Source organism: Mobula birostris, chromosome 8, assembly GCF_030028105.1.
Source record: "Mobula birostris isolate sMobBir1 chromosome 8, sMobBir1.hap1, whole genome shotgun sequence".
Classification (NCBI taxonomy): domain Eukaryota; kingdom Metazoa; phylum Chordata; class Chondrichthyes; order Myliobatiformes; family Myliobatidae; genus Mobula; species Mobula birostris.
Window position 1 is genome coordinate 19,084,980 of NC_092377.1, and position 72,089 is coordinate 19,157,068.

Here is a 72,089-nt window from a genome sequence, read left to right on the forward strand (position 1 = left end):
TTTCTTTAATGCTCACTCAGTGGTTTTTTGTTGCTGTTTAAAATTTTCCCGATCTTCCAGTTTCCCACTACTCTTGGCAACCTTGTATGCATGAGCTTTTAGTTTGATGCTTTCTTTTATTTCTTTACTTATCCAAGGCAGGCTCTCCCCACCCTTACTGTCCTTGCTTTTAACTGGAATGTATTTTTGTTGAGCACTGTGAAAAATCTCTTTCAAAGTCTTCCACTGTTCCTCAACTGTCCCAACATATAGCCCGTGTTCCCAGTCCACACCAGCCCATCCTTCTTATCCCAATGCAGTTTTCCCTAGAGGACCCCTAACTACAAGATCACTAATTTTACCTGTCTCATATGCACAGGACCAGATCTAAGATAACACGTTCCCTTGTAGCTAAAGTAACATGCTGTTCAAGAAAGCCACCACAGATGCATTCTATGAAGTTCTCCTCAAGACTGCCTCAACCTACTTGATTCACCTAATCTATGTGTAAGTTAAAGTCCCCCACGATAACTGCCCTTCCATTCTTACATGCCTCAGATATTTCTTTGTTTATTGCCTGCGCCACTGTCAGGTCATTATCTGGTAGACAATAGATAGATAGGCTGGTAGACAACTCCCACCATTGATTTTTTCCCTTTACTATTCCTAATCTCTACCCAGATGGATTCAACATTCTGCTCCTTAGATCTTATATTGTCTCTCACTATTACCCTGTAATTAAGAGCACTACCCCACTTCCCTTACCTTCCTGCCTATCCTTCTGTATTACCTGATATCCATGGATATTTAGTTCCCAATCCTCTCCACCCTGCAACCACATCTCTGTAATGGCCACTGAATCATACCCCTTTGTACTGATTTGTGCCAGAAGTTCACTGAACTTGTTTCGACTACTACGGGCAATCAAGTAAAGTGCCCTTACACTCATTGTGCTTTTAAAATCTTGTAATCCTTTACTCTTTAGCACTTGTCTTTTCTTCACTCCACTCTTATTTTTCTCTCTGTTATCTTTTGTTTTTTCTTTATCTTTATCCACACTTTTCTCTTTTACTTTTTCGATACTTCTCCAATCTGTTGAACCCACCCCATACTATTAGGTATAAAGCCCTATCCACAGCCCTATTCATGTGATTTGCTAGGATCCTGGTCCCATCACGGTTCAGGTGGAGCCCGTCCCATTGGAACAGCTCCCTCCTTCCCCAATTTCCCATGAAATCAAACCCACTTCTCCCACAGCAATCCTTGGGCCACACAATTAACTCTCTAATCTTCTTGACCCTATGCCAATTTGCACATGGCTCAGGAGGTAATCCAAAGTTTACCACCTTTTTTGGTTTTGCTTTTTAATTTAGTCTTTAGCTGCTCAAATTCCCTCAGCAGAACCTCTTTCCTCGTTCTCCCTATGTCGTTGGCGCCCACATGGACCACGACAATTGAGTCTTGGAGAAGGTCAAAGGGGAGGATCTGAACAAAGAACAATCTAATCAAGACATCAATGTTGGAGCCGATGGAAGATGATGACACACCACAAGGAACATGATGACAGAGGAAGGCTTCAAAAGCGAAGGGTTCCCAGTCATTTTACATTCCATGTGGCTGGTTTCTGACCCCAATCTGTCAAGGTCAATATCATGGCTACCCGTGCATCAGTCTCTCCATGTTAGACGAAGTGACAATCCCTTAGAATAACTGCTTCGGAGAAGATCATACTTGAGTGACTGCTTGGCTTTGCACTACCAAGCCCTCACCAATGCCTAACAGCTAAAGGACCACTGAATCCAGCAGCGAGAGAACCTGAAAGAGTGCACTGAAGGTGAGAAGGGAAAAGCTGAAAGGAGACGTGCGGGACAAGTTTGTTTTTACACAGGAAGTGGTGGGTGCCTGGAGCATGCAGCCAGGGACATGAATATTGCAGAGAACGAAGGAATTTGGACCACGTACCGGCAGAAAGGATTAGGTTAATTAGGTGTCATTATCTGAAATTGTTCAGCACATATTGTGGGCGGAAGGGCCTTTTCCTGTCCTGTATGTTCCAGCTATAAACAGTCTTCTCCTCCCCAGCACCTCCTTTTTCACTGACCAAGACCTTCGTTTATTAATTTACAGTGCGGATGATGGCATTAATTCACTACTTCATTAATTCAGCTGTCATTGTCCCTGAATGGAGTGGGTGGTTAAGAGTCAACAAAACACAGACCAAATCAGGAAAGCAGAGCAGATTTCCATCCCCGAACGACACTAATGAAGCTTCTATTTCAGCCCTGGTGCTTTCATCATTACTGTTACTAGTTGTTCTTAATAACTTCCAGATTTATTTAATTAAATTTAACCACCGCCTTCTGTCATGTTGGGATTCAGATTCATGAATTCGGATAAATGGAGGCTGAGACCACTGGTCTCGAATCACGGCTACTCGTCCAGTCACTGTGTCCCTTGAGCAAGGCTGCCTTTGCAGGGGAAATCTTTTTATCACCCCATCCTCATCCACAAAGCTCTCCCCTTTCCTAGCTCATCAAGGTCAAGCCCTGTCTCTTCTGCGCTGAATCTGTGTATTGCCTCTCTTTGCACCTCAGTCGCTGCACTTCCAGTCTCGTCGACATTCAGGGGCCTTGTTCGGTTTCCAGCTGAACTCTTCGCTTTTTGCTTTCCCTCTACCTATTGCGGAACATCAGCCTCCAGTCAAACCTTCAGCCATCTTTGGAGTCATTGAGTCATAGAGAGGGTACAGCACAGAAACAGGCCCTTCGGCCCACCTAGTCCATTTAAACCATCTACTCTCATTGACCTGCACTGGACCATGGCCCATCACATCCCTAGCATCCACATACCTATCAAACCTTCTCTTAAACACCTAAATTGAGCTCACATGCACCACTTGCATAGCAGCTCGTTCACACTCATGACTGTCTTGAGTGAGCAAGTTTTCCTGTATGTTCCCCTTAAACTTTTCGCCTTTCATCCTTAACCTGTGATCTCTAGTTGCAGTCCCACCCAAATGTAGTGCTTGCATTTACACTATTTATACTCCTGATAATTTTGTATACCTTTATTAAATCTCCCTTCTATCGTCTACGTTCCAAGGAACAAAGTCCTAAATCTTTGTTAATCTCCCTATTAATGCTTTCTTTTTTACTGAACCATCATGAAGTCCTGGACAATATTTCTCATTTTCAAGATGCACTGTAAATATAGGTTATACTGTGTAAATTTATCTTACTTAGATATTATGTTGGTGACTAATTATTATTTTAATTATTTTATTTTCCAGAATGCATTTCCTAAAGGAGTCAGTCAAGTCAGAAAGTATTAAACGTCTTTAGGTCATCCTGCTGTTTAAATGGGGCTATGTAAATGCAAGTTCTTTCTTTTATGGCCATTATAAATGGTGGAAATCCCAATAACAGCCAAACCTCCTATGAAGCAGTCAATAGTGATATACATTCGTGTTGTGTGAAACCTATGGAAGAGACTAATGGTTTTCTTAATTCCTCCCATCTGGTGAGGGGCTGTGGACAGGTCGCTGCCGAAATGTCGACTGTTTACTCATGTCCATAGATGATGCCTGACCTGCTGAGCTCCTCCGGCATTTTGTGTGTACTGTTCTACAACTTTCTGCAGCTTTTTCCAATCTTGTGTATTGGCATCTCCATACCAGATGGCGATGCAACCATCCTGGATGTTCTCCATGGTGCATCTGTAGAAGTTTGCAAGAATCTTTAGTGACACAACTAGTCTCCTCAAACTCCTAATGAAATAGAGCTGCTGCTGTGTCTTCCTTGTAATTGCGTCAGTGTGATGGGCCCAGGATAGATCTTTTAGAGCTTCAACACGCAGGACCTTAAAGCTGCTCACCCTAGTATGAGGGAAAAGAATAAATGAATGCAGAACAGAGTAAAGTGCAGTACAGGCAGACAATGAGATGCCAGGCCATGACAAGGGAGATTATGACAATAGACAATAGACAATAGGTGCAGGAGTAGGCCACTTGGCCCTTCAAGCCAGTACCGCCATTCACTGTGATCATGGCTGATCATCCACAATCAGTATCCAGTTCCTGCCTTATCCCCATAACCTTTGATTCCACTATCTTTAAGAGCTCTATCCATCTCTTTTTTGAATGCGTCCAGAGACTTGGCCTTCACAGCCTTCTGGGGTAGAGCATTCCATATATCCACCACTCTCTGGGTGAAAAAGTTTTTCCTCAACTCCATTCTAAATGGCCTACCCCTAATTCTTAAACTGTGGCCTCTGGTTCTAGACTCACCCATCAGCGGGAACGTGCTTCCTGCCTGCAGCATGTCCAATCCCTTAATAATCTTACATGTTTCAATAAGATCCCCTCTCAGCCTTCTAAATTCCAGAGTATACAAGCCCAGTCGCTCCAATCTTTCGACATATGACAGACCCGCCATCCCGGGAATTAACCTTGTGAACCTACGCTGCACTCCCTCAATAGCAAGAATGTCCTTCCTCAGATCTGGAGACCAAAACTGCACACAGTACTCCAGGTGTGGTCTCACCAGAACCCTGTACAGCTGCAGAAGGACCTTTTTGCTCTTATACTCAATTCCCCTTCTTATGAAGGCCAGCATGCCATTAGCTTTTATGAGGTCAAGAGTACAACTTATCATACAAGGGGTCTTTGAACCTGGGTGTAAACACAATGGATCCTGTGGTTGCTGGAAATCCAGAGGAACTCACACAAAATGCTGCCAGAACTCAGTGCGTCAGGCAGAGTCCATGGGAATGTACAAACAGTTGACATTTCTTGTCCCTTCTTCAAGGACTAGAAAGGAAGGAAGAGGATACCAGAATAAAACGGTGGGGGAGAAGAAGGAGAAGGACAAGCTAGAAGGTGAGAAGTGAAGCCGGGTGGGTGGAGGAAGGGGGATGAGGTAAGAAGCTGGGAGGTGATAAGTGGAAAAGGCGAAGGCCTGGGGAAGCAGGAATCTGATAGGAGAGGAGAAAGGGCAGGAGGAGGGGCACCGGGGGCGGGGGGCGGGGTGAAAGGCAGGAGCAGAGGATTAAGAAGCCAGAGGAGAAATGAGGAAGAGGGAAAAAAAAGACCAGAAGTTGGAGAAATCAATGTTCATGCCATCAGGCTGGAGGCCACCTAGCCCAGATATGAAGTACTGATCCTCCAGCCCGGGAATGCCCTCACCGTGGCATGAGGAGTGGCCATGGACAGACACGTCAGAACAGGAATGGGGATAGGAATTGAAATGTTTTGCACATTTTGTGCAACCTCCACCGTCTTCAATGGGACCCGTTATTTACGGATGGAGCTGAGGTGCTCTACAAGGCCATCCCCCAATCTATTGTGATGCTCCGGGGTGGGGAAGGGGTGGTGCTGGACGAAATCCGCTCCCCCCCCCCAATTTCTAATGACCAGTGCCGCTTATTGCTCTTGTGTTAAAATGCTTTTGTGGGATTATGGTGGGAAGTTCAAGTTCATTTATTGTTGCATTTTAGCTTGGGTTATACAATTATTCACGTGTGCGTTTATGGGTCACCCTGACTTTAACTAGCGTTTGTGGTGTATGTATGAAACGGAACAGTTCTCTCTCTGGGTAATGGCGCTAGTCTGTTTTTGTGTTTATCACAATAAAATGGTTGCAGGGTTTCACGAGATTACTTATTTGCCATTGTGGTCCAAATGTTCATCACACTATGTTGGGTCTCACCAATGAAGTCTGCATCTGTCACCTTTGTCTCTCACCTGTTTCTCATTATTACCTGTTTTGCTGCCACTTCTGTCTCATTGTGATCCACCTATCATCTGCCTCTCTGTTTATTGCTCACTGTATTTTAGTCCTGTGTTTTTGCCTGATTGTGCCAGTGAATTTTCCTGAGCCTCTCCAGTATTCGTATATGAACTCTATCTGTCTGAATATCGACTCTGCCTGTTTCCCGATTCTGGTTCTTGGATTTCTCTGGATGTTTTGATCTCTGCCTGAACTTTGATGCTGACTTTGTTTGCACTTTACAATTTGTTACTCAAGTAATATCACTGCGTGCACAGCAACATTCTGAGACTGCATCTTCCACCCCGCCCTCTGCGTTCTCGCTCACTCCTCCCGTCCAAGAGCCCTGTCTGCCTCCTCCAGAAAAGTACTCAGGTGAGCCCGGTACCTGCTACTCTTTTCTTTCCCAGAGCACCATCATTTTTGAATTACAACCAGCAACCTTTCTGACTGATCGAGCCAAGGTGGCCTATGTCATCACTTAACTGTCCGGTCGGGTGAGAGAATGGGGAGCAGCTGTCTGGGAGGCAGGCTCACCTTTCTGCATCAATTTTCAATTATTTTCTGAGGGGATGAGAGAAGTGTTTGATTGCTCCAAACATGGGAGAGAGGCTGCCCATGAAATGCTGCACATGCCATAGATTATGCCATAGAGTTCCGGACCCTAGCCACCTCTAGCGGCTGGAACTCGAAGGCACAGTACGACACCTTCCTGAACGGCCTCTCCGAAGACATCAAATATGAGCTGGTCACACAGGACCTTCCTGCCACCTTTGAAGCCCTGATGAATTTGGCCATTTCTATTTTTGTTCACCTTCAGCAGTGCTGCAGAGGGAGGGGTTCCAGAGGGTCCCTGGGGCACTGGGTGAGTTCCAAGCTCCTCGTCAGTCTACATTGCCCTGCCGTTTGCCCCCATCTACAATTCCCGTTCCAGAGCCCAAGGCTATGAACGTTGATGGTAGCTGCCTGATGCCGACTGAAAGACAAAGGGGAATTAGCACCCGTTCCTGTCTGTATTGTGGCCAACCAGACCACTTCATCTCCACCTGCCCAGTAAAAGCCAAGTGCTCACCAGTAGGACGAGGAGTACTGGTGAGCGTGACCCCTGTCCGGCCCTCCTCGACACCACTCACTCTCATACCTGCTTCTCTGGAGTGGGGCATCCATGGCGAGCAGTCTCTGTCTTGGTCGATTCTGGTGTGCAGGGGTGTTTTATCGATTCCAGCTTGGCTGCCCAGTGGGGATTACCCACGTTTGCTTCCAGTCACCATTGGTGGCCAATGCCTTGAACGATCAGAGACTGGCTAATATCACCCATGTCACGGCCCCGGTGAGTCTCTGTTTATCCAGCAACCATCATGAACAGTTAACACTTTATGTTATTGACTCTCCTCAAGCTCCCATTTTCCTGGGCCATCCCTGGTTAGTTAAACATAACCCCCACATTGACTGGCTAAGTCGTAAGATTATAGGCTGGAGTCCACTCTGTCATTCCCATTGCCTCCGCCATGTTCAGATCCCCTTGTCTCCAAGCCCAGATCCCCCCGAGGAATTTCCAGACCTTAGTGCCATCCCTCCTGAATACATGAACCTCAAGGCGGTGTTCAGCAAGTCCTGGGCCACTTCCCTACTGCCTCGTCGTCCATAAGATTGCGCTATTGACCTCTTGCCTGGCATATCCAGTCTGTTCTCTGTTCGTCCATCACTGTCTGGTTTGGATCAACTACCAGACAAGACAAGAATAGACGCCAAAGAACCGTCAGGGCTGCGGAAAGGATTATTGGTGTGAAGCTGCCCTCGATCCAGGACTTGTATGCATCTAGAGACAGGAAGCGAGCAAGAAGCATCATTGTAGACCCATCACACCCTGGACATCACCTGTTCCAGCTCCTTCCTTCTGGTAGGCGCTTCAGATTGCTGTATGCCAGGACAAATAGGTACAAGAACAGTTTCTTTCTGTGTGCTATCAGTCTTATGAACACTTGAATTTTAGTCTATTATAAACCAAGTCCACCTGTACATACACAGGTATACCTCATTGTATATAGTTCACGATTATTTGCACTATTGTTTTGTTTTGCTTTTTGATTCTGTACAGTGAGAGCTCAGGGAAACCGGCATCAAATTCCCTGTATGTGTCCACATACTTGGTGATAAGAAAGGATTCTGATTCTGACATCTCCCCCAAGGGGCCGCCTGTATTCACTGTCCATAGCTGAAACAGAAGCCTTGAGTAAGAACACTCAAGAGTCTCTGGCTGCAGGCATCATCTGGCTGTCTTCCTCCCCTGCTGGTGCCGGCTTTTACTTTGTTGAAAAGAAGGACGGCTCCTCACATTGTTTACTGGGGACTGAATGAAGTCATTGTTAAGAACCGTTACCCTCTTCTGCTCATGACCTCAGCATTTGAACAACTGCAAGGAGCCTCAGTTTTCACCAAGCTTGATCTCCATAATGCCTACCACCTTGTCCACATCTGCGAAGGGGACGAGTGGCAGACGGCCTTCAACACCTCCTCAGGCCATTACCAGTATCTGGTCATGCCATTCAGCCCCTGCCACCTTCCAAGCCCTGGTAAATGATGTTCTCAAGGACATGCTGAACCAATTTGTTTTTGTGTGTCTCAACGATGTTTTGATTTTTTTCTAAGTCCCTTGCTGAACACACAGGTCACACCTGCAGAGTTCTCCAGTGCCTTCTGGAGAATCAGCTCATTGTGAAGACTGAGAAATGTGAGTTTCATCGCAATACCGTCTCCTTCCTGGGGTATGTAATTTCAGGTGGTTCCATTCCGATGGACCAACAGAATGTCAAGGCGGTGGTCGAATGGCCCCAACCTTCAACTCGTTGGGAGTTGCAACGGTTCTTGGGCTTTACAAACTTCTATTGCCACTTCAACAGAAATTACAGTACACTGACTGCACCACTCATTGCCCTTGCCTCATCTTCTGTCAGATTCTCCTGGTCCCCTGCTGCTGAAAAAGCGTTCTCTGACCTGAAGGCCTCCAGTACCTTGTGGACTGGGAGGGCTATGATCCTGTGAAGAGGTGCTTGGTCCCCGCCCATAACATCCTGGACTACTCTCTCAGCAGGGATTTTCATCGCCAGCACCAAGCTCTACCTGCTGTGATGCCAGGAGGCATCCGTGGGGGGGAGGGGGGGCGTAATTGTCAGTACCTCCTGTTGAACTTTGTCTTTTTCTGTGTTTCCCCCTAGCCGTCAGTCTGTGGTTTTGTATTGCCATGTGCTCTTGTTTGTTTTCATGTCCCATGTGCTCCTGTCCCTGTTCCTGCTCTACTCCGGCCCCTGTATTACTGAGTACTCCGTCTCTCACCTATTTCTCATTATTACCTGTACTGCTGCCACCTGTGTCTCATTGTGCTCCACCTATCATCTGCCTCTCTGTTTATTGCTCAGTGTATTTCAGTCCTGTGTTTTCACCTGTTTGTGGCCAGATTGTGCCAGTGAGTTTTCCTGAGCCTTTCCAGCATTTGTATCTGTACTCTATATGTCTGAATATCAACTCTTCCTGTTTCTTGATTCTGGTTTTTGGATTTCTCTGGATGTTCTGATCTCTGCCTGTACTTTGACGCCGACTGTGTTTGTACCTTGGGATTTGTTACTCAATTAGTATCACTGTGCGCACAGTACTGGGTCTGTGATTGGAACCCGGCTCCAGTGTCCTAGCATGTTTGAAGAAAGAGGACATATCTTGGAAAGGAATGTCTCATCCTGGGAGCAGATACATTGGAGACAAAGGACTGAGAAAATGGAATAGAAGTGACCCCAGTACTGACCTTTGAGGCACAGCACTAATCAGCCAACCACAAAAGGCACCCTTAATTCCCACTCTTTGCCTCCTGCCAATTAGCTAATCCTCCATCCATGCTAGTATCTTTCCTGTTATAGTATGGGCTCTTACTTTGTTAAACAACCTTATCAAACCGCCTCTGGAAATCCAAATAAAAATAACATTCACTGACTCTCTTTTATCTATCCTGTGTGCAATTTCCTCGAAGAATTCCAACAGATTTGTCAGACAAAATTTCCCCTTGAGGAATCTGTGCTGATTTGGCCTATTTTGCCATGTGTCTTCAAGTACCATGAAACCTTATCCTTAATAATGGACTCCAACATCTTTCCAAAAACTGAAATCAAGCTAAGTGGGCTATAATATCCTTTCTTCTGCCTCCCTTCCTTCTCGAAGAGTTGAGTGATATTTGCAATTTTCCAGTCCTTTGGAACCACTCAAAATCTAGTGATTCTTAAAAGATCATTACTAATGCCTCTACAATCTCTTCGGCTACCTCTTTCTGAACCCTGGGGTGTAGTCCATCTGTTCCAGGAGACTTATCTACCTTCAGAATTTTCAGCTTCCCAAGCACCTTCTCCTCTGTAATACCAATGACACTCACTTCTGCCCCCTGATACACTCCAATTTCTGGCATTCTGCTTGCATCTTCCACAGTGAAGACTGATGCAAAATATTTGTTAAGTTCATCTGTTCTTTCTTTCTTGCCCATTACTGCCTCTTCAGCGTCATTTTCCAGTGATCCGATATCTCCTTTTGCCTTCTTTCACTCTTTATATACTGTATCTGGAAAAAGCATTTTGTATCCTAGAAAACATAGAAAACCTACAGCACAATTCATGCCCTTCAGCCCACAAAGTTGTGCCGAACATGTCCCTACCTTTAGAAATTACTAGGTAATTTCTCTATAGCCCTCTATTTTTCTAAGCTCCATGTACCTATCCAAAAGTTTCTTAAAAGACCCTATCATGTCTGCCTCCACTGCCATTGACGGCAGCCATGCACTCACCACTCTCTGCGTGTATATATAAAAAGAACATCCCTGACACTTCCTCTGTACCTACTCTCCAGCACCTTAAACCTGTGTCCTCTTGTGGGAACTATTTCAGCCCTGGGAAAAAGCCTCTGATTATCCACACAACCAATGCCTCTCATCATTTTATACACCTCTATCAGCTCACCCCTCATCCTCTGTCGCTCCAAGGAGAAAAGGCCAAGTTTACTCAACCTGTTTTCATAAGACATGCTCCCCAATCTAGGCACGATCCTTGTAAATCTCCTCTGCACCCTTTCTATGGCTTCCACATCCTTCCTGTAGTGAGGCGACCAGAATTGAGTACAGTACTCCAAGTGGGGTCTGACCAGGGTCCTATATATCCTCGTTTAATAATTGGCAATGTTACCTTAATATTTCATATTTTCTCTCTTTATGGCTTTTTAGTTGCCTTCTGTTGGTTTTTAAAAGCTTTCCAATCTCCTAGCTTCCCAATTATTTTCTCTATTATATGTCTAATGTTTTGCTTTTATTCTATGACTTTCCTTGCCAACCATTGTTGCTTCACTTCCCTTTATAATACTTCCACATCTTTGGGATGTGTCTATCCTGCATCTTCTGAATTGCTTCCAGGAGCTCTATCCATTGCTGTTCTGCCATCATCCCTGCTAGTGTCCCCTTCTAATCAACTTTATTCTAGCTCAATGCACTGTGCAATGATTTGATCTGTGTAAGCATTATGCAAGAATATTACTTGGTATCACTGAATCTTTGCACATCTGACAATAATTAAGTGCCCCTTTATCATTTGGCTGACAACTGTGAGCGGGTTAGTTGAGCAGTAACTTGGACTTTTAAAAACGCAAACAACAGGAATTCTGCAGATGCTGAAAATTCAAGCAACACACATCAAAGTTGCTGGTGAACGCAGCAGGCCAGGCAGCATCTCTAGGAAGAGGCACAGTCGACGTTTCAGGCCGAGACCCTTCGTCAGGACTAACTGAAGGAAGGCTTCATTCAGTTAGTCCTGACGAAGGGTCTCGGCCTGAAACGTCGACTGTGCCCCTTCCTAGAGATGCTGCCTGGCCTGCTGCGTTCACCAGCAACTTTGATGTGTGTAACTTGGACTTTTCTTGCTTTGTGTGAACAAAACACAATTTACACGTAGTTGCATTCTATCTCCACAGGGACAGCTTAGTCAGGGAATGAACAGTTTTAAAGTGCAAGTCTCAAGTACCATAGGGATTGCTGTCATCCCATGATCTTGGAATCATCAAATGATAGAGCCATGCAACATGGAAAGAGACCCTCTGGTCCAACTCATCCATATCGACCAAGGTGTCTAGGTGAGATAGACTTGCTTCTCTGCATTTGGCCCACATCTCCCTCCAGCCATTTCCCTCCCCCCCCCCCATTCACCTGCTTGTCTTTATACATTATCTACCATTTCTGGGAATTTACTTTTTTTATTAGCTTCTTACCTCCCGCATCATTTTGTAACAAGAATGGAGAGACGGGATAGGAATGGAGAGAGTGAGTCAGATTCATTGCTTGCGGAATCTCATTGTCATGTCTTTTTCCTGCTGTGGGACCTCAGCAGCAAACATCCATTTCGTATTGAGCTCTAGCTCCAGTCATCCCATATACAGTACATAGAATTAGCAAAGCATACAGTGAAATGCATTGTTTGGCATCAATAACCACCACAGTCTGAGGATCATGTTGGAGAAATCCGCAAGTGCCACTATGCTTCTACAGCCAACATAGCATGCCCATAACTTACTAACATTCATTGGTACACCTTTGGAATGTGGGAGGAAACCAGAGCTCCCGGAGGAAATCTATGCGGTCAAGGGCAGAATGTAGAATCTCATTGCAGACAGTGCCAGGAATCAAAATCCAATAGGAGCGTGCTGGCGGGGTAAATCAAGTTCACTAAACGCCTCGTGATGACCCAAAGTTTAACATCCTGTCCCCCGTGCTATGTTCCTGCAAAGCTGAACCTCACTCCACATCATTATTGCCCGTGGGATGCAGAAACTGGATTGTCCTCAAGCAAGAACGTGATCTGTGCAATTAAAAACTCACTCAGAGCAGAAGGCAAGTGGCATACAAGAGGATGTGCTAAAACACAACTGTTTACTTACGATTTACTTCATGGCGGTAAAGAGTTTGTATGCAGTGGTGGAGTTTTTGGCCCTTTTCAGAGAAGTGCAACAAAGAAAGTGCCCTGCTCCTCAGTGAAGCTTCTTAGTTCCTCAGAGCAGCTGAAACTTCTGCGTTTATTAGTAAAAAATGATGGGCTCTGAGAGGGTGCTGTTGACACTGATGGACTATGTGCTTGGCCTGCAAATTATATCACTGTCCTGGATAAACACTCTACTTAGCCCAGGGCTCAGAACCAGTCTGTGTTTATGATGAGATGGAACTTGAGACTTTAGACTGTGGCCTGGGGATAAAGATTATTAGAGGTACCTGTCTGATCGTCAGGTTATGTATTGTAGTCAGGAAAGTTTCTCCGTTCCTGAACTCGCACCACACAGCAGCTTCCAATAAAGCACCGGCCACAGGAAGTCACTGCCCAATATATTTTTTATTTAATGTTGCTGCAAGGCCGGTATTTATTGACCATCCCCACGGGCCCTTGAGAAGGTGATGAGCCGGCTCTTTGAGCGGACGCAGTCCTGGTGAAGACCAGGACTGATGTGCTTGACCATCTTTCAGGCAAGCAGCAGCTGTGCGTTTTGACACACTATGTCCCTGAGTTTACAGGTGGAGGCCATTCAGGCCAACTGGTCTGGGCTAGTGTTTATCACGCAGACAAGTTTAACTTTGCACCATTCTCTTCCACCTCTTTCTGGCTCATTGATTTATTAATCAACTCTCCACTTTCCTTAACACGAGAGATTCCAGAAATCCAAAAATAATACACCAAACACTGGAGGAACTCAATAGGTCAGGCAACATCTATGGACAATCAATGCTTCAGGCCGAGACCCTTCCTCAGGACTTGAAAGGAAAACGAAAGACCCCAAAATAAAAAGGTGGTGGGAGGATAGCTAGAAGATAATACTTGTCCTATCAGATTCTTTCCTCTACAGCCCTTTACCTTTTCCACCCACTTGGCTTCACCTTTCACCTTCTTGCTGTCCTTCCCCTCTCGCCACCTTTTTATTCTGTTATCTTCCCCCTTCCTTTTCCATCCTGATGAAAGGTCTCGGCCAAAAATCGTCGACGGTTCATTATTTCCATAGATACTGCCTGACCTGCTGAGTTCCTCCAGCATTTTGGGTGATTCACTTCCATTGGCTTTTGTAAAAAGAATGATTACATGTTTCCTTGTGATAAAAGGGGCCCACTTGACTCTCAGAGCAAACCCATTCTTGATTTCCTCCCACTGTTTTCAGACTTATGGATTCTTGAACAGACATTTTGTATGATAAAATGGACTCTTGACCTCACAATGATGTGGAACTTCATCGTTTACCTGCACTGCACTTTCTCTGCAGCTGCTACACTTTAATCTGCATTGTTATTGTTTTACCTCACTCTACTTCAATGCACTGTGTAATGATTTGATCTGTATGAATAGAATGCATGTTTATTTTTTCTCTATGTCTTAGTACATGTGACTATAATAAACCAATAGGTTTATTTCAAGAGAGTGGCGTTGAGATGGAAATGGATCAACAGGATAAAGAATGCCTATCATTCCATTCCAAGACTACATTGTGGCAAATCAGATCAGTTGGCTGTTCTACAAGCTGCATATAGACAGACCCTAACAAACAAGGCTTCTGAGATTAAGATAACTAAGAGATGGTCGCAGGAGACAGAGGAGTGATTACAGGATTCATTTGAGTCAGTGGACTGGGCTGTGTTCGAGCACTCATCTATGGGTCTGTATGAATAGACCAGGGTTGTAACAGACATCATTAGAACAGCTGAAGATGAATGTGTTCCTACAAAATCATTCAAAGTCTTCCCCAATCAGAAGCCCTGGATGAACCATGGAATCTGAATTTCCTGAGGGCCAGATCAGAGGCATTCAAGTCTGAAGATCAAGAATGCTACAAGAGGTGCAGGTATGATCTCTGGAAAGTCATCTCATGGATGGTGGAGATTCTGGTCTACACTGGAATCAATGAGGGACGTTCGACAGCTGTGGCTGGGTTTGAATGTCATAACCTCCTATAAAGTTAGATCAAGTGACATGGGGACAGCAGAGCTTTGCTTCCAGGTGAGCTCAAGGTCTTCAATGCTTGCTCTGACCAGCAGAACATTGAAGGACTTTCACTCATCGCCATATCTCCTAATGATTCTTTGGTCTCAGTATCTGAAGGTGACTTGCGGGCTGCCATCAAAAGCGTGGATCCAAGGAAAGCATCTGTTCTGGACTGAGTTCTGAAGACCTGTGCTGACCAACTGGCTGGTGCATTCACGGACATCTTCAACCTCTCACTCTGGCAGCGTGTGGTACCCAACTGCTTCAAGCAGGCTTCAGTCATACCGGTACCCAAGACGAGTGTGGTAGCCCATCTAAATGACTATCACCCAGTGGCACTTACATCCTCAGTGAAACATCAGCTCTTGACTGATTGGTGACTTGGATCTGCTCCAATTTGCCTACTGGAGCAATAGGTCCACAACAGATGCCATCTCACTGGTTCTTCACACAGCCCTGGACCATCTGAACAGCAAAGCTGCATCTGTCAGGATGCTCTTTATCGATTACAGCTCAACATTTAACATCATCATCCCCTCAAAACTAATCAGTAAGCTCCAAGACCTGGGCCTCACTACCCCCTTGTGCAACTGGATCCTGGATTTCCTCACTTGCAAACCCCAATGAGTTTGGATTGGCAAAAACATCTCATCCACAATCTCCATCAGCACAGAGATGTACTTAGCCCCCTGCACTACTTGCTTTACACAAATGTCTGTGAGGCTAAGTACATATTCAAGTTTGCTGATGACTCCAGTGTTGTGGCCCATATCAAAGGTAGTGGTGAATCAGCATACGGGAAGGAGATTGAAAATTTGGCTGAGTGGAGTCATAATGACAACCTGTCATTCAATGTCAGCAAGAGCAAAGAGCTAATTGTAGACTTCAGGAGAGGGAAACCAGAGGTCCATGAACCAGAGGTCCATGAGCCAGTCCTCCAAAGATCGGAGGTAGAGAGGTCCAGTAACTTTACATTTCAGGATGTCACTCTCTCTGAGGACCTGTCCTGGACCCATCATACAAATATAATTACAAAGAAAATATGACAGCACCTCTACTTCCTTAGAAAGCTGCGTAGATTTGGCACCATATCAAAAACCTTGACAAACTTCTATAGATTTTACGGCTGCATTATGGCCTGGTATGGGAACAACAAAGTCTTTGAACAGAAAATCCTACAAAAGGCAGTAAATTCAGCCCATACATCACGGGTAAAACTCTTCCAACCACTGAGCACATCTACATGAAATGCTGACGTATGAAAGCAGCAACCATCATCAAAGATCCTCACCACCCGGGCCATGCACTTTTCTCAGTGCTGCCTTCAGGCAGAAGATACATGAGCCTCAGGACTTGCACCACCAGGTTCAGAACAGTTGCTACCCCTCAACCATCAGGCTCTTGAACAAAAGAGGATAAGTAAACTCATCTGTTGAGATGGTCTCACTTTAAGGACTCTTTATCTTGGTATTTCAGGCTCCCATTATTTATTGCTATTTATTTATAGTTGTATTTCAACAGTTTTTGTCTTCTATGCTCTTGCTCTTTCATTGATCCTGTTTACAGTTACTATTCTATAGATTTGCTGAATAAGCCTGCAGGAAAAATAATCTCAGGGTTATATGTGGTGATGTGTATGTATTCTGATAATAAATTTGAACTTAGAACTTTGAAGTGGCAAAGCAGACTCGATGGCCAAATGGACTAGTTCTGCTCCTATGTCTTATGTTAATACCAATACGTATGTCCATTATAATTATGTGGTTTTTGTTAGTTTTTAAGTTGGTTTGTCATGTGTTTTTTCGTGATATCATTCTGGAAAAGCATTTTATCATTTCTTAATGCTTGCATTACTAGGTGACAATAAAAGGGGACTGCGTGTCCTCATAATCATAATCATAATAATCATTAACACACTTTTGATTCTCATAGCACTCATCAACACTAGGAAAACACTTAAACTTCCGGCCAGCAAGTCTTTGTGGTGTGTGGAGTAACCATTGCACCTGGGGGAAGCTCATGTAGTCGCAGGAATAACGTGTAAACTCCACATGTTCAGCATCAGAAGTCAGGATCGGAACCAAGTTGTGTTGTGTGAGGCATCAGCATGACCTGCTGCATTATCTGGGCACCAGTGAGTTCTCAGACTCAGATCTCAACTCCCTCTCTCTGTGATGACTTCAAGCCTTCCAATGCCATAATATAAATAAGAGAAAATCTGCAGATGCTGGAAATTCAAGCAACGCGCGTGCCCACACACACACACCCAGATGAACTCAGCAGGCCAGGCAGCATCAACGGAACAGAGTACAGCCAACAATTCGGGCCGAGACACTTTGGCAGGACATAATATATCCGCCCATCCATTGTCAGCTCTTTCTTTCTCCATTGCCACTTCAAGCTTCACCTGTAAGTATTATGCATTTTGGATTTCCATTACTGCTGGTATTTTGCGTATCTCCATTCTCTGGTTAAAAAGTTCCTCTCTACATCTGTGTTGAATTTACTCTATATTGATGCTATTGGATTCCAGTATTTATGCAATTCATAGGTTCTTCAGAAATCAAGAATGAAGCATGAAACTTGTTGTTTATGGTTGTTTCACTTTGCGTTACAAGAGCAAAAAATGATCAAAGAATGATAGTGGAAAAAGCTGTTGTGGTTGTCTCATACTTAGACTGGAGATAACAAAACTCCCAGTGATAACAATTAATCTATAAAATAGCTAGATTCAAGCCATGTAACACCTGCTACTGAAATCTAAGAAGCTTCTAGAAAAATACAGAAGCAACTGTGCTATAATTGCTGAAGAACTCACTGAACAATTACATGTATATAGATGATTATATAAAAATACAAACAAGCATTGGAAAGATAAACCACATGGAAAATACAAGAAAAATTACAATTCAAGATTCAGAGTTCAAAGTAAATTTGTTATCAATGTATGTTTACAGTATGTCACTGCATAAAACCCCGAGATTCATTTTCTTGTGGGCATTCATAGTAGATACAAAGAAACACAATAGAATGAAAGAAAAATTACACACAAACTAAGACGGACAAACAACTAATGTGCTTCAAATGATAAACTGGGCAAATAAAAAAACCGAACTATAATGATAATAAATTGCTCATAAATAATATTGAGAACGTGAGTTGTAGAGTCCTTGAAAGTGAGTCTGTATGTTGAGGAACAGTTTAGCATTGAGGAGAGTGAAGTTATCCATACTGGTGTGGGACCAATTCTACACCCTAAACCATCAATAACTACTCGAATTTAACCCAAGTCTGTCTCCCTACCTACTCAGAAATAGAACTGTTTTATTTACTTCTATCAAATCTAATTCCTTCCAATGTTAATGACCCATCCATCTTCTCCAGAGCCTGTCCTGGTCAACCTACCTTTTGGCAGAACTCTGCTTAATCTTGCTAGAGTACATTATTCAGTAGTACACAAGGTGCACCTGCTCATGTTGTTCCACAAACTCTGCTTATTAATGTTTCAACATCTGATTTCCTCCAAGCAGCTTGAAAATATTAATTTTTCATTGCGATTACAGAGCTAATTACTGCAATAATGAAGCATCACCCTCACTGGCAAGGAATGGGTTCACAGTTGGTTAGGCTCATGGGAAAACTCTGCAGCTCAGAGCTGCAAACAGCTGGTGAGAAGCTCTTGTTGCTGAATCCCCCTTCAGATGGTATTGCACGCTCTGTTGCAGCCTCTACAAAGTATGCTGAGAGAGGGGAGCTGGCAAAGGATTTGCAGGATGTGACAAGTGGCTTTTGGCAGGATGGCGGTCATCACTCACTAACGATTCTCCCGGCCTCGCCAGATTACCTGTTGTGATCAAAATCAATAGAGACGAATAAAATGTGTGTGGATTTCTAATGAGGAAAGTCATTCGCTTCTTCTTGCCTACCTTACCGAACTGCAACCCTGTCATCTTCAGTTGTGTGTAAACATTCATCAGAGTGGTCTATTAAACCTCTGCAGGGATTCGCATTGGAAAGATGCCATCCCTCATAGTGTGGCAGTCAGTCTGCTCTGAATGTTGGCCTGAGTAATGTCCACATGGGCCAGAAGACCCGCCCTCAGACACAGATAACAGGGACATTACATAGAATAATGTTATGCCAATCTATCTAAACTTACTGCACAATCAATCTAACCCTTGATTCTTACACAGCTCATAACCCTTCATTTTTCTTACATCATGTTCCTATCTATCATCATTATGTGCTGTGTCATACGGGCAATCATGGTCTTTCGATGGCCGTGATTGTTCTAGGCAAATTTTTCTACAGAAGTGGTTTACTGTTGCCTTCTTCTGGGGACTGTCTTTACAAATCGGGTGATCCCAGCCATTATCAGTACTCTTCGGAGATTGTCTGCTTGGTGTCAGTTGGTCGCATAACCGGGATTTGTGATATGCACCAGCTGCTCATACAGCTTTCCACCTCCTGCTCCCATGGTTTCATGTGACCTTGGTCGTCGGGCTAAGCAGGTGCTACACCTTGCCCAAGGGTGACCTGCAGGCTAGCAGAGGGCAGAAGGGCCTTACAGTTCCTTTGGTAGAGACACATCTCCACCCCACCATGCAGTTCCTATCTAAAACTCTCCTAAATATCCCGATTATATCAACCTCCACCACCACTCCCTGCTGTGCGTTCCAGGCACCCGCTGCTTTCTGTGTAAAAAAATGTAAAATATTAAGGAATGCTACAGCAGATCTTCTCACACCTGTGTTTAAATGACCTGTCACATGATAAGTATTTAAAGAGACGTTATCAGCCCCTCCTGCCTTGGTGTGAATGCGCACCATGACAAATTGTTACTTTAACATTCCAATTCGCACAATTTAATCAGTTCACTTGTTCAAAAAAAAAGTGTGAAATCTTCACTCTACAGTCCAAAAGATAAAATTTTAGAGATATTAATGTAGATAATCATCCATCTACATTGAGTGATACAGCTGACAGCAAAGAACTATTTTTCCTGTTAGTCTTCTTTCTCCCATGGCGGTTCGCTGTTGGTACACGCGCATTGCTGATCTACCATTTTGTAGTGATGTGGTCTTGAATAACAAGGATGATAACTTCCCACTTTAGCTGCAAGCTGAATATAATTGTGCACATCGTACTATTTGAATATAACAGCTGTGGAGATTATATGGTGTAATTTATTTAATCATCCGCCAATTGACCCATTTGTATTGTCAGGATGCTACAGTAGGCTACAGACCATAAACAAGTAATATGCTTTTACAATCTCCTTAAGACAGGTCAACCTTGCAAAAGCAGCAATGTGAAATGAAGACTATGTCATGAGGAATATACAGAAATTACACACAGACTAAGCACATCTATGGAGAGGAATTAACAGTCGACATTTTGGGCCAAAGCCCCTCAACAAGACTGGAAAGGAAGAGGAAAGAAGGCAGAATAAGATGGTTGGGAGACGGGAGGAGTACCAGCTGAAGGTAACAGGTGAGGTGAAATGAGGTGGGGGAGAGGGCTGAAATAAGAAGCTGAGAGATAAAGGGCTGAAGATGGAGGAATGTGATTGGAGAGGACAGTGGACTGTGGGAGAAAGGGAATGAGGAGAGGCATGAAGGGGAGGTGATGGGCAGTTGATGAGGTGAGATGATAAAAGGGGAGCTAGAATGGGGAAAGGGAAGAGAAATTACCGGAATTTAGGGAAATTGATGTTCGTACCATCAGGTTGGAGGTTACCTGGATGGATTATGAGGTGTTGTTCCTCCAACCTGAGAAGGCCTCGTTGTATCAGCAGAGAAGGCCATGGACCAACATGTCTGAATGGGAATGGGAAGTTGCATAGAAATTTGAGGCCACCAGCAAATCCTCCATTGGTGATGGATGGGGTGAAGGTGCTCACTCATGGAGAGCTATGGACTGGCTCTATAGCCCCACGTTTCTGCCAATTACATCAGGGGCATGGCAAGGTCTAGGGGTGGGGTGTGGGTAACATTAAACAGTGTACTCGGCAACTATAATATCTAGTGGACCGGGAGATACAGCCCCAGGCTGGAGTGTCCTTAATTTAGATCATGGCATTTGTCCCAGAGTGTTTAGGAATAAAGGAGTGAAGAGATTATTGTGGAGGGGAGTGCAGACACAGCCAGCAGTCACAGAGAATGTCCCAATTTACTGTGGAAGGCAGCCTCCCCTCCACTGCCTCTGCCTACACTTCCTACTGCCTCGGGAAAGATAATCAAGACCCCTCCCACCCTGGCCATTCTCTTTCTCGCCTCTTCATCAAAACGGCGATACAAAAACTTGGAAGTATCCACCACTTTCAATCTCACTACCCTGTGCCAGTTGAAGCATACATAGAGCCAGATTAAAGCATTGAGGGTGAAGAGCGGAAAACAAAAACGGTGTTCAGCCTGCATTTGACCCACCTCACTCTTTTCTCACCACTACCGTCAGGCTGGACACGGAGCAGTTTTGGATCTCTCGCCCCCAGGTTTGGGAGTAGATGTTACCCTGCTGCTCTCAGGCTACTGAACCGGCTTCACTCACCTCCAACGCTGAGCCGATTCCATAGCCTGTGTACCTCTCACATTCAGGGACTCTGCAGTTCATATTCTTTGTATTATTTGTTTACTTTTTAAATTATTTGCATAGTTTGTCACCTTTTGCACATTGTTGTGTCAGACTTTATTGGGTGTGGTTTTGTGGGAGCCTACAGGAAAGTGGTTCTCAAAGTTGTGTATGGTAAACAGACTTAATAAATTTACTCTGAACACTACACTTGAGGACAACTTCTATCCCACTGTTATCAGATTATTGAACGTGTCTTCGTATGCTAACAATGAACTCCTGATCTCCCAGTCTACCTTGTCATGACCCTTGCACTGTTTACCTGCACGACACTTTCCCTGTAGCTGCTGTAAGACTTTATATTCTGTTTTATCTTTGTCACCTCAGTGAACTTATGCAAGGCACGATCTGTCTGGATGGCACACAAGCAGAAGTTTTTTGTTGTATCTTGGTACACATGACAATGATAAAACAGTTACTGATTATCTCCGAGAACAGAACCGTGCACATGTGCTCACAAGACTGCGTGCTTAGCCTCGATTCTGATGGAGTACCTGGTAAGGCTCTGAAAACCTGTGCCAACCAACTGGCGGGAGTATTCAAGGACATTAACCTCTCACTGCTACTTGTTTCAAAAAGGCAACAATTATACCAGTGCCCGAGGAGAATGATATGAGCTGCCTTAATGACTGAAGTCTGAAGGCATGCGCTCAGCGATTCAGGAACAGCTTCTTCCTCTCTGCCATCCGATTTCTAAATGGACATTGAACCCTTGGACACTACCTTACTTTTTAAAATATATATTATTTCTGTTTTTTTTAGCACGATTTTTAATCTATTCAATATATGTATATATATTCAATATATGTATAGCATTATTTATTTATTAATTATTATGCCTGGTTTAGAGAGTATGCATTATGATCAGAGATTAAGGGACCTAGGGCTTTACTCTTTGGAGAGAAGGAGGACGAGCAGAGACATGATAGAGGTATACAAGATATTAAGAGGAATAGATAGAGTGGATAGCCAGCGCCTCTTCCCCAGGGCACCACTGCTCAATACAAGAGGACATGGCTTTAAGGTAAGGGGTGGGAAGTTCAAGGGGGATATTAGAGGAAGGTTTTTTACTCAGAGAGTGGTTGGTGCGTGGAATGCACTGCCTGAGTCAGTGGTGGAGACAGATACACTGATGAAGTTTAAGAGACTACTAGACAGGTATATGGAGGAATTTAAGGTGGGGGGTTATATGGGAGGCAGGGTTTGAGGGTTGGCACAACATTGTGGGCCGAAGGGCCTGTACTGTGCTGTACTATTCTATGTTCTATGTTTATTATTATTATTTTATTTTGTTTATTTTTCTTCTATACTATGTATTCATTGAATGGCTGCTGCTTAGTTAACAAATTCCACGACACATGCCGGTGATAATTAACCTGATTCTGATTCCTGCTCCACCCGCTTTACATTTATGACCCCGTGGCTAAGCTCAGCTCCAATGCCACATTCAAGTTTGCTGACGACACCACTGTTGTGGGCCGAATTGAAGGTGGTGATGAATCAGCATGTAGGAGGGAGACTGAAAATTTGGTTACGTGGTGTCATAGCAACAACCTCTTACTCAATGCCAGCAATAGCAAGGAGCTGATGATAGACATCAGCAGAAGTAAACCTGGGGTCCGTAAGCCAGTCCTGATCAGAGAGGGCTAGCAACTTTAAATTCATAGGTGTTATTATTTTGGAGGAATTACATCCAGGGCCCAGCATGCAAGTGCAATTATAAAAGAAAGCATGGCAACGACATTTCTTCCTTAGGTGTTGATGGAGATTCAGCATGACACCTAAAACTTTGACAAACATCTATAGATGTGTAGTGGAGAGTATATTGACTGGTTGCATCACAGCCCAGTATGGAAACACCAAAGCCCTAGATGGAAAATCCTACGAAGATTAGTGAATACAGGCAAAGCCTTCCCAACCATTGAACACATATGTAGGAAATGAGGTTGCAAGAAAACAGCGACCATCATCCGAGATCTCCACCGCCCAGGACATGCTCTCTTCTCACTGCTGCCAAAAGGAATGTGGCACTAGAGCCTCAGGTCTCACACCAGCAGGTTCCCTAGTTGGGCAGTCTTTCATTGATACTGTCATGGTTATTATTCTACAGATTTATTGAGTATGCCCACAAGAAAATGACTCTCAGGGTTGTATATGGTGGCATATATGTACTTTGATAATAAAATTTACTTTCAATATATGCCTGCTTAAAGTTCATTCCAAAACCCATCAAAAATCCTACACACATCTCTGTTTCTGAGTAAGGGGCACACTGAATCAGAGAGAGACATTGAAAATAGTCTCAGGCATTGGTGAAGCATGAGCTTCATTTTGACTCTGTTAAATATTGGAATTGTCTGTCAAACTAACAGAAGGACTTCTTGTACGATGATAAATAACTTTGATAACAGAAGCTGACACAGCTTCAGGCAGCAGAGATCTTGCCTGATCTATTTCCCAGGGAAATTTACCCTGAAGAAGTTGATATCTTCTCTTTGACCGGAGTTCAGTGAGATCCTCTGCTGGCTTCTTTCCCCCCTTCCTTTCCAGTCCTGATGCAGAGTCTCCACCTGAACAGCTGACTGTTTACTCCCCTGCACTGATGCTGCCTGACTTGAGTTCCTTGAGAATCTTGTGCTTGTAAATCAGCACTCCTGGTGTTCCTGGTTTCCAAGAAGGTTAATGGTTTTAATTGAAATTATCCATTGCCTGACCAGAATATTACCTGCCCAAATGTAAATATTGTCCACATCCTCTGGTGAGTGTTCTAACAAGAAGTGCTGTGAATGGCGTTGGACATTTGTCAATCATTATTTGTCCAAATGTCTTGGAAATGACAGCTGAATTCCAGAGGTGAGTTGAAAATGTTTGCCCTGACATTAAGGCAACACTTGACTGAGGTATCTAGAAGCCTTGGTAAAACCAAAGTCAATTGATAGACATCAGTTGTTGGAGTCATCCCTTGCACAAAGAAAGACAGAGGAAATCTTCCGTTTTGGTTGCCTGTACACTGACACTCTTCTCCAAGGATTGTCATCTTGTCATGGTGGTGAGGCCTGTGAATTCTTGAGGTCCAGAGAATGAGGCTGTCTGGAGATTAGACATCGAGCCCTTAGCTCTTCGTAGGGCCTACCATGGCAGTAAGACAAAGAGTGATCCAACCAAGACCCCAGTGGTAGAGCTGGCAGAAGATGATGATACATCCCAATGGCAGTGAATTCAGAGGAAGGCTGCAGTGGTGAAGTGTCCATGCCATTTTACTCTGGCCCCACTCTGTCAAGGACTGTGTGATGGCCGTTTGTGCATCAGCCTTCCAACATTAAACAAGCATTGTCCATCAAAGGAACCCACCTTAATATCCTGGATTATGTGGATCCCAGATCAGCCTCCACAGCCACCTGAGGACTCGTCAAAAGACAACTCCTCAGGAGAACATCCACTGCTACACTGACTCCACATGTCTGACTCATTGATGAGCTGAATATCAAGAGGTGATCTTGACTAGTGACGGATAATCTCATGCACCACACCACAGGTTGAAGGAACTCAGCAGGTCAGGTAGCATCTGTGGAAGGAAATGGACAGTTGATATTTTCGGTTTGAGGCCCTTCACCTGCATCAGCACCTTCCTGCTTCTCCACAGACACCCAAAGAGAGCTAAAGGCCAGGGAAGAATTCTTCTCATATTGAACGGCATGGGATTCTAACAGAAAACAGATAGAGGGCTCTGCTTTGGGACTGCACAAACACATTATCACAAATATCTGGGAGAGAGCTGATCCTTTTAGTTTTCAGGTGGTGTTATCACTAAAATTAACTTTTATTATGTAAATACAGATATATTTTGACAGAATGTCAAATTGTTCAGGCGCCAGTTTAATCTTTGTTAATTATGCTGGGATTAATAAAATTCCATTAATTGTCTAAGTGAGGAAGTTTCATTGGGAACATTTTTACAAGGTGCACATTTAGAGTGCTGACTATGTTTTATAGGCTGACGAATGAGCTAAGAGTAGTTGAACAATATCCAGACATGGACTATAATCTTATGTTTCTACATTATAGTGAGGAGTGCCCAATAATCAACAGCACGCTGCTCTTTTGGTAAGCCTTACTTTAAATAAAGATAAACTGCTCCTATTGGTGTGCCTGGAGATGTGTAACGTCATTCTCATTCAAGAAATCAGATTTATTACAATGATTTGATACTACTGACTCAACATGGAATAGTTTCTGTTCATTTTTCAAAGCCCTATAATGGGCACTAATTAATTTTAATACGTGTCTTGCCCTGGGGCCTGGGTATTGCTGATGTGTGTCACAGAATGTAAGTTAACGCAGAAGATCCCTGCCAAAGTAAAGAAATTATAAACCTACTTCTATCAGGCCCACATTTCCTGCTTCGACCTTGTCTGTGAGCTCCACATACTCAGCAGGGTCATGGGAGCAGATGATTTGAGGCCAGGCTTGTCCATTAAAATTTAGAGTGGAGCTCAGAAACGCTCATTTAAGCACGTTAAGGAGATCAATGTGTGGAACTGGTGGGGTTCATTTGAAGTATCCTGTACTAGACTTTGCCAAATCAATTTCCCTGCATTTGACCATGGGCCTGAAGAAGCCTTGCCCCTTGGCTGTCTCAGCTGTCACCCTGAAGTGATTCGGCTGCAAATTGTGGCAACGGAGTGGGGGTGATCGGATGGCTTGCTCTTCAATCCGGATTGGTGACAACACTGTTCAAATTGTGGAAACGGGTGAGTTTGGGACACAAAGCAGAGGATTGAAGGGCAGAAGGAGATAAGAAATAGAAGGTGATGGATGGAACCAGGAGTGGGGAGGGGAAGCAGAGTTGGTGACATCTTATTACGGAAGTGCACTGAGAGCAGTAAGTGTAAAGGAGTTGGGTGCTTACTGTTCTGGTTAACAACGGATGGTGCAATCCGGGTCATATTACGATCGAGGAATGCGTTTGTAGACCGGATATTGAACTTTTTGCTGTTGGACTCCGGCCATATTCCACCGAGATACAACACTGGGCATCACAGGAGGTTGTTCCTGCCTGTGGTCATCGAACTTTGCAGCTCCTCCTGTGGAGGGTCAGGCACCCTGAGCCAATAGGCTGGTCCTGGACTTATTTTCCATCTGGCATAGTTTGCATTTTGTTGTTTGATTGTTTGTGGTTTTTGTATTGCTATATTTACCCTCTATTCTCGGTTGGTGCGGCTGTAAGGAAACCCAACTTCCTTCGGGATCAAAAAAGTATATCTATCTATCTGTCTATCTATATCAGAAAAACCAAAGGGCTGATTATTGGCTGTAGGAGGAAGAAGCTGGTTATCTATGACAGGAGGACTGAGCCAGTCGTCATAAGGAAGACTAAACTGGGGAGGGTCTGTAGCTTTAAGTTTCTTGCATGGAGTTTATGTGGCTATCCTAGACTGATTAGATGTTTCTGGAGAAACTACCCTGCCTACGATGGGAGAGATTGCTATGGATTTTATTCTCTCTGCTTATTCAATATGTTTGCTGTATTTCTCAGTAAATCATTGTTGTTTTTCAGGATTACAGACAGCTTGCTGTGAGCCCCACTGTGTTTCCAGTTCATTGACTGACACAACATTGTCTGCATTGACTCCGATAAAAATCTCAGTGATATAGAAATCATTGCAAATCTCCACTGCCAGCCAGGCTGAATGACGGGTTGAAGTTACCAGCTTTCAGGCAGATTTGAGCAAGATGTGTGATGGGAGAGGAGTTATTGTCTGAACCCTGAGAGTGGAGAGGGAAGGTAGCCGGTAGAACGAGGAGAGGGGCAGGGTGAGACATGGGCCAGTCGGTGACAGGTAGACCTGAGGAGGGAGGAAGGACGATGGGCAAAAGGAGCAAGCTGGGGCTTGGGACACAGTTGCAGGGAGGTGTTATAATAATAAAAACAATAATAATAAACAATAAATATCGAGAACATGAGATGAAGAGTCCTTGAAAGTGAGTCCATTGGTTGTGGGAGCATTTCAATGATGGGGCAAGTGAAGTTGAGTGAAGTTTTCCGCTCTCCTTCAAGAGCCTAATGGTTGAGGGGTAGTAACTGTTCCTGAACCTGGTGGTGTGAGTCCTGAAGCTCTTTCTGCACCTTCTTCCTGATGGCAGCAGCAGAAAGAGAGCTTGTCCTGGGTGAACATAAGAAATAGGAAAAGGAGTAGGCCATCTGGCCCATCGAGCCTGTTCTGCCATTCAATAAGATCGTGACTGATTTGGCCATGGACTCATCTCCACCTTTTCCCTGTAATCCTAAATTCCCCTACTATGCACAAATCCATCCATCCTTGTCTTAAATACATGTAAATACAGGTAGCCTCCAGGGCTTCATTGGGTGGTGGTGGCTTCCTGATAATGGATGCTGTTTTCTGCTTCCCTGCGACAACATTCCATGTAGATACCCCAGATGATGATAGGGAGGGCTTTATCCATGATAGACAGAGCCATATCCACTACGTTTTGTAGGATTTTCTGTTCAAGGGTATTTGTGTTTATGTCGCAGGCTGTGATGCAGCCAGTCAAATACTCTCTACCACACATTTATAGAAAGAAGTTTGTCAGCTTTTTAGACGTCATGCAGAACCTTTGCAAACTCCTAAGGAAGTAGTGGCGCTGCCGTGCTTTCTTCATAATTACACTTAGGTGCTGGGCCCAGGACAGTGAATTCCTCAGTGTCATCACTTCGGAGGTAAAGTTGCTAACCCTCTCCACCTCTGATCCTGTAACGAGGACTAGCTCACAGACCTCTGGTTTCCTCCTTCTGAAGTCAATAATCAGCACTTCGGTTTGCTGACATTGAGTAAGAGGTTGTTGTGGCACCTCTCAGTCAGATCTTCAATCTCCCTCCTATATGCTGATTCGTCACCACCTTTGACCACACAAGTCTCAGCACAAAGAAGGCACAACAGCACATCTACTTTCTTAGGTGCTTGCCTAGATATGGCACAACTGCACTAACTATCCTCTAGAGATGGACATTGGAGGGTATCCTGACTGGTGTCAGCTCGCTACCAATGCCCAGGAACAGAAAAGGCTGCAGAAAGTGTTAGGTACAGACCAATCCATCACAGTTGACCCCTTCCCACCACTGAGTACATTTACATGGATCACTGCCCACAAGAAAGCAGCATTGATTATCAAAGACTCCCACCATTCAGGCCATGACCTCTTTTCACTACTACCATCAGGCAGATGGTGCAGAAGCTATCCCAGCACACCACCAGGTTCAGGAACTATCAGGCTCCTGAACCATCATTGTCATCTCCATTCACCATTACTCAACTGATTCTACAACTTACAGACTCTTTCAAGGACTCTTTATAACTTGTGTTCTCAGTATGATTTTTTTAAATCCGCATTTTGTCTTCCTTTGCATGTTCATTATTTGTTAGACTTTTGTAGTTTTTCATGAAATTTGATTGTATTTCCTTTAGATGCCTGTAAGAAAATGATTCTCAGGGTAACATGATCATTGAAATATGATCGTTGAAACATGGTCATTATATGTGGTAATGGATATGTACTTTGACAATCAATTTACTTTGAACTTGGAGACAAAACCGGAAGGATGATAAGTGGTGACATAAAGCCTGCAGGTAAGGAGGCCAATCTGACAAGTAAGGAAAGTGATAACAGGTACAATAAGTGGGGAGATGAAGGGCAGATAAACCAGATTGGGGAGGGGATACACTGGGCGAAGTGCGGGGTAGCAGGTGGAAGGGGTTAAAAGTAGAAGATGGGACTGGGATGGGTGAGAGAGGGAATCACATCAGAAACAAAAGTTAGACATTGGGGAATTTAAAGATCAAAATTCAAAGTAAATCTATTATCAAAAAATGTACATGTTGACAAATGCTACCCTGGGGTTTATTTTCTTGGAGACATACACAGTAGAACAAAGAAATGCAATAGAATGAATGGAAAACTACACACAAAGACTGACGAGGAATCAATGTGTGAAAGAACACAAACTGTGCAAATACAAAGAGAGAAATAAATAAATAAACAAACAAACAAACAAACAAACAAATAAATAAATAAAACAGAGAACACGAGTTGTGGAGTCCTGGAAAAAAGTCCACAGGCTGTGTTCAATGATCAGTTCAGTGATGTGGTGAATGAAGATTACAAAGCTGGATCAGGAGCCCAAAGGCTGAGGGGTAATAACTGGTCCTGCGCCTGGTGGTGTGGGACTTAAGGTTCCTGTACCTCTTTTCCAATGGCAGCAGTGAGAAGAGAGCAATGCCTGGATGATGGGGGTCCCTGATATTAATAATATCAGATTGTAGAATACGATGGTGAAATATGAGGTCTTGTACTTCTGGTTTGTGTTGAAACCTGCGGAGTTCCTCCAGCAATTTGTTAAGGAAAGATTTGGGCCCTGAAAGAGATTGGCTCTGGAACCTTACTGAAGTGCAACCTTATAGACTGTTACTGCAGCATCACTTTGCTATGACAGCGATGCTATATTTGCCTAACTATAGCCTGAGACCATGGCTTTTCGGTTTGAATTGCAACTCCCACCAGCTTTGCATCATGTGATAAGTTGAAACCTCACCAAGGGGGCAAAACAACTTTGCTTTAGTTTATAATTATATTATAAAGGCTCTCTGTAGGGCGCAATGCAAACAAGATTGCTGCACCCAAGATATTGGACATGATCAGAATTTTATGCACACTCGAGAACTATGTGGAGTGCTTTTAAAAGGGAATTGTTACAACAGAGCACAACCACAAAAAAAAACACCAAATACACACTCATTTAATTTAATGCTGCAGTGTTAGCCAGAGGCTCGAGGCTTTTTTGGGTGAATACAAACCAATAGTGCACAACACCAGGCCTGGAGGATGTTTCTCTGCAGCCATTCTCATTCAACGGTGAACAGAAAGCAGTATACATTATCAGGGGCCCCCACCACCCAGTCCATGCTCTCTTCTTGCTGCTGCCATGAGGAAGAAAGTTCGTGACCCTCAGGACACACACCACCAGGATCAGGAACTGTTATTATCCCTCAAACATCATGCTCTTGAGCCCCGAGGATAACTCTGTTGAAGTTATATAAAGACATTGGAGAGGCCTAATTTGGAGTAATGTGTGCAGTTTTGGTCACCTACCTACAGGAAAGAAGTAAATAAGGTTGAAAGAGTACAGAGAAAATTTACAAGGGATGTTGCCAGGTGTGGAGAACCCAAGTTACAAGGAAAGATTGAATAGCTTAGGGCTTTATTCTGTGGAATGTAGAAGTTTGATGGGAGATTTTATTGAGGTATACAAGATTATGAGGGGTATAGATAGGGCAAATTTAAGCAGGCTTTTTCCACTGAGGTTGGACGTCATGGGTTAGGTGTGAAAGGTAGAAAAGTTTAAGGGGAACATAAGGGGAAACTTCTTCACTCAGAGGATCATGAGATTGTGGAATGAGCTGGCAGCACAAATGGTGCACGCAGGCTTGATTTCAATGTTTAAGAGAAGTTTGGATAGGGACATGGATAGGGTTATGGTCTGGGTGCAGGTCAAAGGGAGTAGGCAGTTTAAATAGCTTAGCATGGACTAGATGGGTCAAAGGGCCTGTTTCCAAGTTGTACTCTTCTATAACTCTATGACTATGAAGTTTCTATAACCTCACACACCCCATCACTGAACTGTTCCCACAACCTGTGGACTTGCTTTCAAGGACTCTTCATCTCATGTTCTCAGTATTTATCGCATATTTATTTATTTATTCATCAGTTAATTAATTAATTGATTAATTATTGTTTCTTTACTTTTCTTTCTTTTTTGTATTTGCACAGTCTATTGTCTTTTGCACATTGGTTGTCTTCCCTGTTGGTGTGGTCTTTCATTGATTCTAATATGGTCTGTCTGTTTAGGTCCCATATCCGATGCGGACTTTGGTGACCCTGGTTTTCCATATAGATCTATCCTTCGTTTTTTGGATGACTTCCATTTCCTCGATGTGTAGCCACCTGGCTATACTTTTGATGTACATAAGCTGAGGTCTTCCTCTAGTTTTGCTCCCCTCAATCTTTCCAGATGATGATGATTTAAGTAAATCAGTGTTCATCACACTTCCAAAGAAAGAGGGAGCAACAGAATGTGAGTTACATCGTACAGTAAGCCTGATGAGCCACGTGGCAAAAATTATTCTCAGACTAATCATGATGAGAGCAAGATGCTGTATAAAACCAGAAATCAGTAAAGAACAATCCGGCTTTGTGGGAAACACTGGAACCAGAAATGCAATTTTCATGCTACAGGTGATCTGTGAACGAGCCATCCAGGTACAAAAAGACATCTACCGATGCTTCATTGACTATACAAAAGCTTTTGACACTGTGTGAAATGATATCATATTTGTTAAATAGGGTACTGTGCACAATTCTGATTTGATGGAGACAGACGTGAGAAGGCACAGAGGAACACCTGGAGAAATTTCTGAAATGCCCGGTTCACTGCCGCTGCTACTGTGCGATCGAGAATCTCCGGAGGGAAGGCCCCAAAATCCCCGGCTTTGCCTGCTGCTGGCGACTGAGGCTGAGGTCGAAGCGTTCGGATAGAGATGGTGCTCGGTGCTCGGTGTCGGGGGGCTGATTGGAGGCTCGAAGTTTTCGGAGGACTCAGAGTCGGACTGTGGTCGGGCATGGCAGGGAGAGTTTTCTTCCTTCTCCCGTCTGTGTAAGATATGGGACTTTCGGGAGACTTTGAACTTTTTTACAGTGCCATGGCCTGTTCTTCATCAAGTTATGGTATTGTTGCACTGTTGTGACTATATGTTATAATTATGTGTTTTTTTGTTAGTTTTTCAGTCTTGGTCTGTCCTGTGTTTCTGTGATATCACACCGGAGGAATATTGTATCATTTCTTAATGGATGCATTACTAAATGACAATAAAAGAGGACTGCGTGTCCTCATGATCTAATCTAAAAATGCTTCAAGATCTTGACATAGATGGCAAAGATATACGTTTCTTAAGAACCTTATACTGGGACCAGACAGCATCCATCAGAATAGAAGGAGAAGTGAGTGAGTATGTGAATATCATGAGAGGAGTCAGGCAAGGTTGTGTCTTTTCGCCAGACTTATTCAACCTGTATAGTGAAAATATCTTGAGAAGCATCAAAGACAGCAAAGGATTCACAATTGGAGGCCATAATATAAATAACATCAGATATGCTGATGACATCGTACTAATAGCTGACTCAGACACAAAACTTCAAGAACTACTCACTATAGTGGCAGCAGAAAGTAATCGCAGAGGCCTCTCAATCAACACCAAGAAGACAGAAAGCATGGTCTTCTCCAGAAAGACAAACATCCCACAATGAGTGATCAAGATCGGAAATACAAACATCAAACAAGTCAACAAATTCAGATATCTAATATGGTAATTGGATTTATTGAGTATGCCCACAAGAAAATGAAAACCGCATGCACACGGTATATGGTGACATATACGTATATGGATAACAAATTTACTTTGAACTTTAGGTTGCCCCTAACAACTCACACTAGTCTAGAAATAGCTCCCTAAGGTTGTTTCCAATTGATGGCAAGTCGTTTCCAATGGAATACACTGCTTCACGATAATAAAGACATTAGCCCCTAGTTAAGTGACTTCCACAAGCTTAGAGTTTGTCAGAATTGTCAGTAGAACTCGAATGCTTGTAAATATCTGACTCTGAAAAATGTATTAAAAAGCCATGTAGATTAATCATACTGTTCAAATATTTTAAAAATTGTGAACAAAGTGAAGAATAATTATTTTAGGAAGATTTAATGTTAATTTTTTTTGAAAAAACATGAAGTATTAATAGATTTAACAGTTCCATATACTTGTTAACTCAATTAATAAAGGATTTCACCGCTCAAACAATTCAGAGTGCTCAAAATAAATTTATTATCGAAGTATGTGCGTATATGTTTCCATCTACTACGAGATTCATTTGCTTACAATTTACAGTAGAACAAAGAAACACAATAGAGTCAATGAAAAACTACACATAGCAAAGATTGACAAACAACCAACCTGCAAAAAACTGTGCAAATACAAAAAAAAACACAAATAGTAATAAATGAGTAAATAAGTAATACTGAGAACATTAATTGTAGTTAATGTTGAAGGTGAGTTCATAGCTTGTAGAATCAGTTCAGTGCTGAGGTCAGTGAAGTTATCCACACACCTCAACTCTGTACGGATTCTACTACTTTATGCATTCATCGTCAAGGACTCTAAAACTCAGGTTCTCAGTAGTAGAAATTAAATGTAGCCAGAGGTATCTCTTAGGAAGTGAGGGTGTGTGTGTCTACTCACCTTAGAAATGGTTCCAATTGTCAATCCAGCTCCTCCTGAGTGCAGGAGGTTCAATAATGTTCATGCAAACGGGGTCTTTCTCATGGGTGCCTTACCATAATATTTATCTCAAACCTTTGGACATAAAGACGCATTTATCCCACAGTTATTGGATTCCTGAATGGACCTCCCATATGCTAAAAGAAAATCACTGAACTTCTGATCTCCCGATCTACCATGTCATGACCCTTGTATTTTATTTGTCAACCTGCACGGCACTTTCTCTACAACTGAAACACTGTATTCTACATCTGTTTTCTACTTATTACTGAGATGTAATTATGTACAGAATGATCTGCTTGGATGGCGTTCAAACAAAACTTTTCACTGCATCTCAGCACTTGTAGCAGTAATAAAATCAACAGTATCATTGAAACCATTAAAGTCCTTAACCAAAGCTGGGTTATTCCAAGAACTCAGAGGAGGAATGGGGCAACCAATCTCTCCAGACTCTTCACTTCTGTGTCCTTTTCATGCATTTCCAAGTACCTTTTGTTAATAAAATTTTATTAAGCATATTCAAAATTAAATACTATTTGTAGAAGAGGCTTCCAACTATCCATGTCACTCCAATGGATCATTTAATTTCTCCTAGAAAGCTAGCCTTAAATTTAAGACTGTACTTCTCAGTTCTAGACTCCTACACCAATGGGAATAATTTTTCTATTCAGTCTGGCAGTTGCCTTTAATATTTCAAAAGCATCAATCATGTTACAGTATGTCTTTGTCTTCAGAATTGCCTTGCCTTCAGAATTGTATTTGACTGTGCTGACAATATGGAAACCCAAGTATGGAGTAATGATGTAGAAATGGTGATGAAAGTTCACTCATAATAATTCCAGAAAAACATTGGTGGCTCGGCCAAGCGATACCACGAGAAGTAACTAGGACCCTGTGGTTAGCGATAATTAAGCATCTGCTTAAATAATTCAACTAGCATGGAATCCATGAGCCAATCAAAATGAAATTAAGTATAAACTTAAATAGAAAGCACCAGGAGACAGCATTACATAGAGTGAGTCGCTCGAGAAAAACACAAAGAACCCTAGATGATTAATGACTATCATTAAACAACAAATAACCAATTCAGGTGCTCTAAAACTTTGGTGACCAACACTCTCCGGTGCCCCACACAGGCCCGAATAACTTATTACATGCAGGAAATCGACCCCACTCATTGCAATGCTTTATAGCACAGCTATATCCAAGTTAATCTGTCTATAGCGTCTCTCCCAAGCCCCGTTATCTAAACTGCTCAGAGTGCTCTGATTTAGTTGCAGTAAAGTTTTACAAAGCTGCACCTTAACTATTATTCTTATATTGAGGGAAGTTGTAGGTCCAATATTTCACTTGCCTTATTCATTGTTGTTCCATGATTACATTGCTACTTGTTAGATCTTTTGACTGAAGAGAGGTTTCAGTAGGATCATCATAATGACATGCTTGTCCCCTCATAGGGAGTATCTGCTCACAAGCCCACACTAATACCTCAGGAAACATCTCCAGAACGGATTATATGGAGATTACAATTCCCAGATTGTGGAAATGTGTTGTGTTCAAAGTGAATGGCTCATTCCAATTTTGCAGGAGTGACTGTTTACACAGAAAACATAGGGGCTGTAAAATCCTTTGTACTGGTCAGAGGTTGTAAAAACATTTTACGTTTCTAAATTATTTCTTTAAATGGTTCACAGAAAAAAAAGTCTACATGAAGCATGCACTTCTTTGTATGTTGGTGTGTGTGTGTGGGTATGGTAGTTCTATCTCAAAAAGTTCAAAATCCAAACTAAGTTTATTTTCAAGATACTGATAAGTCACCATATACAACCCTGAGATTCATTTTCTTGTGGGTATACCCAAATAACCATAACAGAGTCATTGAAAGACCTCACCGACTTGGGCGTTCATCCAGTGTGCAAAAGACAACAAACTGTGCAAATACAAAAATAAAGAAATAATAAAAGATGAAGACGAAAAATCTTTGAAAGTTGTGGAAACATTTCAGTGATGGGCAAGTGAAGCTGAGTGAAGTTATCCCCTTTGGTTCAAGAAATCAGTGGCTGAAGGGTGGTAACTATTTCTGAACCTGGTGGTATGAATCCTGGGTCTATGTGGATTTGTGTGTATACACTAATGAGCCTTCGAGTACTAGTGTGTGCATGTGTTTGTGTGTATTTATTTGCCAGTAGTGTATGAGTTGAGTGCATTTGTGTAGAGTGTATCTGTTATTGTGCATGTCTGTTGTGTGTAATGAGTGAGCAGGCCCAGATAAAGACATAGAGTTGTGTTAGGCAATGGAAGTCCCAGTGGGTCATTGTAGTCACAATGCCCATTTTACACAACTACACTCATCCTATTCACCACCAATGTTCCCTCTAATTTTTAGTAGTCAGTGTGCACAAAAATCTTATGTTTTGCAAATGTTTTTCCTGTGACAAAAGTATATGCGCGCTGAATGCACACATGGCACAGTTAATGTCGGTTTACAAAATATTCAACATAAAACTAAACAGAATAACAACAAAATGACATACATATTTAAATCACTCAGTTATTTTTTCTCTCTCCTGTCTTTGGCATTTACCCATTCTTTATAAACTCTATCTAGCCTAATAGAACTTCCATCCAATTGATAGCTTTTGATTCTCATTAACATATCCAAATGACATTCACCTAAACAGTTTCTCATCTTGTTTTTGAGTTGATTCATCAGGCTAAAACCTCGCTCACAGTCCGCACTAGATGCAAGAAAGGTTTCCCCAATGTCCATCAACTGTGCAAGGTCACAAAACTGTTCATTTTGAAGTACAAATGCTACCATTTGAGCAAAATTTGAAATCAGTTTGGATTTAATTTTTTCTTGCACGGAAAATTTGAAATCATAAATATTTCTCATAGCTGAACGTTCATGACCTCATGAGCTTTTGGTGTAGCAGTTTCTACTATTTTGTTAAGCTATTCAACTTTAAACAAGTTTGCAGTTCTTTTGCGCTTCACGCCCTTCGCTTCTTTTGAATTCGACATAGTGAATCAATTTTTTTTTCAATAAAAACTTAGTAAGCTATCTACAGGATTTGAAACAGATCTTTGTAAACTTTACGATATGAACACTTTCCGTCAAAGATGGCTGCCACTGTGATGCAGCTGTACAAACTGGAACAGGAAAGGTGAGGTGACATGCATTGTGGTATTTGAAAAACCGACTAAGTGGTTAACAGAAACATTTAGCTAAAAGATTATTTTCCGTAAGTATAATTATTAATTATTTTAAGAACTAACCTTTTGTGCGGACATTAATTTCCTTTGCGCGCTGGTTAAAAAAGGTGCGTGCTCACAGTTTAGAGGGAACATAGTTCACCACATTAGGTTCAGAGCTTTATAATCTTGACTATTCAATGTGAGAGGATTTGCTTCCATCACCTACACAGGCAGCGAATTCTGGACTCCAACCAGCCTCATATGGAAAATATTCCCTGTCAGATCCCTCTCGCTCTTTCGAGCCAAATGGTGTAGGTTAAAGTCCTGGTACAATGACTTTACAGAGATCGGCAACATACTCTCTTCTCATTGTTACCATTAGGAAGGAGGTATAGAAGCCTAAAGGCACACACTGAGTGATGCAGGAAGTTTTCTCTCCTCTGCCATTGAATTCCTGAATGGACATTGAACCCATGAACACTACCTCACTTCTTATTTAATTTCTATTTTTGCACTACTTAATTATTTTGAACATTAATATCTATACTCACTGTAATGTAGTTTTTTCGATTTTATGGATTGCGTTGTACTGCGCCTTAAAAACAACAAATTTCATGACATATGCCGATATTAAAGCTGATTCTGATTTAATTGGAAGAATCGGTGGGCATCCCAGTGAAATACCGCAGGAACTTGGCAATGTGGATCTCAGGATCAGCTGCACAGCAGCAATGCACTGTAAACCAAGCTTAGTGCTACCTATCCTTGCCACCCTCAGTGTCGGGGAATGGAGAGGAGTGAGACTGGCAGAGACAAAGACCACAACCTCACTTACATGCTGTACGGAGCAAGCTCTTATTGTCCAAAGTGATAACTATCATCAGCGTGTTGGTGTCACTGGTAATGACTGGCCCTTGGAAGGTTTGTCTCGCTCAGACGTAAGTGCATTCAAATGACAGGCTGAGCAACTTGCTGGGATTGACCGAAAATGGCAGCAGACATGGTGAGTTCAGCCTGGGCTGTCAGCAGTCTGTTATTAATGCTCGGTATGCACCCTATCACTGTATCACTGCACAAAAATTACACCGTGTAACCAAGAATGCAGCTGATGTTTAAAACGTGCTCCTTTTTTAACAAGAAAACAAACCTTTGAAATAAGTTCTTCGCTAAATAGAATCCCATTCACATTTCGCATCAATAACCTTCTCAGGATTTTTTGAAAGCTGTCAAGTGAAGCCTGAATCCAGCCCTGTCAAAGGCTGAGTTTAAGGGGAGAGCATATGAGAGGAAAGTTTCTCACACCGAGGTTGGCTGGAATCCAGGATGCACTGTATGAAGAAGGTGTGGAGGGATACACACTGATAACATACAATTAATTGAATCTCCAACGTATGAAGGACACTGGACATATTGTAGTACTTGCTGAGTTTATTGGTATTGCAAAGCGTTAGATGTGGTCATAGTGATGATTTACTGAGGTAAATTAGGATGACCCGGGTTGGTTGAAGAACAGAGTGGTTGAAGGGCAGTAGCTTCCTTCTGGTGGTGTGGGACCTCAGCCTTCTGTAGCTCCTCTAAGAAGATGGCATGGCCCGGATGTCAGGGATCTTTAACGACAGAAGAAAAAGCCTTCCCACTGCTCTCTTCTTCTATTTCCCACTCTGGCCTCTCACCTCTTCTCACCTGCGTATCAACTCCCCTGGGTCCTCTTGTTCCTCCCTTTCTCCTCTCTATCAGATTCCTTCCTCTCCAACCCTTTATCTTTATCCTACCCACTTGACTTCACCTATCACCTTCTAGTTATTCTCTTCCCCTCCTTACCAACTTTTTATTTTGGCATCTTCCCCCTTTCTTGCCAGTCTTGAAGAAAGGTCGCGACCTGAAGCGTCGACTCTTTATTCGTTTCCACAGATGCTGACTGACTTGCAGATTTCCTGCAGTGCTTTGTGTGCGTGTTGCTTCGATGACAGAGGTCACCTTCTTGAGCCAGCATTTCATGTAGTTACTTCCAATGGTGGGGAGGTGCCTGCCCGGGATGGATTGGGCCGAGGCCCCTACTCTCTGTGAGGAATGATGGGAGGCGGGGATTCCACTGTATGGAGGAAACCTTTCTGTGGAATGGTGGGATGAATCCGTCATCTGTCCTGAATCAGAAGATTCTCCATTCCCGCCCGAATCTTGAGGGGAACAGTCATTGCTAGAGCAGTCCTTCTGTAGTGATGGAGGCCTGGCCCCTTGGCTGAACAACTCTCTGAGTGAAGCAAAGGGCTGGATCAGTCCTGCTGTCTGAAGTTGCTGAGAGCCACCTGAATAGATCGTCAACTGTTATTGGTCATCCAATGAAGCTGGCAAAGACCTTTGAGCTGATTTTAAATGCCTTGTTAGGCAAACTCAATTAAAAGTTAAATATTAAAATAACTTTGAAAATGTTTTTGATTAAAATATATTTATGTACAAGGAATTAATTTGAAGCATTCAGATAATGTCATGTACTTACACAGCAGGGAAACCGGCCCTGCAGCCAATCATGTTCCTGCCAAACATCAAGCAAACATCTACACAAATCATTTTTTATTTCTTCATGACTCCATATCAAAGGCAACCCTCCTCCATACCCCACACCACCCCCTCCACCCACAGTACTCAGAATCTCTCACGGCCACTTAACTCCGTGACCAGCATGTCTTTGGCCTTGTGGAAGGAAATCAGAGCACCCAGGCCGAATGATCGAACACCACCCTGACAGCACCAGAGGTCAGCACTGAACCTGCGTCACTGTAGATCTAAGGCAGCAGTTCTGCTAACTGAGCTTCAAATGATCAAAGGCCTCACCTTTTTACAGGGGGTCAGTGACCCCATTGAAATAAATGGGGGTTACATCCTTAAACAGGGTATCTATCCCTCTCTGTACACAAGTTTGCTACCATTTTTTTCCACTTTATTAATGCAACTAAATTTCCAGCAACGTTTAGGCTGGATAGTATTGAAATGGTGAAAAGCACTACGTAAATATAAATCTATTTATTTATTTAGGGATACAGCATGGTAACAAGGCCCTTCTGGGCCAATGAGCCCACACTGCCCAATTATACTCATGTGACCATAAAGCTGCTAACCTGTACATCTTTGGACTGTGGGTGCAGCAGGAGAATCCATGTGGTCATGAGGAGAGCGTACAAACTCCTTACAGACAGCGGCAGAATCGAACCCTGCTGCTGGCACTGTAATATCGTTATATTAGCCTCTTTGTTACCACATCACAAGCTTGTCTATCTCTTTCCCTCTCTCTTTTTCTTTCTTCCTCTCCTCCCTTCTCACACAATCACTGAGAGAAATATTCCGATTGACATACTAGCAAAGGATAAAGTTGAAGGAGATGACCATAAAGAACTGCTAGCTCATCTTATGATAGAAACCCCGTTTCCCCTCCACTCCCAAGGATAGAGTAGACCTACTGGAGGGAGTGGCAGGGTGGGGTGGGTGGGAGGCGAGGGTTTTTGTTTCAGGGCTTCCAATTTTAAAAAGTTACTTAGAGTCATAGCAGAGTAACAACTCCTTTCTGGTACCGCGAGCCCACATTGCACAATGACCCCCATGAGACCAAAGAGCCTAATAATCTGTACGCTTTTGGACCGTGGGAGAAAAGCGGAGGACTCGGAGGAAACCCACACGAGCATGAGGAGAGCTAACAAGCTCCTTACAGAGAGCAGTGCGAATTGAACCTGGGTGTCAGGAGCTGCAAAGCATTACATTAACAGCAACGTTACCATACATTTTCCATACAGAATGATCTGTTTGAAAATGCAGACAGGGCTTTTCCATCATTTTGCACCACACAACCTAGTGAATAGCAACTCCATGTTTCCTATCCCATAAAACCACCACTGCTCAGACATGTACTTAGAATGATACTGCAGGAAACATGTCGTTAGCTCATCCTGTTTGCATATATAAAGGACATTTTAATATCAAATTGCATCAGCCACACACGCAGATGGTAATTTTAAAGTGAAGCTCAGACTGGTGGAGTCACATGAGGCAATTTTTCATGAGTTGGCAATGTAAAGTGTGTAAAAGTCTTAGGCACACATGTATAGCTAGAGTGCCCAAGACTTCTGCACAGTTCTGCATTTGTCAACATGCAGCGGAGAGTGAGTCTGTAAATCTGGCGGGATGTTGGGAATGGTGAGAGTGGGACAGGTGGGAGAGAAGGAGTGCCAGGGGTGGAGCTTGGCACGGGTGCAGACACACCCAGCCCTGAGACACCAGGCAAGGTCATTTGATTCCAGACAAATGGTTTATTGATCATTACAGAATGTCTCTCTGGTGCTTCCCGCTCCCTCCCCTCCCCCTTCCCCTTTTCCCAGCCATGATTCCCCTCTCCCTGCCCCCTTTCCACTCTCAGTCCACAACAGAGACCCATATCAGAATCAGATTTATCATCACTCACATTCTGTATGTCATGAAATTTGTATTTTTTTGCGGCAGCAGTACAGTGCAATACATAAAATTACTGCAGTACTGTGCAAGTGTCTTAGGCACCCTAGCTATATACATGTGCCTTAGACTTTTGCACAGTCCTATACCTGTTTTACAAAGGAAGTTTCATAAAATTATTCTCCATAAGACCATAGATATGGGAGCAGAATTAGGCCATTTGGTCATAAGACCATAAGACCATAAGACAAAGGAGCTGAAGTAGGCCATTCGGCCCATCGAGTCTGCTCCGCCATTTTATCATGAGCTGATCCATTCTCCTATTTAGTCCCACTCCCCCACCTTCTCACCATAACCTTTGATGCCCTGGCTACTCAAATACCTATCAATCTCAGCATTAAATACACCCAATGACTTGGCCTCCACTGCTGCCCGTGGCAACAAATTCCATAGATTCAACACCCTCACACTAAAAAAATTTCTTCGCATTTCTGTTCTGAATGGGCGCCCTTCAATCCTTAAGTCATGCCCTCTCGAACTAGACTCCCCCATCATGGGAAACAACTTTGCCACATCCACTCTGTCCATGCCTTTCAACATTCGAAATGTTTCTATGAGGTCTCCCCTCATTCTTCTAAACTCCAAGGAATACAGTCCAAGAGCAGACAAACGTTCCTCATATGTTAACCCTCTCATTCCCGGAATCATTCTAGTGAATCTTCTCTGTACCCTCTCCAATGTCAGCACATCCTTTCTTAAGTAAGGAAACCAAAACTGCCCACAGTACTCCAAGTGAGGTCTCACCAGCGCCTTATAGAGCCTCAACATCACATCCCTGCTCCTATACTCTATTCCTCTAGAAATGAATGCCAATATTGCATTCGCCTTCTTCACTACTGACTCAACCTGAAGGTTAACGTTAAGGGTATCCTGTAGGAGGACTCCCAAGTCCTGTTGCATCTCAGAACTTTGAATTCTTTCCCCATTTAAATAATAGTCTGCCCGTTTAGTTTTTCTGCCAAAGTGCATAACCATACACTTTCCAACATTGTACTTTATTTGCCACTTCTCTGCCCATTCTTCCAATCTATCCAAGTCTCTCTGCAGACTCTCTGTTTCCTCAGCACTACCGGCCCCTCCACCTATCTTCATATCATCAGCAAACTTAGCCACAAAGCCATCTATTCCATAATCCAAATCGTTGATGTACAATGTAAAAAGCAGCGGCCCCAACACTGACCCTTGCGGAAAACCACTGGTAACCGGCAGCCAACCAGAATAGGATCCCTTTATTCCCACTCTCTGTTTCCTGCCAATCAGCCAACGCTCTATCCATGTATGTAACTTTCCCGTAATTCCATGGGCTCTTATCTTGTTAAGTAGCCTCATGTGTGGCACCTTGTCAAAGGCCTTCTGAAAATCCAAATATACAACATCCACTGCATCTCCCTTGTCTAGCCTACTGGTAGTTTCCTCAAAAAATTATAATAGGTTTGTCAGGCAGAATTTTCCTTTAAGGAATCCATGCTGAGTTCTGTCTATCTTGTCATATGCCTCCAGGTACTCTGTAACCTCATCCTTGACAATCGACTCCAACAACTTCCCAACCACCGATGTTAAGCTGATAGGTCTATAATTTCCCTTTTGCTTCCTTGCCCCCTTCTTAAATAGCGGAGTGACATTGGCAATCTTCCAGTCTTCCGGAACCATACCAGAATCTACCGACTTTTGAAAGATCATCGCTAATGCCTCTGCAATCTCCACAGCTACTTCCTTTAGAACACGAGGGTGCATTCCATCTGGTCCAGGAGATTTATCTACCTTTAGACTATTCAGCTTCCTGAGTACTTTCTCTGTCATAATTGTGACTGCGCACACTTCTCTTCCCTGCCACCCTTGAGTGTCCGGTATACTGCTGATGTCTTCCTCAGTGAAGATTGATGCAAAATACTCGTTCAGTTCCTCTGCCATCTCCTTACCTCCCATTACAATTTCTCCAGCATCATTTTCCATCGGTCCTATATCTACTCTCACCTGTCTTTTACTCTTTATATACTTGAAAAAGCTTTTAGTATCCTCTTTGATATTATTTGCTAGCTTCCTTTTGTAGTTAATCTTTTCTCTCTTAATGACCTTCTTGGTTTCCTTTTGTAAGGTTTTAAAAACTTCCCAATCCTCTGTCTTCCCACTAATTTTTGCTTCCTTGTATGCCCTCTCCTTAGCTTTAACTTTGGCTTTGACTTCTCTTGTCAACCACGGTTGCATCCTTTTTCCACTCGAAAATTTCTTCTTCTTTGGAATATACCTGTCTTGCACATTCCTCATTTCTCGCATGAACTCCAGCCACTGCTGCTCTGCTGTCTTTCCCCCCATTGACCCTTTCCAGTCAACTTTGGCCAGTTCCTCTCTCATGCCACTGTAATTTCCTTTACTCCACAGAAATACCGACACATCAGATTTCAGCTTCTCTTTTTCTAATTTCACAGTGAACTCAATCATGTTATGATCACTGCCTCCTAAGGGTTCCTTCACCTCAATCTCTCTAATCACCTCCGGTTCATTACACAATACCCAATCCAGTACAGCCGATCCCCTACTGGGCTCAACAACAAGCTCTTCTAAAAAGCCATCTCGCAGACATTCTACAAATCCTCTCTCTTGAGATCCAGTGCTGACCTGATTTTCACAATCTACTCGCATCTTAAAATCCCCCACAATTATCATAACACTGCCCTTCTGAAAAGCCTTTTCTATTTCCAGTTGTAATTTGTAGTCCACATCGCTACGGCTGTTTGGAGGCCTATAAATAACTGCCATCAGGGTCCTTTTACCCCTGCTATTTCTTAGCTCAACCCATAAAGATTCTGCACCTTCCGATTTTATATCACCTCTTTCTAATGATTTAATATCATTTCTTACCAATAAAGCCATGCCTCCCCCTCTGCCTACCTTCCTATCCTTCCGATACACCGTGTATCTTTGGACGTTCAGCTCCCAGAGACATGCATCCTTTAGCCAGGTCTCAGTGATGGCCACAATATCATACCTGCCAACCTGTATCTGTACAACAAGATCATCCACCTTATTCCTTATGCTGCGTGCATTTAAGTACAACACCTTAAGACCAGTATTTGATACTTTTCGCTTTGATTTCACTGCAACTTTATTGCACTGCAGCTCATCCCAATGGCTACAAATTTGCCCCATCACCTGCCTGTCTTTCCTGACGTCTTTACTGCTCAATACCTTAGATTTATTTCTGTTTTCCCCTTCCTCCGCTCTATCATTCCGGTTCCCATCCCCCTGCCAAATTATTTTAAACCCTCCCTAACAGCTCTATTAAACTTTCCCGCCAGGATATTGGTCCCCTTCGGGTTCAGGTGTAACCTGTCCTTTTTGAACAGGTCATACTTCCCCCAGAAGAGATCCCAATTATCCAAGAATCTGAAGCCCTGCCCCCTACACCAGTCTCTCAGCCACGCATTCATCTGCCTGATCCGACTATTCTTGCCCATGGAGTCTGCTCTGCCATTCAATCGTGATAATTTATCATCCCTCTCGGCCTCATTCTCCTGCCTTTTCCCCATAGGGGATCTTATAGAAACATTACAAATGTTGAAAGGGATAGACAGAGTAGGTGTGGAAAGGCTGTTCCCCTTAGTGGGTGAGTCCAGGATAAGAGGCCACAGTCTTAGAATTAGAGGGTACCCATTTAAAACAGAGATGAGGAGAAATTTTTTTAACCAGAAAGTTGTGGATTTATGGAATTCGTTGCCACATTCAGCTGTGGAGGCCCGATCATTGAGGGTGTTTAAGGAAGAGATTGATAGGTATCTAATTAGTCAGGGTATCAAAGGATATGGGGAAAAAGCCTGAAACTGGAACTAGATGGAAGAATAATTTAGCTCATGGTGGAGTGGCAGAGCAGACTCGATGGGCCGAATGGCCTAATTCTGCTCCTTTGTCCTGTGATCTTGTGACAACCTTTGATACCACAATGGAAGAGATTTACAAATTTATCCAAAATCCCAACGGCCCAAAAAAGGCATAAACCCACAACGGGCTGTTTGAACAATTATGATTTGGATTTACCTCACACGCTGCTCATTCACCCCTGCATGAGGTGGGGTGTAATCAGTGGGTCTGCGATACGATTAATAGATACTTGATGGTTAACGTGGAGGTGGTGGATAGAAGGGCCTGTTCCCAAGTCTCTATGAACCACGAGACTGAACAGTACAGCCCATTAGTTTAATGAACAATCCTGATCTCTTGATGACACTGAATCAGTGATGGTGAATTAGGCTTGAAACTAAGTAGCTACAATATGAGATTAATTTGTAGATTAAGTAACAGGAAAGTAATGTTGATCACCTACCAGTCTTTGGTAGCTGTTTGAACATTGAACATAGACCACTATAGCCGATTACAGGCCCTTCAGCCCATGATGGTAATATCACAGAGAACACATGAGCTTGGATTAAATTTGGGGGTATTTCTCTTTCAGCATTGTCCAAGCTTACTTAAGGGAGCAAAACATGTAATATTTACTTTCTACTCCAGGTGATGTATCTCGCTGGACCTGTGCTCGCTTCCAAACCTTGTTATGGTTTAGAGGACTGCATGCCTCATTGACCTGGAGAGCTATGTTGGCTGGGGTCAGAGCTTTATGCTTTGCGTCACCCATGCCATACACGTCAAGAATGGGCTAGTGGCCCTCCAGGTTTGTGGGGCTCATCTCAGGGCTATCAACCTTCCCTGGCAAAACAAAATTGTTACGGAAACAGCAATGAAGAATCCTGCTACATCTGAGTGCAATGATACTCCTGGGTCTCCACCAGGACTTGTATGACTGACAGTAATGAAAACTATGAGGAAGCTACTGACATGATGAAGGAAGTGCTGAGCGCCACCAGAGATGGAGGACCTTCATTGCTGCCATAAGTGTCGGTAGCATGACAGGCAGTAAATAAGGACCTGTGCTTGGAAAAATGATAAATGAAGGCTCCACCTGCCAGCTTCAAGGTTTTATTTCTGCCCTCACTTTTTTCCACTGTGTGTACTGGTTACTCATCGGTTTGTTACTATAACCAATGCCCCCCCCCTCCCTTGGAATCCTGAATCTTATTAAAGAGTGGCTTTATTTGTCACATGTAGATTGCAATATCAAAACAGAGTGAAATGCATCATTTGCATAAAATTAAATCAGTGAGGAATGTGTTGGGCAGCCCACAAGTGTCGGCACACTTCTGGCACTAACATTTTATGCCCACAACTTGTTAACCCTAACTGTACATCTTCACAATGCAGGAGGAGTCCGGATCACCCAGAGAAAATCCACATGGTCATGAGATGACGATGATGATGATGACATCGACTCAGACCTGAGAGGCCAGCGTCAGGCATCTTCATGTCTTACAAGGCGCAGTTCGAAAGGCTGTGTGGGGCGCCACTCCTCACACAAAGTGATATTACCATGGTCATGAGGAGAATGTGCAAACTCCTTATAGGAACTGAACCACAATCAGTGATGACTGGCACTATAAAGTAATGCACTAACCACTGCGTTATTGTGCTGCCCTTAACAATGACTTCATTTATGTCATCATCTTATATCAATCTCTGGTCTAATATCACCAAGTGCTTGGGATCATAATTTCAAAAAGCCAAGAATCTTGTTATGAATGTGCACTGATTTGTTGAACCCTTAAACCAGGGGTTCCCAGCCTGGGGTCAACAAACCCCTTCCTTAATGGTATTGGTCCACGGCATTAAAAAGGTTGGAAACCCCTGCCTTAAGCCATCTTCCTCACCCTAGGAAAGTGGCAACATGACACAGGGGGTTTAGTATTGTAGTAATGAAGCAGTTAACTACTTCTAAAAGGATTTCTAAAACATTGGGCCAGAGACAGATTCAAAACTTAGTTGATAAACCTTCAATTCAAAAGAAATAACTGACTTTCACTATCAGCGAGTCAAAGTAATTGGATCTTCGGTTTGTTGCGGGGAAAGATCTGACATCTTCTCCCGTGTGACCTATGGGTGACTCCGCTCCCATCAATGCCATGCGCTCTTAACGGCAAGCTCAGCGCAGAGCAATTCAAAGTTCAAAGTACATTTATTATCAAAGTACGTACATATCACCGTATGCTACATTGAGATTCACATTCATGCAGAAAATAAAGAGATAAATAGAACTTATGAAATGCTATAAAATACTGAAAAACAACCAATGTGCAAAAGATGACGAATTGTCCAAATAAAAATGAATATGCAACATTGAGAACACGAGTTGTAGAGTCCTTGAAAGCGAGTCTGTAGGTTGTGGTTGAGGTGAGTGAAGTTATCCATGTCAGTTCAGGACCCTGATAGTTGAAGGGTAATAACTTCTCCTGAACCTGAAAGCATGGGAGCTAAGGCTCCTGGTCAGCAGGTCTGGATGGCGGGGGTCCTTGATCTTAGATACTGCTTTCTTACAGCAGTGCTCCTTGCAAATGTGCTCTGTCGTGAGGAGGGCTTTACCTGTAACAGACTGGGCTGTATCCATCACTTTCTGTAGACCTTTCCATTCCTGGGCATTGGTGTTTCTATACCAGGCTATGATGTAATCAGTTGGGATGGGTAAACAAACAAACAAAATGGCTGATGTACCCAGCAAGTTTATTAAGTAATTAAATAATATAGGCAATCATAAACCTGGATTTGTTAAAGTTGTTATAGCCTCAGGAGGTGGTGGGATAAGCTTCCATTACTTATTAAATGCTCTCAATGGTGTGCTTCTCAAATATCGTCTGACAGCCAAGTCCAGTTCTTGGTCTTCATGCGTGGCGTAGCTACTAATCCTAGCGGTTCCTTTTCTACTGACAGCAGAAAGAGCAAAGGACGGTTACTGGCACCTTTAATGCCGTCGCTTCGGGTAGATGGGGCTCGTCGGCTCATCTAGGAGAAGGAAAACCCTGATCTCAAACCTCTGCTGCTTTGCAGGTTACTCAGTCATGGGGAAAGCTGTGGGGGTAAACCCAGAGGGAAAAACCCAGTGCTGGAGTCTTTAAGGCAGACCTGCCCTGAGTTCAATGCTGACTGTCAATGCTCGCAATGCTGTTAGTGCCACATTGTATTGGGTAATGCTGTTCCTTTGGGTTCATCAGAAGGGTGAAGAGAGACAGTTTGCTACATGGACAACAGCTTGCTCTCCGTGTTGTACTGCCCGGGCTTGTGTACCTAAACAGCTGGGACACAACATTTATGGTCGACCCTGGCCAACAGAAGCCTCACACAAACCTGGTGCTGGAGCAGAGTGGAAGCACCTAAAGTGAGTGCAACCACTCACAGTTTTGATCCTGCGATTATTATTAAACCTGTTTCTCCTAACAAATGCAAGCACAATTTTTCAGGTGATGTTTTGAGTACCATCTCCAGCCACAATATGGTCCATGGCTCTTAGAGAGATTCCTCACTCTCATGCAGCGATAACTGAAATATTTTCCAGAAATATTGATGCCAAGCACATTTGAAAAGCTGTCTGTTAAACTGAAAAAGAAGTGGTAATTACATATAATTCAAAGCAATCTCAGAGGATGTTTCTCGTTGAATTGAATGGTTGGATCCCTGCCTTACTTTCCCATACAAGTCATTAATCAATGTATCTATTGTATCTGAGTTAAACCTGGAGTATGTTTTCCGGTAATTGAAGCTGATTATTAACCCCTTATAGGTAACAAATCGTGAGATGCAATGCTACAACATTGCTGGCTCAGAATTACCCTCACAAGTCATTCATTTCAGGAGGTAAGGGAGATTGTGCAGTAAATGAGAGTTTTGGCAGGAACACCTATATCCCATGAATAACTAAGTGGAACAAATTTGACTAAAGTGTTTTAGTTAAGCCACACTTCAAAGTGCCATCTTTTCAAAGAGTCATTAGATTGAGCCTGAGCCTGAGTCTGCTGTATGTTAAATATTCAGACAGGAATATTTACACTCAGTGCCCGCCTGTACCTAATATAGTGGCCACTGGGCGTATTTCTGAATACCTGTGGTCTTCTACACATCCACTTCAGGCTTCGACATGTTGTGCATTCAGTGATGCTCTTCCACACACTGTTGTTGCAATGTGTGATTATTTCAGTTATGTCACCTTCCTGTCAGCTTGAAACAATGCAGCCATTTTCCTCAGACCTCTCTCATTAACAAGTTGCCCACAGAACTGCCACTCACTGCATTTTTGGGGGGGGGGTGGTTTGCACCATTCTCTGTAAACTCTAGAGAATATTGTGGGTGAAAATCCCAGGAGCTCAGCAGTTTCTGAGATACTCAAACCACTCAATTTGGCACCAACAATTATTCCTCAAAGTCATAGAACACATTTCTTCCCCATTCTGATGTTTTGTCTGAATAACAAATGAACCCCTTGACCATGTCTGCATACTTTTATGCATTGAGTTACGGCCATCTGACTGGCTGATTAGATATCTGCATTAATAAGCAGGTGTACAGATGTACCCAATAAAGTGGCTACAGAGTGGGAAGTAGCATATATATCTGGCTCTCTGCATTGTCGGACAACTTGATATCTCAGGGTGGTCAAACATAAAATCAGTCTAATTCCCCACAGACCTTGTGAGGTTCCACCATTGCTCCCCAGCTCAAATGATGCCTTTGATTGACGGAATAAGTTACTTTATTCCACAACAATGCCAATTTAACATTAAAATAATCAACGTCTTCTTCTCATTATGTCTTGACGTTACCATTCTATTCAATCCACTGAAAGGCCTGAACCTTCCTGGCAATGACGTCATCACAAGGATACTTGTATGCTTGACAAACATAGAATTGTCTTATCATAGAATGAAGCTTTTCAAGCCATCTGCTCTGTGACAACTCCAGATAAAACAGCCTCAGTACTCCAATTCTCCAATCTTTCCCTCTAGTGATACACATTATTTTCCCTCAATTTCCAGCCAATTCTCTTTTGAAACACCTGTTGCTTCTGCTTCCATCTTCCTACAGGCACTTCGTGAATGTGACAAAATGGTTTCCTCACAATCCTTTTACCAAGAACTTTTAAGTCCATCCCTCTTTGGTCTATGGAACAAAATCTTATGGGAACAGCCGATCTCTGTACATTGTCCCCATACCAGTTTACAATCCTGAACACTTCTATGAAAGTTCATCTCAACCCACTTGCCTCCAAAGAGTGAATGTTTGAGGGGTGATGGTGATCGGTGTGGCAGTGGGAGAGTTGGGGTCTGATAGCGAGGCTGGAACATGCTGTCTGGGACCAAAGATATAGCTTGTAGCATTCTTGCAAGAAAATTCAAACTCAAGCTCAGCCAGCAAACTCAATGAGCTCTGTCATGGGCACCAGCCTCCCCAGCAGCAAGGACATCTTCAAAAGGTGATGTCTCAAAAAAAAGCACAGCATACATCATCAAGGACCCCCACCACCCAGGGTGTGCTCTTTTATTATTACCTATCCAGAAAAGAGGTAGAGAGGCCTGAAGACATGCACTCAACATTTTAGGAACAGCTTCTCCCCACCTTTGCCATCAGATTTCTGAACAGAAAACGAATCAACCATGAATACTACCTCACTATTTTAGCTTCACTTCCACCCTCCCCGCAACCACTTGGAAGTTTTCATGTTTTGTTTTACAACATCGAATCACTGTGGATTTAATTTGGCTTGATCAACACTGATCAACAGATTTCAAAGTGAAAGTGAAATCAGGCCTCTACAAATTGGCCTAAATTTATTACCATTATTAAACACAAAATAATTGATTACATAATTAGTCAACCCCTACAAGTCAGTAGATGCACTTTTGGCAGCAATTATACCCTTGAATCTGTGTGAAAAGGTTTCTATCCGCTTTGCACATCTGGACACTGCACTTTTTCCCCCATTCTTCTTTACAAAACTGTTCAAGCCCTGTCAGATTGCATGTGGGTCATGAGTGAACAGTTCTTTTCAAGTCCAGCCACAGATTCTCAATTGGATTGAGGTCTGAACTCTGACTTGTCCACTCCAGGACATTAACTTTGTCGTTTTTAAGCCACTTCTGTGTAGCTTTGGCTTTATGCTTGGGGTCATTGTCTTGCTGGAAAACAAATCTTCTCCCAAGTCACAGTTCTCTTGCAGACTGCAGCAGGTTTTCCTCTAGGATTTATCTGTATTTTGCTGCATTCATTTTACCCTCTACCCTCACAAGCTTTCCAGGGCCTGCTGCAGTGAAGCATCCCCACAGCATTATGCAGCCACCACCGTGCTTCACAGTAAGGATGCTGTGATTTAGTTGATGTGCAGTGTTTGGCTTATGCCAAGCATAGCATTTAGTCTGATGGCCAAAAAGCTCAATTTTTATTTCATTAGACCATTGAACCTTCTTCCACCTGACTTCAGAGTTTCCCACATGCCTTCTGGCAAACTCTAGCTGAGATCTCATGTGAGTTATTTTTTCTACAGTAGCTTTCTCTTGGCCCCTTTCCTATAAAGTTGCAACTGGTAAAGCACCTGGACAACAGTTGTATGTGCATTCCCTCCCATCTCAGTCACTGAAGCTTTTAACTACTCCAGAGTTGACATATGCCTCTTATTGGCCTGCCTCACTAGTCCCCTTCTTGCACAGTCACTCAGTTTTTGAGGGTGGCCTGCTGTGGGTAGATTTACTGCTATGCCATATTCTTTATATTTCTTGATGATTGACTTAACTGTGTTCCAAGTGACTTGGAAATTTTCTTATGTAAGGGTTTTTGCCCTACTGACCCCCCATTGCCTAGGGTAAATAGCCGCCGACCCCGCCAAAAAGTGCAATCACTTTGGTGCGGATAAGGTGTGAGTCTCCCAATGAACAACCACAACACAAATATGAAAACAATACACCAAGTGCGAATAAAGAATTATACTTTATAGCAAATTTTTGGTGATGGGTTAGTAGAAATAACTACAAAAAACTAGGCGCCACATAAGTAACTTATCAGTCTTGTGCACATAATATTTTAATACGTTGGAGCTCACGCCTCCGATTCCATCCACAACGTCCTTCTGAGACTCCGGCCACCATCTGAACCCCCGAGGTCCAGTATTCACTGCCCTGGAACCCCTGTCCAGTCCTCACACGTCCATCCTCTCTGCTCGCCTCCCGAAAAGCCCGCGCTCCTCAACTCTGCACACATATACAAGATAACAGAACATGACTTCCATTGGCTAACAAATGAATACAGTTTCCATTATCACATTGTATAACCCAGACATTGCAGTTACAGAGAACCCCTTGCTCAGCAGTTAACATTACGAGAAGCCATTTTAATATAACACTTCAGAGAAGCCATTTTGGTAATAAGCGATTAACAGTTAACAGTCCACCTAGTATACTGAGAGCCCTACATTTGTATTCATCTTCTGACTTGTACTTTTCAATAACGTTTTTGTGGAGCTGCTTGGAGTATTCTTTTATCTTCATGGTGTAGTTTTTGCCAGGATACTGACTCACCAGAAGTTGGACCTTCCAGATACAGGTGCATTTTTACTACAATCTATTGAAACACCTTAACTGTACCTGGTGATCTCTATTTAACTAATTATGTGACTTCTAAGTATTTTTATGACTTTTATAGTATTTTTTATGTTTTGCACTCTGGAGTGGTGGAAACCGAGGCAACGGGGGCTTTTAGCCTGCTCCCAGTGCCCTCTAATAATTGAACTATTCACAACTTCCACCTCAGTTCCCCCTTAAAAGGGCCATCCCTTCTTTTAAAATGGTGAATCATAGTTGTAGCTGGAAACTCTCAGTATTTAGACACAGGGTTACTGATTTAGGCCAAAGGCCCTATGACACACAGAGATACTTCTTCACTGTTCCAATGACCCAAACTCAATGCTGACCACAACTGCCGTCAGTGAGGAGTTTTCACACTGGCCCCACGACTGGGTGAATTTCTCCTAACTCTTGCAGTTTTCTCCCACAGCCCAAAGATGTGCTGGTTAGCAGTAACTGACAGAAGTAATTACCCTAAATGTGCAGGTGAATGGAAGGAGACTTGGGGGTAGCTGATAGACATGTGAGAAAGATTAGATTAAAAGGAAATAAATTGGGGAATGGATTGATGAAATGGTTCTGAGAACTGGCACCAGATTCCATAGTTTCTATGTTATAAGAGAATTAAATATGACCTGCTGAGTGCTTCCAGCATTTTCTGTTTTCATTTGAGATGTCAAACAGTTTATAGAGTATAGGACATTGAAAACATAATAATACAGAACAGGAACAGGATCTTGGACCCAAGAAATCTGTGCTGACCATGACACCAATCTAAACCAATCCCATCTGCCTGCATATGGTCCATGTCCCTCCATTCCCTGGGGATTCATTTGCCCATCTAAATGTCCCTTATATCATTGCTATTGTACCTGCTTCTGCCACCTTCCCTGGCAGTGCATTTCTGCCACCCGCGCTTCGCTCTGAATAAACACGCCTCGTAAATCCTGTTGAAACTTCCTGCCTCTCAACTTAAATGTATGCCCTCCAGTTTCGGTTTTTTTTTGATTTTCCTTCAAACTTTGGTTCCAGATTCTCCCACAGAAGGAAACGTATTCCCCATATCCTCCCTGTCAACACCCCTCAGGATCTCCCTGCCGTCTGTGGGAGTTTGTTGTATGAAAAGTTGAGGATTACTTTGTCAGTGACTAGATGCTGAAGACATATTACTTTGAATTCAAGATATTCTGAATCCTGTGCATTGTGAACTAAATACAAATTATTTCTCTAGAGAGAAAGTGTTTTTTTTTGCTGTAAGAGTGTCTCTCCTTTTTTTTTTCTGCGTTGGTGTGGAGTTGTGATAGGAAGCAGTCAGAAGACCACTGAAAAATTTGGCTCAGTGTGACATCAGTTTGTAAAGGAAGTGCGCCTTCTTTTGTGTCTGCTTTGCTGAAGTGAGATTTATAGACCAAAGTAGAGCCCCAACTGGGTGGGACCCCAAAGAGAGTGAAAATAAGAAGTTAGACAAAGGCTGGTTATTTTTCTGAAATGCACACCTTAATTAGCCTACTTGATTGACACTTCTAATAGCATTATGTTTCAATGCATTAGGAATGGCTCCACAGTAATTGGGTAAAAAGCAGTTTTATTGCCAGCAACAGCCTCTCAGCTGCACCACATGAGGTAATCTGCAGCGATATATAGGCATGTTTGTCCATTGTGTGGAGTGTTGCCTGTCAGTCACCTAATTCAACTCTGGGCGTGCCTTCCAGCTTGTCTCCATGGCTCAGAGATAATCACGCCACACTCTAATAATGGATGCTCCATTTTCATAACAAGCACCAGCCTTTGTTTTGGGTTGGCTGTTAAAAATGTGCTGCTTTTGTGATAAAATAGTGGAAAAAAAAATTAAGAAATGAAAGCAGTTATACAGAAGCATTTAAAGCCGGTTCATGTGGAGGAGTGAGAGCTGATGATTAGTTATAAGAATGGTGAAATGAACTCAATATTTACTCGCCAGAGAGAGTCACAGAATCATATACCACAGAAACAGGCCCTTCTGGTATATTCCGGATTTAGGGTATAGAACAAACCTTGACTTCAGCAGCCATTCCTTGTACCTGAACACTCATTGTAAATTAAGTTTAAAATGCAGCCCTGGACAATAGTTTCCTGGAGCTGTGGACAGCAGTTAATTGAAAAACCAAACAATGCTGATCAATATTCATTTTGGGTGTCCGAAGTGTGGGTGCAAAGGAGCTGTGGACATTATATGTAATTCGAAGGAAACATTGTAGATACATTGAAAATATAGAATTGTCCTTTGATAGTTAGCATATAAAATGTCAGGTAATATTGGGTTGATCAGGTCTTTTCTTCTTGGGAAAGTCTCATTTTGTGGAATAAAAGGCTCCTATTATATCTACCAGATGCATCTCTTTGGTGATTTTCTTCACACTGCAACACAGCCCACACATGCCAACCATCAAATATCTGGGTATACTAATACCCTTACCATTTTTAATCAAAAGTATCCTATCGGGATGCAGACAAATTGCTTGGTTTGTGACTGCAAGAAACTGCAAAGTTGTGGACACAGCTCAGTACATCAAGGAAGCCAGCCTCCCCTCTGTGGACTGTCTATACTTCTCACTGCCTCTGTAAAGCAGTCCGCAAAATCAAAGACTCCACCCACGCGGGACATCCTCTCTTCCACCGGGCAAAAGATATAAAGTCCTAAAGCTCAAGAATAGCTTCTACCTCACTGTTGTAAGAGATTAGAGATTAGTTTTATTCACTGCATGTACATCAAAACAGTGGAATATAATGTGTCACTTGTGCCAACAACCGACACAATCTGAGTATGTGTTGGGGGCAGACTGCAAGTGCAACTATGCTGTTAGTGGCAACATAGCTTGCCCACTATTTACTAACCCTAACCCATACAAGGAGACTGAAGCAACCAGAGGAGACCGACATGGACACTGTGAGAACATACAAACTCTTTACAGATAGTGACAGGAAATGCAACCAGGTCGTTGGTGCTGTAAAGCATCATGGTATCCATTACACTGTGGTGCATCGATCCCTAGTACAATAAGTTGGACTCTTGGCCAGACAATACATCTTGTAATGATCGTCTATCTTATTGTTTACCTGAACTGCACTTTCCCTGTAGCTGTTACAACTTATTCTGCATTATTATTGTTTTACTTTGTTCTACCTCAATGCACTGTGTAATGACTTGAACTGTACGAACAGAATGCATGACAAGTTTTTCACTGTATCTCAGTATGTATGACAATAATAAACCAACACCAATTCCAATTCCATTTACCAAACACATGGTCTATAGTCTTCTTTCGTTAATGTTCATAGGAAGGGAATAATACTCATGGTTATGAGAAAGAACAGAAGGAGTGAACAAAGAACGTAGAACATAGAACAGAATACAGAACAGTAGAGCACAATACAGGCCCTTCAGCCCACAATGTTGTGCCAACCTATATTAAAACTACTCCGTGATCAATCTACCCCCTTCCTCCCACATATCCCATTACCCTCCATTTTCCTTTCCTGTTGCTAATTAAGTACAAAGTAAGTTTATTATCGAAGTACATATATGTCACCATATACAACCCTGAGATTCATCTCCCTGTGGGCATCCTCAGCAAATCTATAGAATAATAACTATAAGAGTAACTTTAAGAGTCTCTTAAATCGCGCTGAGTTCCTCCTCTGTACTCTGATTCTCGGAACAGCTTTCCTCCTTAGTCCAAACCCACAGGTATCTTTAATTCTACCAAAGGGACACCAAGTGCAAATGGGTACTACATGGACATACATGGTGGGCCAAAGAATCTGTCTGGGTGCCAGATGATTCTATCGCTCTTTGAATACAGCATCTAAAAACATGAAAGATTGCCTCACCTGATCTGGTGTGGCTCTGGAACCTCCTGGTCTAAATTAACAAGGTCCCCAGTGACTATTAGGTGGGAAATTTTTCTGTAGCATTTCTACAGCCCACGATGCAGGATCTCAGCTTAGGAGTACAGGAGGCATTGTGTCTGCCAACTCAGTGACGTGGAGTCAGTGGATATAGAAATAATGTTTACTTTATAAACAGAATCACCTTCCATTTTGATTAAAAATCAGATCGCTGGTCAAACCAGTCAAAATGAAGAGATTTGATTTGAGACATTAACAGTCCATTACCCTTCGCAGATATTGCCTGACCTGTTCTTCCAGTGTTTTGTTTGATTCGCCACCTTCCAGCACTCGCATTTTATGTGTCTCCTTGCTTTGTGACTGACAGGTCAACCTGGAACAAAAGAATGACCGTCTACTCTATCTATGCTCTCATAATTTTAGATACCTCTGTCAGATTACCCCTTGACCTCTGAGGATCCAGAGGAAACAGACTACATTTGTGTATTTATAGTTTACATAATATTTGATTCATGGGTTGTCTACATATTAACGACAACGATTATATTCAATGGATTGTGCAAGAACATTGTAAGGTGCAATGCAAATAAAAAAAGGGATTACTGTAGGATTAGTATAAATCACTACAAAGATTCGTATTGATAGCCAACAGGCTGAAGGGCTGTATGCACTCAGTAACTACTTTATTGGGTACCAGTGACTATTGTAGATGGGTTCACTTCTGTAAATTTCAGTTCTGAATGCTATTTGCTTACTTATATTGTGTGCACGATCTCTCCCCCTCCCTCTCTACTGGGTGCTTGAAGGTATTCTTCTGTTTTAACAGGTCCTTTCAGGGTTCATTGTTTTGTGACTGCCTGTAAGGAGATGGATCTCAAGGTTGTGTAGTGTATGCATACTTAGGAATGTACTTAGAACTTGAGCCTTCTGTATCTAACAAAGTGGCCACAGAGTGCATGTTAATATCAGAAAGCTTTTTCAGATACAGAAAGCATAAAGGAGAAGTGAGAGTTGATATTGGATCACTGGAAAATGATGCTGAAGAGGCAGTAATGGTGAACACAGAAATGGTGGATGAACTGAATAAGTATTTTGCATCAGTTTTCACTGCGGAAGACTCTAACTGTATGCCAGGTGTTTGAGGGTGACAGAAGCAAGTGCAATTGTTATTACTGGAGAGCAGGCACTTGGACAGCTGAAAGATCTAAAGGTGGATAAGTCACTTGGACCAGATGAACTACATCCCAGGGTTCTGAAAAGGTAGCTGAAGAGATTGAGGAGGTATTAATAAGAATCATTAGATTCCGGAATGGTTCCAGAAAACTGGAAAATTGCAAATGACACTCCACTCTTCAAGAAGGGAGGGAGGCAGAAAAGAGGAAATTATAGTCCAATTAGTCTGACCTCGGTGGTTGGGAGATGTTGGAGTCGATTGTTAAAGATGATGTATCAGGGTACTTGGAAACACATGACAACATACGTCAAAGGAAACAAGATTTCCTTAAGAGAAAATCTTTTCTGACAAATCTTCTGGAGTTCTTTGAGGAGGATAGAAAGGAAGAATCAGTAGATGTTGAGTACTTTGATTTTCAGAAGGCCTTTGACAAGGTGCCTCCTTTGGGGCTGTTAAACAGGATAAGAGCCCATAGTATTACAGAGAAGTTACGAGCATGGACAGAGGATTGGCTGATTCGCAGGAAGCAAAGAGTGGGAACAAAGGTAGCATTTTCTGGTGACTGTGGTGTTCCGCAGGGGTTGGCGTCGGGGCTACTTATTTTAATGTTATATGTTAATGATCTGAATCAGAATCAGGTTTAAAATCACCAGCATATGTCACAAAATGTGTTATTTTTTCTACAGCAGCACAATGCAATACATATAGATAATCTGAATGACAGAAAATATTACACTCAAAGACACACACACACACACACACACACACACACACACGCAATTCCAAAGAAGAAGCATACAAATTAGCCAGAAAAAGTGGCTCACCTGAGGACTGGGAGAAATTCAGAGTCCAGCAGAGGAGGACAAAGGGCTTAATTAGGAAGGGGAAAAAGGATTATGAGAGAAAAATGGCAGGGAACATAAAAACTGACTGTAAAAGCTTTTATAGATATGTGAAAAGAAAAAGATTGGTTAAGACAAATGTAGGTCCCCTACAGACAGAAACAGGTGAATTGATTACGGGGAGCAAGGACATGGCAGACCAATTAAATAACTACTTTGGTTCTGTCTTCACTAAGGAGGACATAAATAATCTTCCGGAAATAGTAGGGGACAGAGAGTCCAGTGAGATGGAGGAACTGAGGGAAATACATGTTAGTAGGGAAGTGGTGTTAGGTAAATTGAAGGGACTAAAGGCAGATAATTCCCCAAGGCCAGATGGTCTGCATCCCAGAGAGCTTAAGGAAGTATCCCAAGAAATAGTGGATGCATTAGTGATAATTTTTCAAAACTCTTTAGATTCTGGACTAGTTCCTGAGGATTGGAGGGTGGCTAATGTAACCCCACTTTTCAAAAAAGGAGGGAGAGAGAAACCGGGGAATTATAGACCGGTTAGCCTGACATCGGTGGTGGGGAAAATGCTAGAGTCAGTTATCAAAGATGTGATAACAGCACATTTGGAAAGTGGTGAAATCATCCGACAAAGTCAGCATGGATTTGTGAAAGGAAAATCATGTCTGACGAATCTCATAGAATTTTTTGAGGATGTAACTAGTAGAGTGGATAGGGGAGAACCAGTGGATGTGGTATATTTGGATTTTCAAAAGGCTTTTGACAAGGTCCCACACAGGAGATTAGTGTGCAAACTTAAAGCATACGGCATTGGGGGTAAGGTATTGATGTGGATAGAGAATTGGTTGGCAGACAGGAAGCAAAGAGTGGGAATAAGCGGGACCTTTTCAAAATGGCAGGCAGTGACTAGTGGGGTACCGCAATGCTCAGTGCTGGGACCCCAGTTGTTTACAATATATATTAATGACTTAGATGAGGGAATTAAATGCAGCATCTCCAAGTTTGTGGATGACACGAAGCTGGGCGGCAGTGTTTGCTATGAGGAGGATGCTAAGAGGATGCAGGGTGACTTGGATAGGTTAGGTGAGTGGGCAAATTCATGGCAGATGCAATTTAATGTGGATAAATGTGAGGTTATCCACTTCGGTGGCAAAAACAGGAAAACAGATTATTATCTGAATGGTGGCCGATTAGGAAAAGGGGCGGTGCAACGAGACCTGGGTGTCATTATACACCAGTCATTGAAAGTGGGCATGCAGGTACAGCAGGCGGTGAAAAAGGCGAATGGTATGCTGGCATTCATAGCAAGAGGATTTGAGTACAGGAGCAGGGAGGTACTACTGCAGTTGTACAAGGGCTTGGTGAGACCACACCTGGAGTAGTGTGTGCAGTTTTGGTCCCCTAATCTGAGGAAAGACATCCTTGCCATAGAGGGAATACAAAGAAAGTTCACTAGATTGATTCCTGGGATGACAAGACTTTCATATGATGAAAGACTGGATCGACTAGGCTTATACTCGTTGGAATTTAGAAGATTGAGGGGGGATCTTATAAAATCCTAAAGGGATTGGACAGGCTAGATGCAGGAAGATTGTTCCCGATGTTGGGGAAGTCCAGAACGAGGGTCACAGTTTGAGGATAAAGGCGAAGCCTTTTAGGACCGAGATTAGGAAAAACTTCTTCACACAAAGAGTGGTGAATCTGTGGAATTCTCTGCCACAGGAAACAGTTGAGGCCAGTTCATTGGCTATATTTAAGAGGGAGTTAAGAGGTTCTTTAAGAGGATCTCCCCCTCCCCCTCCCACTTTCAAATCTCTTACTAGCTCTTCTTTCAGTTAGTCTTGACGAAGGGTCTCGGCCCGAAACATCGACTGTACCTCTTCCTAGAGATGCTGCCTGGCCTGCTGCGTTCACCAGCAACTTCTATGTGTGTTGCTTGAAGTTCCAGCATCTGGAGATTTCCTCGTGCTTACTTCCTATTCCTATTCTCCACAGGTAACTTACCTCGCCCTGACCTGTTATCACCGTTGCCCCATTGAGCCAATCACGCGGCAGCAACTCAATGCATAAAAGCATGCAGACATGGTCAAGAGGTTAGTTGTTTTTCAGACCAGACATTAGAATGGGGAAGAAATGTGATCTAAGTCACAATGACCACGGAATGATTGTTGATGCCAAACAGGTAGCTTGAGTATTTCAGAAACACTGATCACCTGGGATTTTCATGCACAGCACTTTCTCCAGCAGGGCTTCCTGTGCTATTTTTGTGGCATAGACCCCTACTGTTAACTGACGAGTCTATGGACCCCAGATTGGAGACCCCTGCTCTAGCGTTTATAGAAAATGGACCAGGAAACAGAAAAACATCCAGTGAGTGGCAGTTTGGTGAGCAAAATTCTTTTGTTAATGAAGGATGTCAGTGGAGAATAGCCAAATTGGTTCAAACTGACAGGAAGGCTACAGTAACACAAGTAATCACACATTACTTGTGGTGTTCAGGTCTAGCAACCAAGTAAAATTCAAAAGGTCTGGATATGACCTCTGTAAAGCCACCTCACATGCGAAGCTGCAATTCTGGACCAAACTGAAATTACTAGAGTATGCTTGACAGCTGTGGCAGGGCTCGAATGCTATCACACTCCTACAAAGTGAAGCCAAGTGAAATAGGAGACAATTAGGTTTCGCTCCCAGAAGAACTCAGTGTTTTTTATTCTCACTTTGCCAATCATAACATGGAAACACCTTCACAAACTTCCACAGATCTAGTGACCCTGTGATTTCAGTCTCTGAGGCCAGTGTGTGCATCCTTCAGGAAGGTGAACGCACGAGAAACATTCAGCCCAGGTGGGCTACTTAACCGAGTGCCAATGGCCTGTGCTGATGAGCTGGCTTGAAGATATCACTGATATCTTTAGCCTCTTGCTTTGGCAGTCTGAGGTACCCACCTGTTTCAATAGGTTTCAACTATACTGGTGCCTAAGAAATACATGGTAACCTGCCTCTGTGACTATCGTACAGTAGCCCTTGCATCCACTGTGACAAAGTGCTTTGAGAGGTTGGGGAGGAAACATATTAACTACTGTCTGAGCACAACTTAGATCTGCTCCAATTTGCCAATCAACACAATAAGTCAGTAGCAGATGGCATTTCATTGGCTCTTTACTCAACCCTGGGACACAGGGACAGTGAAGAAGCACATATCAGGGTACTCTTCATTTACTACAGCTCGTCATTCAATACTATCATCCTCTCAAAACTAACCAATAGGCTCCAATTCCTGGGCCTCATTGCAACTGGATCCTTGATTTCCTCATTTGCAGACTCACTGAGTTCATTCGGCACATATCCTCCAGAATATCCATCAGCACGACGGCACCAGACGACCGTGTGTTAGCCCCCTTCTCTACTCCCTTTAGACTTATGACTGTGAGGCTAAGCACAGCTCCAATGCCAGGTGTAAGTTTGCCGATGACACCACTGTCATTGGCCAGATCAAGCTTGGTGATGAATGGAGCATAGAGGAGGGAGGTTGAAAAATCTGGCTGGGTGGTGCCTTAATAACAACTTCTCAGTCAACCTCAGCAAGACAAAGAAGCTGATTATTGACAACAGGAGGACACCAAAGGTCCATAAGCCAGAACACATCAAAGGATCAGCAGCACCTCTACTTCCTTGGAATTTTGTGAAGATTTGGCATTTCATCGAAAACTTTGAAAAACCTTGATAGATATGCAATGGAGAAGATATTGACTGGTTGCATCACAACTTGATATGTAAACACTAATGCCCTTGAATGGAACATCCTTCAAGTATTGAATGCAGCCCAGCTCGACATGGGTAGAGCTCTCTTCACCATTGAGCACATCTGTGTGGAGTGCTGCCACAGGAAAGCAGCTTCCGTCATCAAGGACACCGACCATCTATGCCATGCTCTCTTCTCACAGCTGCTGTCAGGATGGAAGTACAGGAGCCTCAAGTGCCACACCACCAGGTTCAGGAACAGTTATTAACCCTTGTCAAAATTTCAGATGGTGATGAGAAGGTGTACAGGAGCAAAACGTGTCAGCTAGTTAAGTGGTGTCACAGCAACAACCCAGCACTCAGTGTCAGTAAGAACTAAGAACTGACTGTGGATATAGAAACACAGAAACATAGAAAATAGGTGCAGGAGTAGGCCATTCGGCCCTTCGAGCCTGCACCGCCATTCAGTATGATCATGGCTGATCATCCAACTCAGAACCCTGTACCTGCCTTCCCCCCATACCCCCTGATCCCTTTAGCCACAAGGGCCATATCTAACTCCCTCTTAAATATAGCCAATGAACTGGCCTCAACTGTTTCCTGTGGCAGAGAATTCCACAGATTCACCACTCTCTGTGTGAAGAAGTTTTTCCTAATCTCGGTCCTAAAAGGCTTCCCCTTTATCCTCAACCTTTGACCCCTCGTTCTGGACTTCTCCAACATCGGAAACAATCTTCCTGCATCTAGCCTGTCCAATCCCTTTAGGATTTTATATGTTTCAGTAAGATCCCCCTTCAATCTTCTAAATTCCAATGAGTATAAGCCTAGTCGATCCAGTCTTTCATCATATGAAAGTCCTGCCATCCCAGGAATCAATCTGGTGAAACTTCTTTGTACCAAAATGATAGGAGAAGACAGGAGGGGGAGGGATGGAGCCAAGAGCTGGACAGGTGATTGGTAAAAGGGATATGAGAGGATCATGGGACAAGAGGCCTAGGGAGAAAGAAAAGGGGGATAGGGGGAGAAAAACCCACAGGAGGGGCAAGGGGTATAGTCAGAGGGACAGAGGGAGAAAAAGGAGAGAGAGAAAAAGAGTGTGTGTATATAAATAAATAATGGATGGGGTCCAGGAAATTATAGACCAGTGAGTCTTACTTAGTGGTTGGTAAGTTGATGGAGAAGATCCTGAGAGGCAGGATTTATGAACATTTGGAGAGGCGTGATATATTTAAGAATAGTCAGCATGGCTTTATCAAAGGCAGGTTGTGCCTTATGAGTCTGATTTAATATTTTGAGAATGTGACTAAACACATTGTTGAAGATAGGGCAGTAGGTATAGTGTATATGGATTTCAGCAAGGCATTTGATAAGGTACCCCATGCAAGGCTTATTGAGAAAGTAAGTAGGCATGGGAATCCAAGGGGACCTTGCTTGTAGACCCAGAACTGGCTTGCCCACAGAAGGCAAAGAGTGGTTGTAGACAGGTCATATTCTGCATAGAGGCCAGTGACCAGTGGTGTGCCTCAGGGATCTGTTCTGGGACCCCTTTTCTTCGTGAATTTTATAAATAACCTGGATGAGGAAGTGGAGGGATGGGTTAGTAAGTTTGCTGATGACGCAAAGGTTGGAGGTGTTGTGGATAGTGTGGAGGGTTGTCAGAGGTTACAGCGGGACATCGATAGGATGAAAAACTGGGCTGAGAAGTGGCAGATGGAGTTCATGCCAGATAAGTGTGAGGTGGTTCATTTTGGTAGCTCAAATATGATGGCAGAATATAGTATTAATGGTAAAACTATTGGCAGTGTGGAGGATCAGAGGGATCTTGGGATCCGAGTCCATAGGACGCTCAAAACTGTTGCGCAGGTTGACAGTATATTTAAGAAGGCATACAACGTATTGGCCTTTATCAACCGCATGATTGAGTTCAAGCCCGAGAGATAATGTTACAGCAGTATAGGACCCTGGTCAGGTCATACTTGGAGTACTGTGCTCAGTTCTGGTCACCTCACTACAGGAAGGATGTGGAAACTATTAAAAGGATGCAGAGGAGATTTAATTGATATGTAGTTGTTCAGAGAAACAACAGTCTTCATCAGTCAGGGCACTGAGTATAGGAAATGTTACAGTTGTCTAAATTGTCAGTGAGACTACACTTGGAATTCAGTTTTGGTCAGCCTGTTATAGGAAAGATCAAAGTACATTTATTATCATAAATATGTACACATTATACAACGTTGAGATTTGGCTCCTAACAGGCAGCCACAAAACAAAGAAATCCAAAAAGAATCCTTAAAAAAAGACTTTCAAACACCCAAGGCACAGAGATTTAAAAAACTAATTGTGCAAACAATAAAAGTAAGCAAACAGCATTCAGAACAAAAGCGAGTCCATAGACACAAAGCTTGGAGCAGTCAGAGCAGGCCGCAGCCTCAGCCTCAGTTCAGCACAGAGCTCAGTAAATGTTGTGAAGCCCTCAGGCTCAGAGCCTAGAGCACCCAGGCTCTGTGTCTGAGGATTAAACTGGAAAGCACGCAGAAAAGGATTTATGAAAATTTTGCCTGGAATAGAGGGTCTGAGTTGAAGGGTAAAGTTAACCAGGTTCGGTCTTCATTCCTTGGAATGCAGACAAATAAAGGAAGACCTTATAGAGGTTTTTAAAGGGGAATAGATAAACTCAATGAAATACTTCCCCAGGGCAGGGGAGCTGCAAACTAGGGACCAAAAATTTAGGCTGAGAAGGGAAAGATTCAAAAAGGACTTTATGGGCAACTTTCTCAGGCATGGTGATGATATGGAACAAGTCACCAGAGAAGGAAGTTGAGGGTTACAATAATGTCATTTAAGAAGCACTTGGATAGGTTAATGCAGGAACGAGGCTTCGAAGGATATGGGCTGAATGCAGGAAGTTGAGATTGGGTGGTCAGAATGAATGCACTGGGCCAAAGAACAAGTATTCATAATTATTTGCTCCATGACTTAATGATGCTACATGATCCATGTCCTTCAATCCCCTGCATATTCGGTCTATCTAAACACCTACTATTGGATCTGTGCACTGCCATCACTCCGGTGTTGTAACATCAACTAGATAGTCAGCCAAACTCCATTCAAGAATGACATGAGAGACAGGGTATAGCCCCCTGGCTGCTTGGTTTTATTACAGACTCAGCGGCATGGCACAGTCAATAAGGAGTGAAACTGAAAAACTACAAAATACAGTACAAGCAACACACATCAAAGTTGCTGGTGAACGCAGCAGGCCAGGCAGCATCTCTAGGAAGAGGTGCAGTCGACGTTTCAGGCCGAGACCCTTCGTCAGGATTAGAAGACCTCTTCCTACAGATGCTGCCTGGCCTGCTGCGTTCACCAGCAACTTTGATGTGTGTTGCTTGAATTTCCAGCATCTGCAGAATTCCTGTTGTTTGCGTTTTAAAATACAGTACAACTATCACACTGCTCTACTTACACAAGTAACTATACACAGATAAGTAAGAGCTTAGTTAAATTTCCTGCAGATAAGTATTATAAGATCCTAACACATAAATACTACAGGCAAATAATATGTGTGAACCATTAACATCCAGGTTGGTGTAATAAACTCAAAGAGAACATTCTATTTCAGCAAAATCTTATTGATGCTTTCAGATTATCTATTAAACAATATAACATCAACTTACAAGCAATGTTTCTGCTGGGGAAACAACAGGATGGCTTTAGATTAAAAACATCTTTCACTCCTAACATAAACTCCTGTTCTCTTGCCAGACAGCGTACTTTTATGCAACACACACAAAATGCCGGAGGAACTCAGCAGGCTAGGCAGCATCTATGGAAAAATTACAGTTGATGTTTCGGGCTGAAACCCTTCGACAGGACTGGAGAAAAATATGTGAGGAGTAGATTTTTTTTAAAAAGTTGGGGGAGGAGAGAGAGAAACACAAGGTCATAGGTGAAACTGGGAGGGGGAGGGACGAAGTAAAGAGCTGGGAAGTTGATTGGTGAAAGAGTGACAGGGCTGGAGAAGGGGGGAATCTGATAGGGGAGAACAGAAGGCCATGGAAGAAAGAAAAGGGGAGAGGAGCACCAGAGGGAGGCGATGGACAAATAAGGTGAGAGGGGGAAAAGGGGATGGGAAGTGGGGAAGTGGGGAGGGGCCATAACTGGAAGATCAAGAATGATGTCCATGCCGTCAGGTTGGATGCTAGTCCTGCCAAAGGTTTCGTCCCAAAACATCGCCTGTACTTTTTTCCATAGATGCTGCCTGGCCTGTTGAGTTCCTCCAGCATTTTGTGTGTGTTGCTTGGATTTCCAGCATCTGCAGATTTTCTCTTGTTTGCGGAATATAAGGTGTTGCTCCTCCAACCTAAGTGTGGTCTCATTGTGACAGTAGAGGAGGCCATGGATTGACATATCAGAATGGGAACGGGAAGTGGAATTAAAATGGGTGGCCTCTGGGAGATCCTGCTTCTTCTGGTGGACGGAGCGTAGGTGCTCAGCAAAATGGTCTCCCAATCTATGTTGGATCTCAGCGATATAAAATGGTCTCCCAATCTATGTTGGATCTCAGCGATATACACGCTAGGAGCACCGGACACAGTATATGACCCCAACAGACTCACAGATGAAGTGTCGCCTCACCTGAAAGGACGGTTTTTGGCCCTGTATCTCTTTCACCAGTCAACTTCCCAGCTCTTTACTTCATCCATCCCCCTCTTGGTTTCAACTATCACCTTGTGTTTCTCTCTCCCCTCCCCCACCTTTTAGATCTACTCCTCAGCTTTTTTTCTCCAGTTCTGCTGAAGGGTCTCAGCCCGAAATGCCATCTGTATTTTTATGAGGATGCTGATATATTTACGAGGATGCTGCCTGGACTACAGGGTCTTAGTTACAGGGAAAGGTTGGCCATGCTGGATCTTCACTCCCTGTAGTGCAAGAGAATGAGGGGTGGCCTTGTAGAAGTTTATAAAATCATAGGGGTATAGATAAGGTGGACAGTAGTCGTCCTTTTCTCGAGGTTTAGAGAGTCCAAAACTAGAGGGAACTACAAAAAAAGAGGGTAAACACTTAAAAGAGACCTGAGAGGTAACTTCTTTGCACAGAAGATGGTGAGAACCTGGAAAGAGCTGCCAGAGGAAGTGGTCAAGGCAGATACAGTTACAAAATTCAGGTGGCATTTGGATAGGTTCATGCGAGTAGAAGGGCTTGGAGTGTTCTGGGCCGAATACAGGCAACTGGGACCAGCAGGGAGGATACTGTGTTTGTGGTGGCCCAGTTAGACCACAGGACCTGATTCCATGCTGTATGACTATGGCTCTATGATTCTCTTGTCAGACCGGAGTAGGCAACCCCTTGGAGAGGCAGGCGATTAGGAAACAGAGATGTAAGAGTAAGTCTCCAGGAGAAACATAAATATGAGAAAATCTGCAGATGCTAGAAATTCAAAGCAATTAAAATGCTGGAAGAACTCAGCAGGCCAGGCAGCCCTCCCCCCATCTTCTTACTCTGACTTCTCATTCCTTTTTCCAGTCCTGATGAAGGGTCTCGGCCCGAAACGTCGACTGTACTCTTCTCCATAGATGCTGTCCGGCCTGCTGAGTTCCTCCAGCATTTTGTGTGTCTTGCCTTGGACTTCCAGCATCTGCAGCTTTTCTCTTGTTTGTACTTCTGTGCTCACTACGTCCTAGCTGCATAGATATGACCTAATACAGATCTGAAACTGCTCATTAAAATAAAAGCTGAAAATGCTTAATCACATAGAAAAACATAAATGAATTGCCCTAAGGGTAGAGCAACCTGCTTTCACAACTGCTCTTGACAGCCCATTCCAGACATCCACCACTCTCTGTGCCCTGTATATCTTCTTTAAATTTTCCTCATCTCTCCTTAAGTATATGCCCTCTGGTTATGATATTTTCACTCTGGGAGAAAGATTCTGATAACTCTATCTATGAGGTGTCAGGGGGTGGGAGGTGGTGTGTGGGGTGGTAGCACTTTTGGTGAAGGGGCTTGTCATGTCAAATTTGGGTACCTCGCTCACTTTTGGTCCCTACCACGGACAGTCAGCTCTCACCTGTGGCTCCAAGTAGCTGTGTGCATGTGACAGCGGCTACACCCTCGTCCACCGCTTTGACAGGCAGGCTAAACCAGGTGAGGGCAGACAGTGGCCTCATACCACAGTGAGATAGAGACACGCCTGTCCTAGCAGGCAAAGTCAACTCCGGCGAACTGGGCGGATGTAATCTACAGTGAGATTCAATGGCTAGGAAGGCAGAACTGCAACGCTCCATGGAGAGCAAAGGACATGACACGACACAGAAGATGTCATAGTCATCCCACCGCAGCCCATTTTGTGATGCTTGTTTATACCACTGGGCCCAGACTTCTGAGGGTGAGAGAATGGAACTGCCCCAGTGGAATGCCTTTTCCATTTTAAAAACTCCCGCAGAGGTTTCCTGTCATCGTCAGACGAGGTGGACAACCACCAATCCATCTCTGCCTCTGATCATTTTGTTCACTTCTATTTGACCTCACCTTAGCCTCTGCCACTCCAGAGAAAAGAACTCAAGTTCGTACAACCTCTCCTTATAGCTCATACCCTCTAATCCAGACAGAATGCTGGAGAATCTGTTCTGTACCCTTTCCAAAGCCTCAACATACTTAAGCTTATCTGATAATATTGGCAAGACTCTTTTCCTTTAGATAAGTATAGAATTGACATGATGAGATAAATTGATAAATTTTGATTAAACTAATTGCATTCAGCTCATGTATTACATGCCTTGAGTCAAAACATGGGCGCCATGTCATCTCAGCTACTGGGAATTTGTAAGAAGTGGAAATTTGTTTACTTGAGTTTTCAGATTATCAATGGCAAAGTCGAATTTGTTGTCATATGCACAGGGACATGTATACACAGATGCAATGAAAAACTTCTATCTCAGACACGTTGCATCATAGAAGCAGTATTCGCAAAAAAAAACATAAACTAAACATTCAGAATTCTTTAGAGAGGATGCAAGGATGCTACTGCCCGGGTTGGAGAGCATGTCTTATGAGGAACAGTCGTGCTTTTTGAAGCAAGGGAGGATGAGAGGTGACTTGATAGTGGTATACAAGTTAATAAAAGGCACAGAGGGAGTGGTAGCCAGTACCCCATTTCCAAGGTGGAAATGACTAATATTAAAAGGCATCCGTTAGTCTTGCGAGACCATGGATCTGTGCCTGGAAAGTCTTCATTCTCCAGGGCGCAGGCCTGGGCAAGGTTGTATGGAAGACCAGCAGTTGCCCATGCTGCAAGTCTCCCCTCTCCACGACATCAATGTTGCCCAAGGGAAGGGCATTAGGATCCATACAGCTTGGCACCAGTGTCGTCACAAAGCAATGTGTGTGATTAAGTGCCTTGCTCAAGGACACAACACGTTGCCTCGGCTGGGGCTCGAACTCACGACCTTCAGATCACTAGTCCAATGCCTTAACCGCTTGGCCACGTGCCCACAATGACTAATATAGGATCTATAATATGCATAATTTTATGGTGATTGGAGGAAAGAATAGGTAGCTGTAAGAAGTAGACTTTTTACACAAAGTGTTTTGAACGCATTGTCACAGGCTAGTGTTAGAAGCAGATATATTAGGGATAATTAAGAGACTCTTAGGCACATGGATGAAAGAAAACTGGAGGGCTGTGTGGGAGGGAAGAATTAGATTGACCTTGCAGTAGGTTAAATGGTCAGCATAATATTGTGGGCTGAAGGGCCCATACTGTGTGCTGTACTGTTCTATTTCTTATTAAACACAATATTTCCAAGAAAAAAGCACAATTAGAACAACATGAAGCCCATCTCAGTGAAAGTGATCATAGTGATCAAAGCGTTGCTAAGCTCGGGGGGTGATTACGATTTTTCCAATTGGTTTGAGAACTCAGTGCTGTGAAGGGAAGTATCTGTTCTTGAAACTACCAGTGTGGAAGTTTATGCTTCTGTACCTTATGCCCAATGATAGCTGTGAAAAGATGGCATGGCATGGATGGTGGAGATCTTTTGTAGAGTCATTGAATCATAGAAAAGTACAGCAGAGAGAAAGATCCTTTGGTTCATCTAGTCCATGCCGAACCATTTAATCTGCTTCCTCCCATAAGTTTGCATCTGAACCATAGCCCTCCATACCCCTACCCTCCATGTAGATATCCAAACTTCTCAAGTGTTCAAATCGAGTTTGCATGCATCACTTGTGCCGGCAACTCATTCCACACTTTGATGATAGACATTGCCCTCGTGAGACAGTGCCTCCTGCCGGTGGTGTGCTGGTGGCGAAGAGGGATGTGCCCATGATGTATTAGGAACAACCCTCCCCCAAAAAAGAGCTCCATGCTATCTTTAATTAAAATTTGATTAAATTCAGGTAGATGCTGGCACGTGGCCAAGTGGTTAAGGCGTTCGCCTAGTGATCTGAAGGTCGCTAGTTCGAGCCTTGGCTGAGGCAGCGTGTTGTGTCCTTGAGCAAGGCACTTAACCACACATTGCTCTGCAACGACACCGGTGCCAAGCTGTATCAGCCCTAGTGCCCTTCCCTTGGACAACATCGGTGGCGTGGACAGGGAAGACTTGCAGAATGGGCAACTGCCGGTCTTCCATACAACCTTGCCCAGGCCTGCGCCCTGGAAAGCTTCCAAGGTGCAAATCCATGGTCTCACGAGACTAATGGATGCGAATATATACTTAACAACAAGGGCACATTTTTGGTGTTGGGCATCCATTTGGAGCGTGCTGCACTCCAACGACGTTGAGGCCAACATCCCTAATCCTGGGTTTCAGCTGGTACTGCAAGGCAGACTGTTGGCCGTGGATCAAATGCCATGAGTGGAGAACAGGACAGGTGACAGCTGATCCCCAGGACCGAGTAAGAATTCCTCCATTGGAGAAGGAGTGAGCATTCCCACGAGGTATTACAGAGGTCAGGCAGAACATTCCTGGCAGAGAAATCTTTGGTAGAGTTATCACAGATGTTCAGATCCAATCAGTGGATGAATAAGGCAGATAACTTTCCACTGATTGACTCGGCAGCCTCCGTCAAACAGCACATGGGGAGCAACATTATGAAAAATCCACTGCAGATTTAAGCAATAAGTACAAATCAATAGCAAGCTTTGTTGCTCCTCAAGCCAGGTCAGTTCTGTCAACACAGCATTCGAAAGCAGTTTAAACACCCGTAAAATGATTGCACTATTGTAGATAGAAGATAACTTCAAATGATTATCATCTTTATCGTCGGAATGCTGGGTTAGACCTGGGTCATAAATTTCCAACCACATGCGCCTATCAGATGTTCATTTTTAGTTTAAAATGCTTCAGTGATGTTTTTACATTTTCCACAACAAAACAATGATGTTTCAAGATAAGGCTGGCAATAAAACACCACACTAGGATGGTTAGAAACAGGATCAGACTAGACGAAAACATTTCAAAATATACACTC